This window comes from Microtus oregoni, unplaced genomic scaffold (genome assembly GCF_018167655.1).
Source record: "Microtus oregoni isolate MIOR12 unplaced genomic scaffold, Mior012 000047F_ref0000412, whole genome shotgun sequence".
In the NCBI taxonomy this organism is placed as follows: Eukaryota; Metazoa; Chordata; class Mammalia; order Rodentia; family Cricetidae; genus Microtus; species Microtus oregoni.
In genome coordinates, this window is record NW_024543221.1 from 7,959,715 (window position 1) to 8,031,128 (window position 71,414).

At 45.8% G+C, this 71,414-nt stretch overlaps 2 protein-coding genes across 2 annotated transcripts; one reads left to right on the plus strand and one right to left on the minus strand.

Annotated features, from left to right (window-relative positions):
* Nucleotides 1–11,896: 11,896 nt before the first annotated feature.
* On the minus strand, nt 11,897–13,234 carry LOC121435753. Its single transcript, XM_041635197.1, has one exon. The coding sequence runs from the start codon at nt 12,740–12,742 to the stop codon at nt 12,092–12,094; it is 651 nt and encodes a 216-aa protein (XP_041491131.1). The 5' UTR covers nt 12,743–13,234; the 3' UTR covers nt 11,897–12,091.
* Nucleotides 13,235–13,349: 115 nt separating this feature from the next.
* On the plus strand, nt 13,350–54,294 carry Dusp10 (dual specificity phosphatase 10). Its single transcript, XM_041635196.1, has 4 exons — nt 13,350–13,468; nt 15,825–16,676; nt 47,935–48,306; nt 53,032–54,294. Exons 2-4 carry the CDS (start codon nt 15,866–15,868, stop codon nt 53,295–53,297), a joined length of 1,449 nt encoding a protein of 482 aa, XP_041491130.1. The 5' UTR covers nt 13,350–13,468; nt 15,825–15,865; the 3' UTR covers nt 53,298–54,294.
* Nucleotides 54,295–71,414: the final 17,120 nt, after the last annotated feature.

Here is a 71,414-nt window from a genome sequence, read left to right on the forward strand (position 1 = left end):
GTGACAAACAACAGAGACACTGTGTCAAGGTGGAAGGCAAAGACTGACGCTTGAGTTCTTTTTCCAGTTGCACACACACGCACGCATATGCACACACACAGTCACACTATCTGTGCTTCATACACAACTTCAGAGGCGATTCCATTGGAGGAGCTGTTATCTTTTCCCTAAACTTTCATAGGGCCATGTGATCCAGCCATGCCCTACTTGACTCCCTGGTCGAGCATCTTTTATTTTTCCAAGTTCAGTCCAGGTGCTGGTCCCCCAACACTTGCAGCCTCTTTTCTTTTACCTGAGTTACAGATTCATTAACCCAGACTTTCTCAAAATGTTATTATTAGAACTTTAATCACCCATGTCCTCCTTTCAAGTTCTTTCTAAAATTAATTTCTGGCAATAATAATTATGTCAATCAGGGGCCGGCCAAATATACCTGTGGCCCCTGGGCCAAGTCAAGACGGGAGTTTCCAGCCACAATCTATATATATATATTTTGGCTCCAAATGGCTGTGCCACTTTCTCCATCAGCTCCTCTCTCTCTCTCTCTCTGCCCTATGACAGGTGAAGGGGCAGGTGGATCTGTCTTCTCATCTGCGGTGGCAGATTCTGTAAATGACATTTTAGGTGAACTCGGACAACAAAGAGATGGTAAATAAATCAGGTTGAAGTCAAGGGCAGAAGTCAAAATGGCAGGTTCTGGCAGGGCCCCCATGAAGGACGGTAATAGTGAAGCTGGAAAAGAAACCAGAGAAATGGGGGGGGGGGGGAGAATAGTTGACCAAGTGCCTAGATGGTGGGTGGGACTTTTATTTTGAAAGATGCTCTTGGCCACCTGTGGTTGTTTGAAAGAAAGTAGCCCACAGAGGGAGTGGCACTATTAAGAGTTGTGGCCTGGTTGGAGTAGGTGTGGTCTTATTGGAGGAAGTGTGTCACTGTGGAGGTGGGCTTTGAGGTCTTCCACAGGCTTGTTTGAGACATGCCCAGTGAGACAATTTACTTCTTGTTACCTTTCGTTCAAGATGTAGGCTTTTCAACTCCAGCACTACGTCTGCCTTCATGCTACCTTGCTTCCCACCATGAGATAATGGACTAAACCTCTAAACTGTAAGTCACCGCAATTAAATGTTTTCCTTTGTAAGAGCTGCTGTGGTCATGGTATCTCTTCACAGCAATGGAAGTCCTAATTAAGACAGCACCATTGTTTCTAATTGCTCTAGGAGGATACAGATGAACACATGAGACTGGGTTAAAGAATGATGAGTCTATTTCAATAATGGCTCGCCTATCTCCCAGTCTGCGCGATCCCCCACCTCTTTAGTGGAATGTGCCAATGTGCCTCCATCTATACCCCACAGCATAGCCTTAAGAGGCAAGACCACCTTGACTAGTCAGGCAGTATTTTACTGGCCCTGCTGTCATCAGCTCCGGGTCAACACGAGGTCAAACACACTGACCCTTTCTCTCTTAATGTTATTTATTCATCCAACAGACATGTAATGGTGTCTTGCTATTTCCAAACCTCTGTGCCTGATGTTAGGATTATAATCATTCTATTTTCTTAAGAAGCCTATTTTTTTATCATATGTCTACATGTGTGTAGGTGAGCCACATGCATGTCTGCTGCTCTCAGAGGCCAGAAGAGGAGGTCAGATCCCTTGGAATCAGAGTTATAGGTGGCTGTATGTGCTGGGGACTGAACCTGGTTCCTCTGTAAGCACAGCAAGTGTTCTTGACTGCTGAGCTATCCCTCCAGCCCCACAATTTTTAGTCCAAGGAGTAAGGAGGGGAGAGGGGCAGCGAGAGATGAAGCACAGGGAAATGTTAGGGACCAGTCAGCCACGGAGTAGGAGTGAAAGCAAGATAAACAGAAGAGAAGGAAAAGGCCCTCCTGACCACAGGTGAATTTCATTTAATCAAACACATCTTTGCATCATTAAACAAATGTTCCAGAGCATAAACAAGAGTAACACACCTTAAAATAACATTCTACAACCCTCCCTTTAACATTTGACTACATTTTCCCCACTTTTTCTTCTCATTTAAGGGGCCTCTCCCTTTGAAAGGCTAGTGAACCCCCAGGCCTGCTGAGGCGTCCGCCAGTTCTCTAGCTTCCCTGTAGTCCTTGATGCTGAGAATTGCTTCCGCCTCACTTTTATCTCCTGCCTTCTCAGTCAACACACTCCTCAGCATGCTCAAGCCCTGCATTCTGAAAGGAGACAGAGTGAAGATCTGGCCGGCACTCCCCTGCCTCTGTGGAGCTCTTTAGTGATGCCTCTGTCTCACTAGCGTTTCCTTAAGAGTCCTTGTTGCTCTCCTTGTCCTCACTTCCCTGCCACTCCACAGCTGTTCTCTTGGAGGTCCCCTCCCTTCTCACCCATGCTTCTTAGCAGCCCTTGTACATCAATGCCTTTCTCTCTCTCTCTCCCTCCCTCCCTCCCTCCCTCTCCCCTCCCTCCCACCCCCTCACTCTATGTGTGTGTGTGTTGAGACCAAAGGATTGGTGACAGGTATTCTCTTTAACTCACTGCTCCACTTTATGATTTAAGAATTAGCTCAAATTAACTATACATAATAATGGGTTCCATATGTTTTCATACACATACATAATGCACCGTGTGTGTGTGTGTGTGTGTGTGTGTGTGTTAGAGGGGGAGGTCTCTCTGAGGACCTGGAGCCCACTCTTAGGCTACTACACTGGTTCAGGAGATTTAAACCCAGGTCCTTGTGCTTATATAATAAACACTTAGTGACTGAGCCATCTCCCCATTTTCTCTAAGGTCTTCTCTCCATACATTTCTTCCTAAGGTCTCCTTTTCCACAAGTGCCTGGAAGACATGACCACTGTGATCTTTTCCAGAACTGTTATTAAAGGTGTGTTCCTAGGTAATTAATTTCGGTCTTATCAAAGAAACCTTTACTGCATCCTTTATACATGCTAAGAACAGGCATGGAAAAGTCCTCAAGAGATGTGAACTCTATCGGCCTCAACCCGACATTCTACCAACCAGCTACCGCCAACACTTTGTAACAAATAAACCCGATGGGGTGCTTTCTAATTGAGCCATCTAGCAGACATGTGTTGTACTTTATTAATTCTTAATTAAGGCTAGCTATAGTAGTTAACTACTTAAATTGGCTACTGACTTCCTATCCGATGATGTGGATTTAGATAAAACCCGTGTAGTATGAGGACCAGCAGTGTCAAGGTCACCATCAGAGGTCTGGGAAGTATCTCAGTGGTGAGTGCTTGCACATCATGTAAAAAGTCCTAGGTTTGATTCTCAGTACAGGGGGAAAAATTAACCACCATAACATTGGGTGGAAAATGTAGACTCTCAGGTCTCACTCCTGACCTGTGTAGGGTTCCTCGGTGATCTAGGTTCATTTTGAAAGACCCCAGCTTAGCTGCTGTAATGCCATTTTGCAAGGCTTTCATACAAACAAGTGTAAGTTCAAGGTAAAGTCGGTACTCCTAGGCGGCCAAAACAGGATATCTGTGGTCAGACACCAGGCCTAGGAGGGGAACGGACAGTTCTGGGAAAAACTACATGTGCCCTAGATAGGCCCAAGTCAGCTATTATCATATCTTCATGTTCCCGAGGAGCTTGTCCCCAAGTGAACCCATCACCTCATCCGAACTGACCAATGGAATCCCTATAACCATGCATGCTTCTGCTGCCCATTTCCATATAAAAGACCCCCTGCCCAGCCTGAGGGTGTGCAAGTCTTCCAAAGACTCTGATGCCCGTAGGTACCTGTGTACTCTCAATAAAAAAATCTCTTGCCGTTGCAGCCAGTGGTCTCGACTGTTCCTTGGGTTCAGGGGTCTCCTCCTGAGGGAAGGACCACTCTGAGGGTCTTTCAATTTGAGTTGGAGAGACACAGGCCCAGATAATGGGCCAGTAGCTTCCACTGTAGCAGAACCCAGGGAAGATGCAGACGAATACGGTATTCCTTGCCATGCACACTGTGCAGTGTGCATGGGAAAACAGAGCTATTAAGAGGCTTTAAAAAGGAGGGAGTTCGACTTTGCTATTTGCTTTCATGAACCCTGGTCCCTGCCAGAGTAATCCAGTGTGTGGGCCCGTATGCTGAGATTTTACAAAGACTCTGCAGCATGCCAATTAACTTGGGGAAGCAGAATTAATGAGAGAGAGCTAGCAGCAATAAGATGTCAGTAGTAATACTGCTACTTAAAGTGGCTCTCTTTAATGCAGGCTATAAAACTGGGAAAACAGTCTGTACTTAACTGTGGGAACTCCTGACAGGTTCAAAATTCAGAATGCTTAGGTAAAGATCAGATATGCACTGGGGATAGGAAAGTATTTCTATCTTCTTTCCCTCAGGCAGAACGGGCACAAACCAGAGGCTTCGAAATCTGTCTCAACTTATCTCTCTGCTCTTCAGACTGCCTCAGAATCCCACAGCTAGAAGGCTCACCTGGATTGTCTACTTTCTTCTAATAAATGGCAGAGAGAAGTGTTTGTCTTCTGCATCAATCCTAAGTTTGGTAAATGTATCCTTCCAGGGTAGTTTTAAACTGCTGGAAATAAAATATGGTTAATGAGCTCAATTATGTATGTTGTTAGTAAGGCAAGGCAGGAATGAAGGACAGAATACAATGTTCACATTTTAGGCTTTGTTTTGCTGTCAAAGGGGAAGAAGGATGAGTGAGGATGAAAGAGTCATTAGGATGTTTAGATAGATAGATAGATACATACATACATACATACATACATACGTAGTTAGATGATAGACTGACAGATGGGTAGACAGATAGATGATAAATAGGTAGATTGATACATAGGTAGGTAGAGAGGTAGATAAGTAGTTAGATGATAGACTGACAGATAAATGGGTAGATAGATAGATAATAGATAGATCTCTCTCTCTCCCTCTATCTCTCTCCTCTCCTCAGAGAAAGAAAAATTTCCATGAATTGGTTTTTGCCATATGAGAGAGAGCAAAGCTCAAAATATCGGCAGGGTGGGGAGGTCAGCCACCAGACTGGAGCCCTAGGAAGCCAATGTGGGAACTGAACTCCAATGCTTTCTGGCACAAGTCCCCATTGCTAAGGGAGATAGTCTTCTGATTCAGGCTGACACTGGCTTATCAGATAAGGCTCACCCACATTCTCCAGCGTGATCCCTTTACTAAGTCCATCAATTCCAATGTTAATCTCATCCCCACATCCTCACAGAAACAAGCTGAGTCACATCTGCTCATTTATCTGGGCTCCACGGGCCTGTCAAGTTTAACACCTAGAGCAGTGGTTCTCACCTCCCTAAGGCTGTGACCCTTGAATCCAGTTCCTCATGTTGTGGTGACCCCCATCATAAAATTATTTCCATTGCAACTTCATAACTGCAATTTTGCTACTATTATGAATAGTAATGTAGGTATCTGATATGCAGGATGTATTTTCATTGTTACAAATTGAACCCAAACAGTAGTGACTCACAGGTTGAGAACTACTTAGGGAAGGTTGCACTGGCTTGAACTTAGAACGGTTAGACATAAGATTTCATCTCTGGACTCCTAGGTTAAGGGTAGAGTGACTCTGAGCATGTCCTTGAGCATCTCTCAGCACAAACTCCCTCAGCTTTCCTAGAAGCCCATTTCTGGTTACTTTCATCTAGGAAGTCCTCAGTTCTGGGTATAAAAGTGGTGCTGGCCCTCTGAGTCAGGATACTTCCTCTAAAAAACCAGCCTTCCTCCCCCAAAGCAGATGTCCACTGTCTGCTGAGAACCATCATATTGAGCTTCAGGAACAAGAATGCTCAACTGCCAAGAACTCATCAGACCCGTTACTATAGGACCCAGCCATGACAAGCTCAACAGTGGCCTAAGTCTCAGCAGTTTATACCCTAAGGCAATATCTGGTTCCAAGAAAGACCACAAACTGAGACCACCCAGGTACCACCCAGGAACACATCATCCAAAGGAAATTCCTAACATTCCAACCATCTTAGACAGGACCACCTGCCAGCACACACCCCTGGCTTTTCACCAGGACGCCCATAGACAAATGTTAGCCTATCAGGGGTCCTGAATCTTAGAAATCTCTCACCTCAACCTTTGCTATTATAAAAACCCAACCCTAGCTGAGAGAGCTCAGGGCTCTCCAATCACGCCAATATGTTGGGCGCTTAGAGAGTCTGAGTTTGAACTTGAATAAGAATAAAAGCTCTTTGCTTTTACATACAGAACTCAGTCTCCTAGTTGGCTTTTGGGGGATTCCATGATCTGGGCACAACAGTCACCAGTCCCCATTCTAGTCAGTCTGGCTTAGGAAGCCCAACAGGTCTGGACATGACAACTTTTCTTTCTCCTTGCATACTCCTTGTCTTCTCAAACACACTCTTTCTAACACAGATGCTAGGAAAATTAAAATCTCAGATAAACGTCTCCTGCTAGTCGGCTTTCCGTAGCCATGGCAAAATACCCGAGAGAATCAGCTGGAAGGAGAAAGCTTTGCTTGACCTGTGTTTTCAGAGGTTTCAGGGCATAGTCAATTGACCTGACCACACTTTGTCTCTGGACATGTGGTAAATTACATCACAGTGGGGAGCGAAGCTGCTCACCTTATTTGTGGTGGCCAGGAAGTAAAGACAAGAAGACAAAAACAATGGGCTCAAAATATACCTTTTAATGGCACACTCCTAATCACCAATACACGGCAACTAGGCTCCACCCCCTAAAGATTCTACTGTTTCCAACTTGCCCATTAATTACAAAGCAATAAGAGAGTTAATCCAAGTAAGAGGTCAGAACCCTCACGTTCCAGTCACCTAACCAAAGCTCCTGGGACTCCCAGAAGATCAATAGAAAACAAAAGAAAAATGGACAACTTTCATAGAGTTGATTCGAGGCCTCCTGGTAGCCTGGAGGCTAAGGGGTAAGGAAGACAGCCACAAAGCCAAGCAGAGGATGGGCTAAAGAGCACAGGGGTCTTGCAGAGAACTGCTCAGGATCTCTGGTCTTGAAGGCCAACTCTGCAGTCTTCTGGCTGCGTAAGTTTGGGTAAAATCATGTAACCTCTGCTGTTCCCACACCCTCCTCTTCCAGTGAGATCTTCTTTAGCACTGATGCTAATGTGGACATTTAAATGAGTCCATGTTTGTAAATAATCACAACGCTGCTCAGCACAGAGCATCTCGCCCCACAGAGGTGGTGGTCCCTCTGCATCTCTCCTAGCCCTAATTGATATTTGCTTCTAAAGGCAATAAAGCACATTCGGGCACTCTCGGACATCTACAGAAAATGCTACATCTGCAGGCAAGCAAGAGCTGCTAAGTTTAACTTAGCAAACGGAGCAGGCTAGATATCCTGAACTCAAAAGCGCTTGAAGCACGGTTTCAGGCTTTCTTTTCTTTTGGAGGTTGTAGAATACTTATATACAAATAATGAGCTATTTTGAGGTTAAAACCTGAGGTGGTTTGAACGAGACATGTCCCTCATAGGCTCAAACATTTAAAGGCTTGGTGTCTAGTTGGTGGCTCTGTTTGGAGACGTTCTGGGGAGGTGCGACCTTGAGAGAGGAAGTGCATCACTAGAGTTAGCTTGGAGAGTTTTTAAAGCCTTGACTCCAGTTTCTGTTTGCTCTGTGGTATATCTATGGTTACATTTGTGAGCTCTCAACTTCCTGTTCTTGCCAGCCCTGCTGCTTGCTGCTATGCCTCTGCCCATCATGATGGACTTTTATCCCTCTGTAATGCTGAACCCAAATAAACTCTGCTGTAACTTGCCTTAGTCCTGGCGTTTGATCACAACAACTGAGAAGTAACTAGTAGAGCCAAATCTAAAACCATGAAATTGCTCTATTTTGTGTGTGTGCATGCCTGCTCGTATATGGGCGTGTTCATCACTAAGGGTGTGTGTGGAGGTCAGAAGTGAATATTTGGGTATATTTTTTTAAAAAAAAACTATGTGTATGGGTGTTTTGTCTATATCTATCTATCTGTCTGTCTGTTTATCTATCTACCTATAGATATCACATGCAAGCCTGGAGGCCAGGAGGTCAGAGGAGGGCATTGGATCCCCTGGGACTGGAGTTGTGATGGTTGTGAGCTATACAGTATAGGTGCTAGGGATGGAATTCAGGCTCTCCAGAAGAGCAGCATGTGCTCTAACTGCCGACCCATCCATCTCTCCAGCCCCTGGGATATCTTCGGAACTCACTTCTCTACTTTGCTTTTGGGGGGTAGGGTCTCTTAGTGACCCTGGAGGTCACTACTTCAATTAGATAAGCTGGCCAGCGAGCCTCCAGGATCTGTCTGTCTCTGGCCTTCAGCACTGGGGTGACAAGCACACACTTCCCTGCCTGTCCTTTTAAATGGGTGCTAGGCATCTAAACCCGGTCCTCATGCTCGGACAGCAAGCACTTTACCAGCACAGCCATCTCCCCAGCCCTCATTTACAGCTCATAAAGATTTTATTATTTTGTGTGTGTGCGCGTGCCTGAGCGAAGGTGTCCTTAGAGGTCAGAAAAGGGTATCTGAGCCTCTTGAACTGGAGTTAAATTTGGTCATTAGCTTCCAGGCATAGGTGCTGGGGACTGAACTCAGAACCTTTGCGGGAGTGGCAAGCATTCTTTAACCACTGAGCCATTGCTCCAGTTCCCTCATTTATGTTTTTTTTTTTTTTTTTTTTTTTTTTTGGTTTTTCGAGACAGGGTTTCTCTGTAGCTTTGGAGCCTGTCCTGGAACTCCCTTTGTAGACCAGGCTGGCCTTGAACTCATAGAGATCCGCCAGCCTCTGCCTTCCGAGTGCTGGGATTACAGGCGTGTGCTACCACCGCCCGGCCCCTCATTTATGTTTTATATAAACCTTAGACACATATCCAGAGGTGATAGTAGAAACATTTTTTAATACAGTTGCATTTTGAAATTTCCACTTGTGACATATTGGTATCAAGATTTATTTAATTTGGGGGCATTTTGGATTTTCAGACTAACAATGCTTAACCTGTGTTAGACATGAAGCAGTACCCGGGGTGGTTAGCCATGCTCACGGCACATTTCCCTTCTGGTATCCTACCTCCCTCCTCAGTAAGATCACATTCAGTTCTGAGACTAGACCTGCCAGGGATTTCTAAGAATGAAACATGATTGCTCAGCTCGATGAAGGGGGAATGTGACAGTCTTTGGTGTGGTCACACACAATAACAATTAGAAACCATCAGTTCCATCTGAGGTGTTGCTAGTGGCCCATGGCTAATACACTGGGTATATATACAATCATGACCCTCGGGCCTAGCCAGAATACTCTTCTGATGAAGAGCAGGTATTTGTGACATCACAAGGCAGGGGCAGTTTGGAGAGCACAAGGCAGCTTCAGAGAAGGGGGTCTTGTCTAAGTGGAGACAGGGAGCCTATGACTCCCCTGTCCTGCTAGTCACCTCTGTGTGGCCAGTGGAGGCCAGGCCTGAGTTTTGAAAAGATGTCTGGGGCCAAGTTCCAAGGTCAGACATGGCTATACCATCTCCATTCTCTGGGCCTCAATTGCCTTATGGGTAAACTGATTTCAGAGATTCAGAAACAATACAGACTCTATCTTTAAAAGAAAGACTGTCTTGTGGTCTCTAGAGTAAAAAATTTCCAGATCTGTAGATCTAGACTCGTGACAAGGGTGGAGTTGGGGGTGTGGTCACAGAGATCCACAGCAGGTCTCCCCTCTCACTCAATGTCCCACCTCCTCTAGATCATCCTAACAAAGGCTCTTGGGTCCTGGTGGAGTGATCTCTGTCATCCACACGGCTTCAGATTAAAGCAGTCACGGCAGGTTCTAGAATGGTGTCATCCATTAGAAACAGGCAGTGAGTAAAGTCATATGACATGGTCTACTAGTCACATTGGAACTAAAAGATGATTGAAATTAAGTTTAATGACATGCCATCTAACCCAGCATATCCGAAATGTCAGCAATCCACACATTAACACCCTTTAAATGTTCCACAAGTTTTCAGAACCCAAAGTGTGTTTTCAACTCAGTGTGTCTCAGTTCCAACTAACCACCTTTCGAGTGTGCAAAGTCACAGTGAGTGGCCACTATAATAAAACAAAATTGCAGGAGCAAGAATTCTTCCCACTCATTTACAAAATGTGCCCTCATTACACCATCAGCTCAGAAAGGTGTCTACCCTTTGAGGAGGGCTGAAGCTCTCGGCTGAAAGGCCTTCAAGGCCACTTCCTCCAGGCGCTCCTCCTAGCCCTGCCCCAGAATGACTCCGGTGACCTTACCTTCCTACCTCCCCCGTTTCTAGTCCTCCACACATTTCCTACTTCTTACTGATTGAATATCACCTTTATTGTGGGATTTAATTTTGCCAAATTTCCTGGAAGCCTCTCCCCAACTTAATTACAGAATCTCCCGGAATCTCCCTTTTCCTTCAGGATGATTTTGAAGAGCTCACCATTCTGCCATCAGACACCTGATGAACATTAGAACAAGTCCACCTCACATTATCTGCTTTCTGTCTCGGATCTTAGCCACAGTTAACTTCAGCCTTCCGCTCACACACAGCACAGGGCTCTGGTAGAAACCCAGGGTCCTTAGAGTTTGTAGGAATTAGGCTACAAACCAACACAAACATGACAAATCCCGAGGGCAATGAAGAGGTTTCACTCTTCCTAGGGGACTGAACACAGCAGCAAGCCTTGGCTGTGCATTTGACACAGGTTGTGCTCATGGCCCTTGGCTGATTCCATGTATTTAAACTCCAGAAAGTATTTTCACACTCAGGATCAATCAAAATCACCTCTCTCTGTATAAAAGCGTTGTAGAATAGAGAGGGTAAAAATCTCCCTGATATCTGACTTCTTCCTTGAGTATAAGCTATGCAAACCGTGCTACCTAATTTAAAAAGCCTCTATATCTTTGCACATGTTAGTAATCTGGTAATTACTCTATGATTCAGGTGTGATTGATGATGACTAGTTTTGTCAGTAGTCCCCCCCCCCCCCCCCCCCCCCCCCGCTTTTCTTCCAGCTTGGATGACTTACATTTTTATTTAACCAAATTGCAATAATATCTAAAGTTGAAACTATAAAACAATCATCTCATTAAATCTCTCTCACATCACCTCCTCCTCAGGGCTTTGTGAATGGCAGTTCACAGGCTCTTAAATACCTTTAGGCAGAGGGTCCCTTCTAAAGCAAACTCACCCCTTCCAATGCTTTCTGTCTACATAGAACCTCCTCCTACTCTCCCCCAGTTATTCACACAAGTACCTTTTTACCTCCCGCCACAGGGAAATTCACGTTTTATAGGTACACATATAAACACAGGGAATCTGACTGGACAGACAAAAGTCAGATTCAATACTTAGAACTCAAAGCGTGAATGGGGCCCTTCACCGCCTCCAGTAACTGTACTCAGATAGTCCCCGACATTTCAACTACAAGCACCTACAAAGTCTGGAAACTTCTTTTCTGGCCTCTATGAAAAGCACATACAGCCTATCTCGCTATCCTGACCTTACTGGTTCTCAAAGATCTAAGGACCAAATGGTGTGTCCTGGACACTCATGAGCTGACCTTCAGGGGTATGTGTGTGGGTATAGGTGTAACAAAGGGCTACACAAAAATCTTTTTGGCTGCCGGGCGATGGTGGTGCACACCTTTAATCCCAGCACTCGGGAGGCAAAGGCAGGCGGATCTCTGTGAGTTCGAGACCAGCCTGGTCTACAGAGCTAGTTCCAGGACAGGCCCCAAAGCCACAGAGAAACCCTGTCTCGAAAAACCAAAAAAAAAAAAAAAAAAAAAATCTTTTTGGCAACACCAGTATGCACTCAAGGGAGATCAGTCAGTCCATAGAGGGTCAGCCAAGGTGAGGGTTCTGATTCTAGTTCGAACCTTCTGATTCTAGATCGACACTTAATTCAGTGGCAAAAGAATGTTTGGGGTCTAAAGCATGCCTTCGAACACTTCTCGTTCCTTAGTAAGGATAGCTGAACCTTCCACAGAGCAGAAAATGTTTTATTCCACTTCAATTACTTCACATATTGGTCTTCTTCTCTGAGCTAGGAGGGGGTAGGGAGGTATAAAAAGCTCTATTGCTTCAGGATTCTTTGATCTATCTTCGTCATAGTTCATCTAAGCTTTTCCACTCCTTTGAATTCCAGGGTCACTCTTCTGCAGGTTCCCTGATATTTTTCTGGCGAGGCACTGGCAGACTTGCTCAGTTTCCCATTTCTCTTCCCTGGACACAGGCTGCGACCAGGGACCCCTCTGATGGCCAAAGATCGGGGAACCGGGAGACCAGGCGTTGGCTCCTCTACGCTCCTCAAGCGCCGCTCATTCTGGCTGTTCATCCGAAACTCGACGTCCTTTGCACTTGCAGTTCCAAGCTGGCGGTCCTTAGCTCGCCGAGGGCCCTGCGCCACCAAGGGCCGACGGCCCAGCACCGTGGGGCGGATGGACTGCGGGCGAAAAGACACCGCGATCTGGGAGGAGGGTGGGGGCCGGTGCCGGGGCTGTGGCGCTTGCTGGACGCTCGACTGGCCCGGCCACGCCCAGCCCTGCCGGCTGGCGCCCAAGCGCCCCCTGTGGCCCCTGGAGGGGAGCCAAGCCTCCTCCTCCGAGTAGCTCTCCGGGGTGCCACCTTCGGGTTCACAGTCGGGCTCCTGCGAACAGGCTGGGGACGGCGGGGGAGTGACCGGGGCACGGAAGTAGGGAAACAGGAGCACTGCGCGCAGCCTCCGGGCAGGAGAGCAGTAGGGCAGCCGGAGAGGCAGCGACATCTGCGGGCCGGGCCAAGCGGGGCTGCGGGGAGGCCGGCCCTGTGCGCGCTCACGTCCCGCGTGGCGCTGTCACGGCCATGGAGGCACCCGGCTTCGAGTCGCCCCCGGCCTCGGGAAAGTTGGCCGGACACTTCGGAGCCTCCACCCCGAGTCACGAGGTAGAATGGAGACCCCCCGCGAGGCCCGTGTCCGCACCAGGTGGCGTGGGAGGGTCCGGTACGCAGAAAGAACCAGTTTCAGCCGGAGCGGCCAGCGCAAGCCATTGACACGTCAGTCCCGGGAAGGGTTAACCGGGTCCTACCGCCTAGGTTTACAAGTAAATAGAGAACTGCTGGTCCGCGCGGGCCCGGGCTGGCTCTTTTAAGTTTTTGATTGGTTGCCAATGACATCACCACCCGCGTTCTAACACACCAAACCCACAAGCGCGTCTGAGCGGGCCGCCTTCCCGCGGTGAGGCCACGCCCCTTTCTCCGCCCTCTCGGCCGCCTATTGGCCACAGGCCACTGTGAGGTAGCGGGCGGCGGTCTCTGTATCCTCATTGGCGCAGTGCGACGTCGCTCGGCGGAGGCCCTGCCCACTCCGAAGCTTACATTTACGCTGTAGCAAAAGAGAAAGTAACTCTGTGTTGCTGCTGGGGATCAATGAAGCTGAGTGAATGGGGGCGCACTGCGCGAGCGCATAGCTGGAGCGGGCGCCAGATGGTGGAGGGCTACGCTTATTGATGAAGTAAGTGGAAGTCACTGCGGCCACTCAGAGCCCGAGGCTGGAGGGTCCCGTGTGGTTTGTGTGTGTGTGTGTGTGTATGTGTGTGTGTGTGAGCGTGCGTGCGTGCGTGCGTGTATGTGAGAGAGACAGAGACAGATCCACATCAGGTAAGGAAGGTCCTAAGGTTTAGGCTCTTGGGTCTGGTTGCCGTGGGATAAAGAGAGGAAATGAGTTTTGGTTCGGTTAAGATGCTTTGTGGCAGTTTTCAAAGCCTAAGGCTTTGCTGATGCTCAGCGCTGGCCAGGAAGGGAGATGCTAAGTGCCCCAGGAGTGGGGAAGAAACATTCTCTAACCACTTGGTTTTTTTGTTTTTGTTTTTTTTCCTCCAGTCCCCGTTTTGTGGTAGAAGGGAGACTAGCGGAGGAACAGAATAAGGGGAAAGCGCTATTTTTTTGTGGGAGGTTTCCCCTGGCCAGACTGGATGGCTTTGGAGCTATCTGCTGCAAGGATGCAGATCTCGGTGCACTCTGTGCCTGTGTGCAAGCCGCGCACGCACTCAGTGTGGAGGAGCCGGTCCCAGCCTGTCTCTGGGAGCACATTCTTGGGTCCTGCTCCTAGGGAATGGGCTACTGATCCCGGACGTCCCCTACAAGATACCACGATAGCAAAGACTTTGACTGCATTCATGGTCTAACTGGGACACAGTTAAGCTTCTGGAATAGTACTCGCCCTGAAAAAAAAAATACTATGCAAGGGAGGCGGACAGGCAGGGAGGGAAGTGGGGAGGGAGGGAGCAAAGCAAGAGGTTGAATCCTTTGCTCCCATCCAAAGGTGGGTGAGAGAAACCTGAGTCAGTGGGGGATATACCGACACGGGTAGGTACGTGCTCCTGTGTGTTCTTGTGTGGATTCCGCCGGTGACACTTGGCTTGGTGTCAGAGAACGGTGACGGTCATGAGTAGACCGATGATCCATGCATGTTTTTCCAGACCAATTTTAAAGTTCGTTTAGGTGAGTGGCTCTTGCTTGGGGTTTGATTTCTTTGCTGTATGCATGTCTAGTAGAGGAGTCAGAACGGCTGTGCCTAGGAAGAGGGAAGTGACCCACTGCAGGCACCCTGGGGGGTGGCAAAGGTAACCCTGTGGGCACCACTTCCCAGCTTCTTAATTGGTCTGTCTGAGGCGAGGGACAAGTGGAGTTGCCCTCATGGAATCCATACTGTCTCCAAGAAGGATATCAGTATAGGACTGAAAAAAAAATCTCTTATATTAGCCGGGTGGTGGTGGTGCACGCCTTTAATCCTAGCACTCGGGAGGCAGAGACAGGCGGATCTTTGTGAGTTCGAGATCAGCCTGGTCTACAAGAGCTAGTTCCAGGACAGGCTCCAAAACCACAGAGAAACCCTGTCTCAAAAAAAAAACAAAACAAAAAAAAATCTCTTATATTTGTCACTTAAATGGAGATGCAAAGTCTGTACCACCCAGATGAAATCCAAACCCTTCTTTGCTTAGGTGCTTAGGGGTGCAGCACAGGGAAGGGCGAGCAACAGTGAGAGGGGGCAAGGGAGAATGGGTCAGCCTGGGTTGGGGTTCCCAGACCTGCCTGACTCATTTGGAGACATGGTTTTAGGACAGTTGTTCACATTGAAAGGGGGATGTAGGACTTGATTTAGAAGAGGCTCGCAGAAGACATGTAAGCTTTGAATAGGGCCGTGTTTAGCTTTTCGAAGGAGCTACTAGAACTGGAAAGCAAGCAAAGATTTGTGGCTAGCCTTGCTGGCTGACTTAGGGAGACACATTCCTGATTTGCAGAAAGTTGACATCTGCCCCGATGTAAATTTAGCTGCCATGCACTTCTGTGCATCTCGTGAGCCCTGACAATGCGCTCGCTTATCTCTTTGCCTTGGCCATGGGTAAAGAAATGAAATAGAGTGCATGCATCCCTATGTGTGCAGGGAGGACAAATGCATCCATCACAGGTGTAATACCCATCACAGGTGTAATACCCATCACAGGTGAAATATCTTTCTGCCCAGGAGCGGAGGCTCAGAGAAAATCTGCCTGGTTCTCTGTACCTTTACCTTCACTAAGGCTGAACTCTGATTAGGGTCCATGAAAGGATGTCCATTACCATTTCTGGCATCACTTCCAAATTTAACCTTCAACTTAGCATAAGCATGGATGGGGGTCCCTCAAGGATGCATCCTCTCTGAATAGATCAAAGTGAATTTCAGGCCTTGATAATACCATGACCAAGGACACCTAGGAGGACTCTGACTTTGCTCAGAGATATGCAGAAGTCTTTCCCAGGGATTGGATGAGACTGCCTTTTGTGTCACGTGACTTTATTCTTTCTTTCCTTCTTCCCCTTCTTTACAGACACTTGAGTTCTTCTTGAATTGCCAGTTTTCAGCCTCCTCATGCCTCCATCTCCTTTAGACGACAGGGTAGTAGTGACACTGTCTAGGCCTGTCCGACCTCAGGATCTCAACCTTTGTTTAGACTCTAGCTACCTTGGCTCTGCCACCCCAGGCAGCAGTAGCCACCCTCCCGTCATTGCCACCGCCGTTGTGACCCTCAAGGCTGCGAATCTGACGTATATGCCCTCATCCAGCGGCTCTGCCCGCTCCCTGAATTGTGGATGCAGCAGTACTAGCTGCTGCACTGTGGCAACCTACGACAAGGATCACCAAGCCCAGACTCCAGCTATTGCCGCAGGCACTGCCACCACCGCCATAGGAACCTCGACCGCCTGCCCTGCTTACCAGATGGTCAACAGCAATGAGAACACAGGCTCTTTAAGTCCATCGGGTGGGGTGGGTAGCCCTGTGTCAGGGACTCCCAAGCAGCTAGCCAGCATCAAAATCATCTACCCCAATGACCTAGCGAAGAAGATGACCAAGTACAGCAAAAGTCACCTGTCCAGCCAGGGTCCTGTCATCATCGACTGCAGGCCTTTCATGGAGTACAATAAGAGTCATATTCAAGGAGCTGTCCACATTAATTGTGCCGATAAGATCAGCCGGCGGAGGCTGCAGCAGGGCAAGATCACTGTCCTAGACTTGATTTCCTGTAGGGAAGGCAAAGACTCTTTCAAGAGGATCTTTTCCAAAGAAATTATTGTTTATGATGAGAATACCAATGAACCGAGCCGAGTGATGCCGTCCCAGCCGCTTCACATAGTCCTCGAGTCCCTGAAGAGAGAAGGCAAAGAACCCGTGGTGTTGAAAGGTAATGATCCCCACCCACTTCCTCAAATACTGTCCTGGTCAGCTAGGTTCACTCCAGAGATTCTCTTAGAAGTGGCAGCCTTCTCTTTCCCCTACCCCCCAGACACCATGAACCAAAATCGCCTTTCTTCTTGTCTTTTCTTCTACCCTTTTTAAAAAATGTTAGTATAGTAAGAAAATCCAAGTAGCAATGAGTTGATATCCAGATCTGAGTCCCCAGCCTTGATCTGACTTATGTTTTGTTCATATTTCACCTGATATGGTTTTCAAAAGATGCTTTGTATTTGTACAACCGAGGTGGTATCTCAAGTCGTGGCTTCTCTGGGAACTCTGTTTCAGTCTGTGACTGGTTGGAAAGTCTTTGTTTCTCAAGAACTAGCTGAAGTGGATGGCCCAGGGGAGGCAGTATCTATGGCACCTACCAAATAAATCTGCAGGTGCCAGTTCTTTGTGTGAGAAACTCTTGATGTTTCTCACCAGTCTGATTGTCTTGACTTTCATATTGCTTATAAAGTTATCTTCAACCAAGGCAGAAATTTTTATTTTAAATCCATATTGAAATTGTGAATTCTCCAAATAAATCCATTCCTTAAGGAAAGCTCCAAGGGGATGGAGATTTGAAGTGCCCTGCAACCTTTTGTTCTTTCTGGCGTCAACTGACAACAATTGACTTCATGCATCACTTTCCCTTCATGTGATGATTGGAACCCCCAAAAGGAATGAATGACCCACTTGTCTCTGCGCTGCTTCCATAAGTGTTGCCTTGACCTTGCCCATCTTGTCCTCCAATGCTGTCCTTTGGGCTCTAAACATGACTCTTTTGATCGTGTCTACATGGTCTTGATGGAGAGTGATAACTGTCTTTGTTTTGTTTTGAGCCACTGGGGAGTGGGTCATGTCGCAGCCCACTTGCTCATCTTTGCTCTTCAGCACTGTCCTTTTGGGGTCTAAGCATTGTTCTTCTGATAGTGTGTACTGGTCATGGTGGAGAGTGATAGCTACCCTTGTTTGTGTTTTGAGCCACTGGGGAGTGGGGTGTGCTACATCTCCAGCCAATGTCCTAAAGTGTTGTTGATATCAGTGTTGCTAGGTTCCTTTGAGCACTTTTCATATTTAAGTTGGAGCAGGCTGCTTAGGTAAGCAAGTGAGGATTTGTCTTTGTGGGATAGCTATGCGCATTCTCCTTTTCTCTCAAGTGATGGAGACTGTCTTGCTCTTAGAAACACAGTTTAGTTACCTTTTGCTATGTGATGTACCTTCCCGCTTTTGGTTGTCTCTGCAGACAAGTGTCACGAAGACTCAGCTCTCCTTGGGGCATGTGGGTTCACAATTCTACACAGTTCTAGAAGCCCTGGGCACGGTTATGATGGTGGCAGTATGTTTTCTTAGAGTCACAGATATGTTAGGGTTCTGCAGTAGAGCTCTGTTCTTCATTCTGAATTCTTATTGGGTTGGCTTTTAGAATCCCCCAGGGACTTTAACCCTGCCAGGCTTCTCCCAGTGTGATCTTGTCTTTTTTTGCAGATGAGAAAACACCATCTACAAATTCCCCAACTGTAAACAGTTTGTCTTGGTTCACCAAGACAAATAGCTTTGCCGGGCTTCTTTTTTCTCCCATGGTTGGGATAGGTTTGGTAAAAATCAGCCTTTTTCTATAGGTTATCTAGAATTAGCAAGAAACCTCACTTTATGATGACCCTGAACTTGAACACGGGGCTGATTGGGAGGTGTAGGGAATCGTATCCTCTCTCTGGCTATGGAGCTTGGTGGGTGAAGGGGTGGCCTATCAGTTGCTGAGAAAAGTCTCTCCTGGGGACCAATGAGGAAGAAGGGGTTCCTCCATGCCTTTCCTGTAGACACATCTGAGGATCCCTGCAGCCTGGACTTGCTTGCTCATCAATGTCAGAGTAAGACTGCCTCAGTGGGGCGGGGCTGGTCACACAGCTGACCTCACCACCAGGCGCCCTGGGCAGCTGCGCTGAGGTCTAGTCATTTCGGATTGGTGCGACACCGTGGCGGCCAGCTTGGAAGACGCTCTGGTGGTAGAGGTTGGGTTATTTGTAGTTTTGGGGGGGAATTTTTCTTCAAATACCTTGGAATTTGATTGAAGATATGTAGTTCACGGTCTGTTGTCTTCCTTGATGTCATTATTAGTTTGGTACCTTTGGGAGGAATGGCCTAAAATCAGGATCACATTAGGGAAAAGGAAAAGGATATGGACTATTGAGTTTCCCTGTTGTCCTCTTGTCTCGTCAAACCGGAGGTTAGTTTCAGGGTGTCTTGGAAGTGAAGGATGAGGTGTGCTTCTCTCAACAAGCATGGTGTGTAGCTTTTCCTAGGTTCTTGAGTGGAAGAAGCAGACCATCCTGGTCTTGTTTGTCATCTGAGGTTTATTTTAGGGTTCCTCTTGTTGGTGATCTAAGATCGTATTTCAGCTAGTTGGGGAATGGAACCATTTTGGGATTAGTGCATTGTGTAGGGAGCGTGTGGCTGATGGGGTGGGAGTAGATGGCTAGAATGTATATGGTCGGAAGTCCTCAGGCCTTGTTGGTTTATTTTCAGAGATGCCGGATCCATCTGAGACTTTGGTTCGTGTTTGTAAACACTGGTTGCTACCCTCCCGGTTCAACTTTTATGTCCCTCAGTTTCAATGCCATGTTCTCCATTTTTGGAGCTGCCCATCTGGTCCAGTGGCGACTGGGTTGCCATTTTAGTCAGGCAGTGTCAGGTTGGGGTGAAACTGATCAGGGGCACAGAAGCCCCTGGATTAAGTTACAGTTCTAATTTATAGTCCCCGCCCTACTATGACCTAGGTCCGAGTCTGTGTCTCGTTCTTAACCACTGAAGGGTACGTGGCATCAGACCCTTGCTTCTGGTCAACTTCATCTCAGTGATCCAAAAGAATAAATCTTTAGGGACTTAGTCTTTGAAAGAGCTGCACCCTTTCCCACCCAATGCTGGGTGTTTTAATCAACTACATACAACTTGATTTCTGGGCTAAGAAAGAAGGCTGGACAACCCTTGACCTTCTAAAATGAGAATGGCTGTTTTTTGCTGTCCTGTTTGTAAGGCTACCTTCCTTTTCAGCAATGCTGGCTTCAGGAAAATTCTTTGTCCTTTATGTGTGTGGGAAGGGCAAGTCTCCTACCACTCCCTCCCTCAGGGCAACCTAGGTCTTTAGAATTTAATGATCAAAAATTTCAAACATTCAGAAAAGTATTGACGTATACAATGAACACCTTTATACCTACCAACCAGATTAAACTTGTGTTTTCCCCATTTGCCTTCCCTTCTTTGTTTTTGTAATATTCTATATTTCAAAACAATAGTCTGATGTTTAGAGTTAACATTGTATGTTTAATCGAGCTGGGAGTATTTTACAGGTTGGTATAGACATTTTTCCCTGCTAAATAATTAGTGTCATATACCTGCCCATGAGTATCCTTAAAAAGGTAGCATGCCACTGTTAGTGACTGGCTCTAAGTCTAAGGAAAAGCTTCCCTCCCCCTCCAGGAGACCCCTCAGGGCCTCTGTCTCTGCCTGTGTAGTGGTATGTCAGAGGCCAGGCCTGAACATGCTGCGTGCTGTTACAAAGCAACGATAGACTGTCTGCTGCGGATTTTTCCAGCTCTGCTCTCTTCCAGAGGCTTTTTGAAGGGGCTGAGGGGTGTGTCGGGGGGCGGTGACTGTAAAGACAGCTGACAGAGTCACAGGGAATCAGGTCGATATGAAAAATGTCCTACTCTCCCCTATGCATTTTCATATTAGAAATATTTTATGTTAAGATATACAAACATGGTTGAACCATTTTTTTCATTGTAAAGATGGCATGTGCATAAAAATCTAGTCTTAGAAAAAATATGTAAGTTCATGTTACAGATACCACTCCCCCCCCCAAAAAAAAACCCAAACCTTCCTGAATCTCCCCTGAACAAAGAGCAAAGTTGGTCTAACATTTTCCCTTACTCAAAACTGATTCTGGAATATGCATTAGGAAGTGGAGTCGCGTGGCACTGAATGGCTGTGCTCAGAAATCAGAGACCCTGTAAAGAAATTCTTATTCTGCTTTCTTTTGGAGAAGCACTGGATCTCCCTCCCCTTTCTTTGTCTGGGATGTGATGATGCTCTTTGAGACACGTCTCCATCAGACTTATTTTATTCTTGTTATTCTGAATTCCTGACGAATGCTCAAGAGTAAATGCCGAACACTACTAGCTCTGTCAGAAAAGGTGGAGAAATGTAGGGAGAAGAGCCTGAGGTCTCTGGGTTCCTCCATTCTGTGTCCTTGGGCAAGTTGCTTCAGCCTTTAGCTCGCTGGCTTCCTCATTTGTAAAGGAGGGGCACCCAACAGCACTTAGGAATTCAGTAAGTGATGGCTTGCTTGCCAAGTGTCAGTAGATCTCTGTGTCTGTCCCCTACGTACAGCTTAGCATTATTTCTGTGAGTTGAAATGTGTCAGGGAAAAGAGAGTTTGTGTGCTTCTCTCGAGGGAGCATAACAGCCTAGGTATAGCTCTGTGTGTGTGTGTGTGTGTGTGTGTCTGTGTGTGTCTGTGTGTGTGTTGCTAGGGCCTAAAAATAACTTGGTGACTGTTACCTAATTTAAGTAGCATACAGTTGTGCCAAGTAATTGCAAAAACATGTTGGGTCAAGAGGCTGAGTGATTTGGGCATACCCTAGAATTATTTATTTGTAGGGGACTTTAGGAAAGCGGGACGATAAATCTGTCCGGCTGATGTCCTAGGGAGAAGAGTGAAAGTAGAAAACTTTTCAACTTTGTTTTCTCTGGCCTCGCCTCGATTTATTTTTGGAAGGATTGTAGTCTGCCTATAAAAGGGTAGATGGAAGGAGGAGGGGGTGTGGGCGGCTGCAGCCCTGAGTGGCACAGAGGAGCTGGAGTATGGGGGAAATGGGGGGAGAAGGGGAGTTGATGCTTGCTCGTTTTTCTGAGTGGGTCCTGAGTGCTCCCCTGAAGGACTACAGACTTGCCGCTGCCCTCCTCTGCCTCACTGCAGGGCAAGTGAAAGACCAATGGACTTGTGCGCTCCCCCCTCCTCACACCTGTTCTTACTTCCTCTGCTCCCTAGAGTCAGGTTTTTCCCATGATACTACAGTGCATACACTTAGGGAGCTCAGGTGGCCCCTCAAGAGCGGCCTCTCAGAGGCTTGGATTTGCTCTATGTGAGAATGGATAGGTCCCGATGATGCAGGATAATGGAGAGGAAGCACATATGGAGTGGTCCATGCAGTTCGCACTAAGTCAGGCCCCATGGCCTTTGAGATGCTTCTGTCACTAGCAGAGGGAAGGGCAAGTTGGTCTCACTCAGGACTGTGGGTCTTTACCAGTTCAGATCTGTGAACTGAACCGGGTTCAGCCACCTGGCTTATTAAAGATGAGTTCAGGAAACTTGGTAGAGGTGGGTGGTAGTTACTGATTACAAACGTTAATTACAGGCAGGAAACCAACAGGAAAACAACCTACCTAGTTTGAGTGCCTGTTTCTCCAGCAGGCACAAGCAGGGAACAGGCTGAAAAGGTGCGCTTTGCTTCCCTGCTTAGTCCACTTGAAACAGCCTATCCGGAGGTCCGACAAGATCATAAGGGTAGAAGAGGTCCCTGGGCAGAGACTGTCAGAGGCCAGAGAAGCCAGAACATGTTTCTTTACATCCACTGCTGGGATCTATAGTCACCTCCGTCCTCCAAGATCCCCAGAGAGCAGTTTAGACATTAATTAATTATTAATTTTCTCTAGACATAAATTATATCACGAGGCAGTGCTTAGGCAACTTCATCACTGATACCAGAGGCTAACTCCACACTGAAGGTATCCTGCTGGTTTTTGTTCTGAGACTGAGTCACCATGGAGCGCAGGCTAGCCTTGAACTTGCGGCAGTCATTCCCTTGCCTCCTCTCCCAAGTGCCACGGCAAGATTTTGAAAAGCACCCCAAATGATTTTACTGCACAGTGAAACTGGAAAACCATTGATCTAGTTCAAGCATATTATGTAGTTATGGAAATGAAGCCTGCAGAGGTTTATGACTAATCCAAGGTCACGTGCATTGTTAATTCCACAGCCTTGGTCCTTGCTGCTAAAATAGGTCTTGCTGGGCCCTGATAATATGTGTGTACATTATCATCACATAGTAGCAACATCCAGTGTGTCGGGTCAAACATTAAATAAAATAATTTACGTAGTGGTTTTGAAAACTAGGGCCTGTCTTTTTTGTTTTCAAGCTTTCGTTCAGAACAGAAACAACAAGGACAATGTCCAAAGGTTTTGGAAACCAGTGTGCTTCAGATTTCACCTGGGTCCTGGAGATATGGGCCAACTACTAGCGCCGACTCAGTCCCATCTTCTAAGGAACTTGATGTTTTAAGAAAGAACTAAAAAAAATGCCAAGATACATCTGAAAGTGATATCTAGGTGTAGAGTACTTGCTCAGGAGGTGCGAGGCCCGGGGTTTGAGCCTCAGAGCTGCAAGCCAAAAACAGACAAGTAAAGCATTTCAGATGCTAACAGCTCTTTATGCAGGTGGCATCATAGTGGTCCAACCTGGTGGGCAGAGAGATTTAGCTGTAGGTCTCATAACTACTAGTAGTCCCTTCTTGTGTGAGGCACTGTGTGGAGTTGGGAAATCTGCTGTCAGTGCCTACGGTCTGCATGCTAGGAAGAGAACATCCAGACAAGGCCAGACTTCCTGTAGCCTTACATTAGATGTGTGTGTGTGTGTGTGTGTGTGTTTGTATGAGTGTGAGAGTGTGTGAGTGTGTGTGTGCATGTGTGTGAGAAAGAGTATGTGTGTATGTGAGAGACCGTGTGTGTGTATGAGTGTGAGAATGTGTGTGTGTGTGTGTGTGTGAGAGAGAGAGAGAGTGTGTGTGTGTGTTCTTCATCCCCAGCTTGTTCAGGGAATAGTTTATCTTCAGGAAATGTTCTACTAAGTACATTTGTATTTTCTCAGCTTTCTTTTTCGAGAATGACTTTAACTTTCTCTAAGCACAAGGCCATGGCCTGAAAAGAAAGAATTTGCTGTTTTTTAATGATGGAAAGGGAAATATTACATGCTCCTTCTGCCTCCAGAGTTCAGGGTAGACAGGGCTCCTCTGTGTAACAGAGTGGAACTCTGTCATTTGAGCCTCGCTGCTTCGGATGTGTTTCTGATAGAGACAAGACCTGTATTTAATTTCACCATGTGTCCTTTGTGAGAAAAAGGACGCATGAGGTAAACAGACCAGCTCAACAGTGCTTCAGAGACAGGGTTTTGGCCTGTTCTTATTTTTTTATGTTTTCAAGTGCCATCCTGAGGTAGGAGGCCAGGATGAAAATGCAGTTCTCTTTGGCTCCTAAGACTCCTTTGTTTTCCCTAACTGATGAAGGTTCCAGTATTCGTTTCTTTTTCCTGTTGCTCTAAGAAGATGCTCTAGCCTGAAGCCAGGGAAGGTTTGAAACACAGTTTATTGTGGTGGGGAAGGCGTGGTGGCCGAAGCCTGAGGCAGCTGCTCACACCACGTCCGCAGTCAGGAAGCAGCGAGCTTGGATGCTTGGAAGCAACTGGTTTCTCTGTTGTCTCCACATACTGTATGTGCTACTGATTTAGATTCCGATCTTACTAATCCAGAAAAATTAAAGGGAAGAACAAACAACAAGTGTGCATTTGTTTTCAAGTTTGTCTTGTAGGTAGTTGAAATTCTGTCTCAAAAAAAACTTTTATTGTAGAATAAATAAAAGGTGTGTTTTGTATTCAGCTTGCTAATGCTATCTGATCATGATGTCTTTCCTGTAGATGCTTTCATCCAGAACCAAAGAACAAAATCTTCGCATCATTTTTGTTTTGAGGATCTATCTGTATCAGATATCATTACTTAAAAGTTAGTGAATTTGTATTCCCTCCTACTGGCAAGATCCATATTCTGTCTGACTTAAAGAAAAAGAAGGTTGAGTTTGCTTTGCATAGGAAATAAGCTGTGGCCTCTTAGAGCTTTCACAGGAGAGAGAGGAAATTACCTCCTAAATATCTGTTCCACGTCTCACCTCTCACCGCTGGAATGAAATAGCCCGCAGAAGGCAGTGCGAGGGAGGAAGGCTCTGTTGTGGCTTCCCGTTTGACAAAGGCTGTCGTGGTGAGGGAGGCCTGGTGGCAGGAACATGAGGCTGCTTACTCTTGCCGGACTCTCCAGACTCTTTCAGGGGGCCTGATCCTCCTCTCTCCTTAGTTACATCTTTGTGGAACATCCTTCCGGACACATCAGGGGTGTATCTTCCCAGATGATTCTTAATCCAGCCGTCCCCAGTCTGTCCCTCATCAGCCTGCTACCCCACACATCACTAGCAAACCATACATCCTGTTCTTCCCTGGCAAAGCAGAAGTGCCTTTCCAGAAAGAAAGTGGGTGTAGACCCGACACATTATCTGACTTCTTCAGTGTTTTAGTCTTGTCAAAAGTCTCCTCACAGCCTCACCCGAGGCTTGAATTTCACGGAAAGCAAAACAAAGTCCAACTGTTCTTTGTATTTCCAGAAAAGGTTTTACCTTCTTGTCTTACACAATGAGAAGGACCCCACTGATCATCTGTTGCTCACTTCTGGTACCAAGTATAAAGAAAACACGCCTGGTCCAGGGGTGACGTCAGGTCTATTTTGCTTGTGAGGACGTTTAATTTATCTCACACATTGCAGTAGGCACTCTGCCGACTTTATCTTGTGTCTGAAGTAAGAAGCAGGGCCTTGCTGCCCAGTTCAGTACCTTAAGGAATAAATCTCACACCCTTTGAGTCATAGCCCTGAGGTCCACTACTGCTGCATGAAATCGTACCAGATGTTGCTACTGGAAAGAGAGAAGAAGAAATCTGATGAAAAGGGGGTGGGGCAAGAGGAGTGGCAGGAAAAAGCCAACCTGAAGATAAGAGGTGATAGCTATGGACCTCAGGGGTCAAGACTGAACTGACTGCTTCCCTCTTGAAATGCCAAGACTAGAGTCAACTTCTTAGGGGACCATTACTGAAGAAAAGGGAATCATTTTCTTGGGTCTTGTCTTTCTTATTACAGCGTTCTGTTTTTTAAATGGTAAAGTTTTGAAAAATGAGTCTTGTGATTCTCTGAATGTGATGTTTTAATGTCCCATCCCAGTTACTGACTGGCTTGTACCAGGTTTTGATTTCAGTCCCCAGAGGGGGTGGTGCAAGAAAGAACAGGGGTGGGATGCACATTTGGTGGTGGTGCATTTGACAAGCATGCCAAGGACCTTGGTGAATTCCCAGCAAGCTGTTCTTTTGATATCAAGTCTGAGGTCTATCATATTCCTATTTGAAAGTGGGCTGTGGGTCTTTTGGATGAGAGTTTTATCTCAGAGGTGCCTTCAGTTAAATACCTCTTCCCTTCCCCCATTTCCTTAGCTATCCTCAAGGGAAGGTGGCCTGCTCTGTCCGTAGAGCTAATTTTGCAAGTGCTATTAACCCAGGTTATATCCCAGACTCTGGGCATGTTAACTTATAATGTGTCAGAAGTTTTTGTTTTTTTGTTTGTTTTGGTTTGTTTTTTAGTAGCAACTCAGAGAAATTTTGAAATGTCAATGTTATTTCTCATGTTTATGAAGCGTTTCTGTACTGTCAATGTCCTATGCCATGAAAACACCAGTGACTAAGACTCAGGTCCTTGACCTGGTGGAACCTGGGCATTTTATGATAGGACTTAGTGTATTTTTAAATGTTCGGAATATAAGGATGTTAAATATTCTGTATCACACTCTCCATAGTGGGCACTGGACGGAGGAGAAGAAAGGCAGGTGTGAAGCTAGTTGAGTCAGCAGAACGTGTACTTGGTCCCTGAGACTCCATCCCTGAGTGCCCAGCTCTGTGGCTTGTGTTGTCTAGTTAGTGGGGATTGGGATGCTAATTGCAAGCTTTCCATTCTGGGTCTGAGGCTTGGGTGTCCAGCAGGCTTGTGAATTCTCTGAGACAAGCCCCCAGAGTCACGCCATCAAACTGTTGTCTGGTTGCTGGATTTTGACGGCTCCATTCCTGTTCTTTCTCAGTTCTGCTCTCCCCTTCTGCAGTCCAAGGCTGAGATACCACTAGAGGGTGGAGGGAGTGGGTAGACAAATGGTCTTGGGAGCCTGTGTTGAGAGTCGCATGGTCTTAGGCTGGCTCCTGTCTCTGGATCAGGCTCTCAGCTTCACATATTGGAAACATGGGTACTCAGAAACTACCTATAAGTGTTACTGAGTCACCCCAGACACCTCAGTTCCTGCAGAGGTAGGGTGGAGGGAGATAAGTGCCTGGCATCATCTGCAGGGGTGAAGGGAGGTGAGTACAAGCCATCCTGGGGATAGTGGGACGGGGTAGAAAATCTAAAACTTTAAAGTTATCTTTAGTCGGAAAAGTAAAAGTCACCCCTTTAATAAAGTTTCCAGTAGACTTGGGGTTGGGAAGTTTTCACATCTGCATGTTGTTTATCTGCACATGGCAGCCTCGGCAGCCTGTGAAATCTTCAATGCCTATGCTGCTTGTAGTCCTGCCTCATCAAGCATTTGGTCGCTATGTATGCTAGGTTTAAAAAAGACAAAAAGGTATTTTCACAAAGTATGTTAGGATACAATTAAAAAGTCCCTCTTGAGATCTCTGTCTCTTTCTAGATCTGGAAACTGAATATTTAATATTTCCCCAAGAAGATACAGGTAGCTTATAGTTCAGAATGTTTTAAAGCCCCCGGGGGAATATCATTCTTTTGCATGTTTCTAAGTCATATTAAATAGGCAAAGCCTGTTAATCAGGTCACTCTGTGATTTCTTTACTTTTTTTTTTTTGTTTCTTAACTCTCTTCATCTTCCCCCTCTCTTTCCCCCCTTTCTCTTATCCTTCCCTTTCTTCTTTCTCCCTCCTCCCTCCTTCCCGCTCTTAGACTTCCTTTCTCCTCTATCCCTCTCTTTTAACAAGTTTTCACAAAGCCCAGGCTTGCCTTGTATTCTCAGTGTTGCCGAGAATGGCCTTGAACCTCTTTTTCCCCTGCTTGCTCCTCCCAGCTGCTGAGGCTGTAATCACACACTACCGCACCACCATACCTGACCCTCACTGATGAGCTATTGAGTGAATCATGACTCTGCCTTGCCTCCCATACTATTCAACCTCCCTATTAGAAATGTATTTATTTTCTTCAGAGGAAGTGGAGCTTGGTGGTTAGGAGCCAAGATTCTGGGGCAGATTGCTGACTTGGACTTCTGACCATGTGATTTCACACTTGGCCAAGTGAACTTCTCTGTTCCTCAGCTGCCAGCCATGTCTATGGAAATGGGGATGGGGATGATGAAGTTCTCACAGGAGGGGGATGGGGAGGATAAGGCAAGTAGTTGTATATTTAAGTGCTGTAAACAATGTCTGTAAAAGCTGATATTGGTTAAAAAGCCACTGTAATTATAGTATAAAATATCTATAGTAATAAGCCATCCACTCTTTTTTTTTAAATGAGTAATATTAAGTAGCTTCATTCCATAAAACAATCTGACATCACTACTAAGCAATAAGGAAACTTTGCTGCTTGCGGTATCTTGTTTCAATGTTTGGGAAAGACTCAGCATTTTGGTGAGGAGGACAGACGAGTTCACAGGTCCCTTTTTTTTTTCTGAATTGGTGCTATGCTGGAGAAGTACATGTAATTTCCCTTTAAGAAAACTGCAGAAAATTCAGTGCTAGTAAAAGTCGTTGATACACACTTATTGTTAGAACATTAAGAACGTTTTAGAATGGCAAAAACAGAGCTATGCTAATCCTGCCCTGACCACCCTGGTTTCATTTTTACATATTCTCTTCATTCCTTACCCTTATATGTGCATGTTTGGCAGATTCTCATATAGAAACTCCGGCTGATTCTCATTCTGTATGGTGCAGGCTCTGACTTCCTGCATGCTCGTCATAGAGTTTCTTCTCCAGTGTTGGCATCTGCCTAGTGGCCACATTCTGCTTAACCAATTTGCCTTTTAATGGAAGTTACACTTGTTTTAGACAGAGAACATTCTGGAGGGAATTTGCTGCTTCAGAAGCTTCTCCACGTTCCTCCAACCCCTCTTAGAGAAAGTGCTAGCCTTCAGTCTGTTGGGAGTTATCTGTTCTACTGACCTAAGTCACTTTCGCTTTTTAGTTCCTGCTTTCCCCCTCATAATGCAAGATCTAGCCACCAATCAAAGTCCTCAGCTTTAAGGGAAGTCCCCATCGTTGACCCATTGCCCTTTGGGTCAGTTCTGTGTGTATGGCACATATGCTCTGATATGTGGCCCATGATCCTGAGTTTGTTCTTTGGGCGTGGCACAGCGAAGCAGTTTGGATGTCCTAAGCAACCAGATAGTCTATGGAAATAAAAGAGCCAGGGCCACAGACAGTCCACTGTCTGAATCACTCACAGTTTTACACTGTTGATAAAACACATTATTGCACGTATGTGTGTGTGTGTGTATACATACGTACACAAGTCACAGCACAGCTGTGGAGGTCCGAAGACAACCTACAAGAGTCTGTTCTCATTTTCTACCATGTGGGTCCCAGGATCTCAGGTTATCAAGCTTGGCAGCAAATTCCTTTACCCTCTGAGATATCTCAATGACCTTGATAAAGCACATTAAAAAGTCAGTGAGAACAGGAAGAGCTAGACTCTGTGAGATGCTAAGTCTATACATATATTTCCCCCATGCTCCATTTTTGGGTACACCACTAAAGTCCCCAAAGTCCTTAAGCAAATACAGAAACACAAGAGCACGGATATAATCAGAACGGAAAGAATTCCCATCAGTTCTTTTTTTTTTTTTTTTTTGCAAAGGTAAAATACCTTTAAATAGGAGCTAATTCTCTAACAGATAATTAGCTTGTCTTCCTTGATAAAGTACAAGTTGGGTTAAATTTATTATAATTAGTTTTGCATGTCATATAAAAGTCCACTTACCTGCCCTTCTTAGGTGGATCTCTTCATTCTTAGCTGAAGGACAGCTAGAAGTGCAGTCCTCTGTGCTGAGAGTCCATGGACCTAGATGGAGGCAGGGGAGGATGGTGCCTAGCAGCCTCCCACAGATAGGGGCTGTGGATGGAACGTGCTACCATCAGCAAGCGTTGAGCTTTCTGACTGATAGAGGCTGTGCGCGTGTGTGTGCGCATGTGACTCAGTTGGCCCCAGCTCCTTCCTACGTCTTCATTCTTTCTCTTTAGCCATCCAGAGCTCTTGAGCCTTCTGCATCTGGCCACACGGGGCATCTTCCAGGGGTCTTTGCCCATCAAAGGCCTTTATGCCTGGCTACTTGATTTCAAGGGTTAAAATAATTTGCTGAGGAGATATGAGGACCTGGGAACAGAACACACTGTAGTTAATGAATTGGAGTGTTATTTACCAGAGAAAAGAGTGACAATTTTACATCTTGGGGGAGATAGCTGACTTTCTGGTACAACGTAGCTGATAGAAGTTCTAATTTTTGCAATTGGCTGTTAACTATATTGAGTTTCGTTATTGGTCATTAGCTTATGTGAACACATATACATACATACATAAATACATACACATGTTCTTTCTACTAATATGGGCAGTTAGTGGTGGTACTTGAGAGGCAGAGACAGACGAATCTCTGTGAGTTCGAGGTCAGCTTGGTCTACAGAGCGAGTTCCAGGACAGGCTCCAGAGAAACCCTATCACGAAAACGTCTGCCCCCACAAAAGGTGGGCAGATAGTAATAACTTTGGCACTCAGCAGGGACTCACTTAATATGGACGACACCTGTACCCGAGCCATCTTCTCCTGGTAGCTGTGCGCTACCTGACTCTGGGGTATGTGGAGACTGGCTAGTCAACAAGGCTAGTCAGCAGCTAGTCAACAAGGCTAGTCAACAAGGCTAGTCAGCAGCTAGTCAGCAGCTAGTCGGAGCTGACCTGAGTCATACGTATTGGATTTCTAAATATGGGTTGCAATGTAAGAGACTCAGTTGAGTGTTGAAATGATAATAGTTTGGTAAAATATATTATTACCGTTAATTTTGGCCTGTTTCCTTTTTACAATTTTCAGTGTCGTGACTAGAAAAATAGTCTTTCTGTGTAGTAGCCTGCTTTTCTATTCAGCGAGGGTGATCTTTGTATAACTGTTACCACTACTTAAGAGAGGCTGGGAGCAGCTAAAGGACTCACTCAGTGTCACATGGGAAAGTCACATGAAGCCTAGACTGACTCTTGGGTCTGCGGTCTTATCACTATGGAATTGTTGTAAATCTACTTTTCTGCCCTTTGCCCCTGATTTCTGAGAGATGACCTCTCACCCTCTGGAATCTCCAGAGCGATAAGGGTGCCTTCCTTGCTCCTGCCCAGCCCCTTGGCTCACACCTGGGTTTATGGTAATGAGATGACTCAGGGGATGAGCTGGTCCTCTATCAGGAGGGCCAGCCCTGTGACTGGAGGACTGGAGGCTTGGGATGTATCCAACCTCTGCAGAAGAGGCAAGCTAGATGGAGGATTAAGTTCAGTCACGGGCGGATGATGAATCTATTCCAACTGCACCTAACGAAACACTAACACAAACCGTGGCCTCTCGCGCTTGGCTGTGTTCCCTCCTTGTACACACAGGGACACACCAGCAGGATGGAGCGTCTGGATTTCAGGGCACAGACCTCCCTCTTTGGAATATTCTCAGACCTGCACTGTGTGCCCCTTCCTTTAGCTGGTCCTGATTTGCATCCTTCCTAATGAAACCATAGGCACACGCCTAAGTGCAATTCCTGCATTCGGTGAATCTTTCTCGTGAATTCTTGAACCCGAAGGGAAGCAGAGAATTCATAACGTGGGTCAGTGGCCTGGCAAAGCCCTGCTCTTGCTCCTGGCATGTTTCAACGTGAGTGCAGTCATGTTGGGGACTGTGGCCTTCAACCAGAGTCAACCATGGAGTCTGTTGTTAGGGCTGCATTGCAGTATTTTAAGAATAAACTGCCTCTTGGCATCTGCTTGAAGGTCCCGGTGTTATGAGAACACCCCAGCACTTGGTAAAGTATCTAGACTTGCTTGTCTCCCTAGCCCCATTTCCTTGGTGACAACAGTCAGCTTGGGACTACTGCTTCAGAGTGCAAGGCTTTCGTGACAGCAGGCAGACCCATGATACTAACGGGCCCAAGACCTTCCAGGCTGCAACCTTTGGGAGCTTCTCTATTTCAGCTCCCAGGTATCACCACATGGATGTGGTGCCCTGTACATGCTGGCCTCTCCTCGTTAGCAGAAATTCTTGAATATTGATGTTGAGATTGTGTCCTTTCAGGAAACTGATATAAGGGATTCTCCTTGTTTGATCATTTGTACTGTTAGGGTTCATACTTCATGTGGTATATCTTACTATGTTTCATAAACACAGCATCAAATCCAACAGGGCCTTCTGTTTGGACACCCCTGTTTGGCTATCTTAGCCATGATCCTGAATGTTTGCTCTTGTCTATTTTGTTTTGCTTTCTCCTTCTGGTTAAAATAGACATGGTCTCCCCTCGTGTTGGAGCTAGCCATTATTTTTCAGCCATGCGCAGACCAGTCTTGTCCGGCAAAACCTCTCTTGGCCCATGATGGGGCCACCCTGGAAGGTTGGTTTTCTAAGAAACGAAAAGAAAAGCTCTGTCATTAATAGGAGGGAAAGTTCCTTCCTGCAAGTAACAAATGAAACAAACAGGTTTTGGAGTTGTGAGATCTCCTGAAACACCGGTGCACAATGACTTACAATCTGCTTAACTTGTACTGACCCTGGGCACTTTGCGCTCTGCTACCAATGCAGGTTTGCGTTTTAAGTCCAGCCTCTGCCTCCCAGGGATGCTCAGATTTTTCTGTGGGTGCTGGGATCTGAACTCGCATTCTCATACTTACCCAGGAAGCATTTTATCCATTGAGCTGCTTTTCCTTATCTTTGATAATGTGATTTTAAGTGACCTCACATGTAAATAACCAGCTCACAGGTTAAGGGTTAATAAGGCAAATAAGAGGGACCCTGGAAAATGCTTCCTGTCAGATCTGGTATTGCGGTTCTTCAGTAGGAAGTGGGAGAATGAATTGGAGCCACTGAGTCAGTGAAGACTGTCCAAAGTGCCTGTGATTGTTGATTCTGTTTAGGTGGAAGAGCTGCCAGGTGAATGCATGCCTCATGAGTGCGTGCTGGACTGACTCCAGGGCCACCTGGCCTGTTCCCTGACTTCTCTCAGCCTACGCGACCCTCATGAGCCTTCTTCCTCACAACTTCTTTCCATCCATCTCTGTCACCCATCGCTCATGAAGAATGTCCAAAGATGAGAGGCATAGGAGAGGAAGGAAGGGGCTAGGGGCCACCAAGTGTGATGTATGCAGTTCTCAAGTCCCACCTGGGGGTCCTTTGTCACACAGAGGGCTTGACACTGGCCCTTTGCCTCCTCCTCAGCCTGGAGCAGCAGGACTCACCTGTCCCCCAGCTGCTTGCGTGAGTCATAGCCTGTGGCATCATCCGGGCCAGGCTCCTAGTGTTCTCAGAACATTCTGGCATTGATGCTTTGCTACGGTTTCTTCTAATGTTCCTCATTCTCATCCCTTCTTTTCTCTCCAATTAGATTTATATTTGGGGACTATTTTTAATCTCCCAGATCCCTAGCATAATGCAGAACAACACATAATTAATGGCCCTTTCTGGCTCATTCCGATGTTCATTTCATCTAAAAATATTTAATGAGCACTTGCTATTCAGAGCAGACGGTACAGAGTGAATACTCGCGATCTCTCTGAATAACTCATTTAGTAGTAGTTCATTTAATTATTGCATCAACCCTGCTTCCCATTGATGCTCTACTTTACCCAGAAGGTACCTAGGCTATGAAGATGCCAAACAACCTTCCCAAGCCTGGACTGAAGAGGTGTGGGTCAGCCTGCCACCAACACACTGGGTGGACATGCCCTGCTTCCTCCGAGACCAATAGCACCTGGGCTTTCCTGGGCTCCACTTCTTAGTAATAATAAAAAGTAAAAGGTGATGGAGGAAAGTCATTGGTTAATAAAGGAACTGCCTTGGCCCATTTTATTGGTTAGAAGATAGGTGGGAGGAGTGAACAGAACAGAACGCTGGGAGGAAGAGGAAGTGAGCTCAGACTCGACAGCTCTCCTCTCGGGAGCAGACGCCTCAGAGAGACACCATGCTCCCAGCTCCCAGGCAGACGCATGTGATGAAGCTCCAACCCAGGATGGACATAGGCTAGAATCTTCCCGGTAAGCGCACCTAGGGGTGCAACACAGATGATTAGAAATGGGCTAAATTAATATGTGAGAATTAGCCTAGAAGAGGCTAGGTAGAAATGGGCCAAGCAGTGATTAAATGAATACAGTTTGTGTGTTGTTATTTCGGGGCATAAGCTAGCCATGTGGGCAGCCGGGGTGCTGGGGACGCAGCCCCGCCACTCTTATTACTACAAAAAGGTGACATCAATAATTTCAGATAGTGGCAGATGTTCTGAGGATAATAAAATGCCACGATGTGGTTAAAGAGTGAGCTGAGGGCATAGTTGTAACTCAAATGTCAGGGAAGAGCCTTCTTGAAGACCATATTTGCCAAGCCCTGTGTCACCTGCGTGGGTCACTGAGGAAGCCTGTGCCTTCATGCTGTCTGCTCTTCTAGGGTTAGGATATGGTGGCATGTGACCCTCAAGGGTCCATGTGTTGGAAATGTCTTCCCCAACTTGGTGATGTTGCAAAGTTGTGGCACCTCATAGGAGGTCACCTTGGGCCACTGCCCTTGGAAGAGCATGACGTTGGTTTTGTGGAATCCTGAGGGAATCATTATAAAAATATAAATAAATAAATAAATAAAAATAGAATAGGAGGAGGAAGTATCAAGCCCAGCCCCTCTGTTACCCTGGGATTCTGTCACCATTATTCACTATCCCACCTGTCAATGATGTGACCCAGCCAAGGTGACCTTCACTAGAGGTAGTGCCATATACTGTTTAGAACTTTAGTCTCTGAAACCGAGAACTCAACAAACCTCTTTTCTTTACACCCAGCCTCAATCATTTTGTTCTGGGAACAGAAAACAGACTCCTACCCACTTCTCCCCCATCCAGACTGCTTCTGTGGAGGCCTTCTCTACTCTTCAAACAGCCTGCAGCTGATAGCAGCTGGTTGCTCTAACATTTAACACAATTATGACACCATCCTTGGAGATGGTGTCAGATCTCACAGGCCAGAGACCCCAAACCACAAGAACTCCCCAACTCCTGGTACCAGTTGCAAGTCCCAGGCTGTGGCTTGTGCTTGTGACCAACTAGTCATAAATCAAAGTTCCAACACCTCTTTCTCTAGATTTGATCAGTTTGACATGACAACTCACAGAAATCGGGGGAGCATCTATATGGCCTTACAATTATAAAGGATATTGTAAAGCATGCACATGAACAGGCAGATGGCAGGGATGTGTTAGACAAAGTGAGGGAGGGACATGCAGCTCTTGTGTCCTAGGCAGGGATGCCGTCTCTCCAGTCATTTCCACATTGCCCGACCGTCTGGAAACTCCCCAGACTTTGTTCTTTTGTGTTTTTATGGGGTTCTCATTAAGTAGGAACAATTGATTAAATTCTTGGCCATAGGTGAGCAATTCAATTTCATCTTCATCTTTAGATCAAGATTGAGGCCTGGAGCTGAAATTCCCTAGCCTGTAACTCTGCTTTGTACTTCCAGATGATAGCAGCTCCACACAGAGGTGTTAAGGGCTCCCAGACCACCAGTCACTCTGTTAACTATTAGCATATACATAGTCACTTTTGCCTCTTTGGAGTTTGAGGGGTTGTAGAAGCATGGTGGATAGCAGGAATTAGACAGTGTATTGTTTAGTACCACAGTATAACTTTGAGGGAATCCTGGAAGAGCGACCAGCAAACACTGAAGGCCCTGGAACAGTTAGATCAAGCAGGCCTCATACCTCCCCAACTGTCTGTTCTTGCTATGGACCTGGTTTGTGCTGCAGCAAGGCTTCATTGTGCTTACAAAATGCTCAAGGGGAAGAAACTTAAGGATTGTCCATGGGCTTGATTCCAGAGGTTGGCAATGCATGCCATAAGATAGAACCCAGGGTCCCTTCAGTCTGCAAAGAAGAGCTGCTCCCTGAGTCCTGCCTTGAGGGAGTCTTGCTCTCTGTGTTGTGTTGGGCATGGTCTCCAGGGATGTGCCTGTGAAGTCCTGTAGTGCCTGATGTGGAGTGCACACCGGGTCAGTTCTCTCTTCTTTGTCTCCCAGGCTGCAATGACTGTTACTTGTGTGCTTCTCCAGTAACCTTGAGACCCTAGCACAGCTTCTTGGAGACAGGCAGGCTTTTGTGGTTGGGCCATAATGCAGTAAACCATATGAGGACATCCCAGCTTTTGACCTGATACTATGATCTGGCACTACGCTGCCCAGCATCAGAGGTTTCCAGACCCTCCTTCTCTTGCTGTAAACAGATACTGTGCCTCACTTCAGTTTGACCTTGCCAAGCTCAGCCATTGTGGGGTGATCTGACGGTGGCACTTGGCTGCAGAGACAGCTTCTACCTTCTCTTTCTGGCAGTTGATGGTTAATACTTACCCTTGCTAACTAGCCTCGCCAAATATAGACTTTAGCCCGGACTTAAGGAAACTGTTGCTACACTTTTTGTGGACTGAACACACTGGCTCAAGAAAGCACACAGAATTGTGATAGCCATTTGAGTCTTTCCCTTGTCACTTCCTGAATTCCCCAAGCCAAAGCCCTTTGACCTTCAGAGCATTTCAGAATCCACGGCTGTACGCCATTCTTGGAGTGTGGGATGTTCTTCAAAACAAGTTAAGTGGCTTATGCATTTGACTGGCCATTTCCATACATCGCCATAACCATGGGTTCCAATCCAGACCTCACTTACAAACCTTATCTCGTGTCCTGCTTCTCCCCCCTCTTCCTCTTATCATAGATTATTTTTGATGACCTTCTCCGAATGCAATTTCCATTGGGAATATTTCACGGTAGAAGAATGTAGTCTCTTGAGGTTTACTCTTGACATTTCTGGGGATTTATTTAATCGGACTTTACTTTAATCCCGCTGGGAAACATATTTTTACTATGAAGTTGTGATGTGTTTAATTTGAGGCCTAAGATAAATGTGGTCTTGGGAGAGGAGGCTGGGCATCATAGTGAAGCAAGTTCTTCTTTTGTGCCGCAGGCTAATAATGGCTGGCGTTAGCCGTTTGTTTGTTTAGCAACGCTTTATTATTTAAGCTGCTTCTTCCCTGAAAAGCAAAGAACGTTTGCCCCCTCTGCAGAGAAGTCAATGATCAGTGTGGAGTGGGGCATGCCGTTCAGCTCTGGAAAAATCTATGGCTTTATTCTCTAGCACCAATAGTAGCTTCCTCCTGCCAGCCTTGTGGTGTGCCCTTGGTGTGCCCCTTCTCCTCTCGATTAACCAGGGAGCGCAGAGTTTTGACACAGTACAGAACACTCTCCCAAACACACAAAAAGTTTCTATCAAGGACTATTCTTGGCTCAGAAAGATGGCCCAGGGAAAGCGTGAGCTGTGGTTGGTCCATGATGATGTTGAGGAATGTCTTAGAAAAAGGATGACTTCTGTGATTGCTGCCAGCAAGTGAAACTAAAGTTCTAGACGGTTCTATGAGCTTGCTTCTTATGGGCTTGCCAGGTGATTTAGGTATATCTCCCCCTTCCCGTGCTGCCTGACATCTTGGCCTTGAACCATTTCTGGCTTGAATTGACCCTAGGAACCTTATTCTTAGCACACAAGTTCTGGTGTGACTCTTGAAAAGTAGGTACTATAATATACGTACATATATGTAGGTAGAGGCGTACTGATGTCTCAGTTAGGGTTTCTATTGCTGTGACTAAATCCCATGAACAAAAAGCAAGTTGGGGAGGAAAGGGTTTATTTGACTTACACTTCCACATTGCTGTTCACACTGAAGGAAGTCAGGGCAGGAACTCAAACAGGCCTCCCTATCTGCTCCATTGTGGGGTGGGGTGAGGTGAGTGGCTGTTTACTGGCTTGCTTTACATGACTTGCTCAATCTGCTTTCTTGCTTTTTTTTTTGTTGTTGTTGTTGTTGTTTTATTTGTTTTGGTTTGGTTTTGAGACAGAGTTTTTCTGTAGCTTTGGATCCTGCCCTGGAACTGGCTCGGTAGACCAGTCTGGCCTTGAACTCACAGAGATCCACCTTTGGAGCCTGCCCTGGAACTGGCTCTGTAGACCAGTCTGGCCTTGAACTCACAGAGATCCACCAGCCTCTACCTCCCGATTGCTGGGATTAAAGGCGTGTGCCACCACCGCCCTCCTGGCCTTCAGTCTGCTTTCCTATAGATCCCAGAACCACCAGCCCACCACAGTCTGGGCCCTCCCTTGCTGATCACTAATTGGGCAAATAACGCCTTACAGCTGGGTCTCGTTGAAGCATTTCCTCAATCGAGCTCCTTCCTCTCTGATGACTCTAGCTTGTGTCAAGTTGACACACAAAACTGGCAAGTACAACTGGGAAATAAAGTGAAAAGTGGCATGGTATTAGTATGTATTAGTCAGTTTTGTGTTGCGATAACAAAATGCTCAGTGCCAGAGGCTTTACAAAAAACATTTTTTAAATTGATTTCATGGTTTTAGAATGAAGACTTTGTTGTGGATAGCATTTCATTATGGAATTTGTGCAAAAGAGATCATAAGCTAAGAATGGAGGCCAAAGGCCAAAGACGCTCATGACCTAGGCCTGCCTTCACCGGTACTGACTTGGGTCTATGAGAAATATTCATCCCTTGCAAGTCCAAGGCCTGTTGACCTTATTCCCTGCTGTTGTGCCCCGCCTGTTAAAGGTTCTGCCACCTGTGGGCATCACCACACTACAGACAGGGCTCCTAGTATTTGAACTTGGAGGATTTGCTCAAAGCCTATCCAAACCACAGCAGGCTGCCCTAACTAAACAGCATGGGCTGGGTAACTTAAGCAACAGGAATTAGTTCTCTCATAGCTCAAGAGGCCAGAATTGTTAAGACATGCAAGGTTGGAGAAGCCAGAACTTGGGTGTTCTTCTGTTACCTTTTTGTACCCATTTCTTCACTTAATCTTTTTGTTGTTGTTGTTGGTGGTGGTGGTAATGGTGTGTGTGTGTGTGTGTGTGTGTGTGTGTGTGTGTGTGTGGTAGGTGTGCACATGTAATGATATACTTACTGTAGAGATCAGAAGTGGGGAAACAGGAGGCAGAGGCCAGCTGCAGGTGGATGGGAAGGAACCCGGGTCGGGGGAGAGCTGCTCCCCCTTAGAATCACAGTGATTTGAGCAAAGCCTAAGTCAGTTCCTGGCACAGGGACTCAGAGATCTTACAGTCTGAATCCGGTTCACATAAAAGTCATATGTGCGTGAAAGCAGGCCTGGAGCGTTTTAATTGCTGTCGTTGTGGAAAGTTACATGACTGTCATCAGCTGTCTCTTCTGGCTGTGCTTTCTGTACGAATGTAAATAAATGAGGTCACAGGTTTAAAGGAGCAGGCTGTGTTTACATACTTGTGAAGTAGCCTTGATCTGCCTGTTATTCAAACACACACATTTCAAGTCTGGCTTCCTGAATGCAGGTTACTCCCGAAAGCCTGAAGGTTGTAGGCTGTGAAGGGGCAGAAGGACGCCTCCCTTCATGGGGTTTTGACCCAAGACCGCCTTTTTGGTGAGGACTGGCTCTTCTCTGCAGGCCGAAGTTTAATCTCCAGCTCTTTTCTGTAGCTGTGGACTTCAAGAGCCCTGGGCTGCTTCAGAGATGGGAGGGTGCGGTGGTGGGGCAGAGAGAAATCAGGCAAACTCTGATAAAACATTCCAGCGTCAACATGTCTTGGAAGGCTTCCAAAAAAAGTTTCAGTTTTTATAAATCACGGGATACTTGTGACTCAGGTCTACTTTTTACAGGTAAAGTTTTAGGCAAGATTTTTTTTTTTTTGAGAGGGATTGGTGTTTCTATATATCTGCATCTGTGTGTGTGTGTGTCTGCGCACATGTGGAGGTCAAGATTGACATTTGGTGTCTTCCTCAACCACTCTCCCCCTTATTATTTGAAACAGAGTCGAATCTTGAGGCTCACCAATTGAGTTGGGCTTGCTGGCCAGGAAACTCTGAGGACCCTCCTCTGCCTGCCTTCCCAGTGCCACCTGGTCGTGCTTCTTGTGTGGGTTCTGGGAATCCAAACTCAGGTCGTCATGCTTGCAAAGCAAGGACTTTGCCGACTGAGCCGTCGCTCAGCACCCTAGAGCACGGTTTTTTAAAAGCATGTTCCTGTTGAGGTTTTTGCAAAGACATTATCAAAGGAAACATATGAAGGCAGCATCATGAGCAGGATGTAAGCATCAGCCCCCTGACTGCTGGTGGATGGGCATAGTACCACAGTTTGAGAAGCCAGCCTCTTGCTGAGCACATAGGGCTACCAGGAGGAAGCAGTTGCTGGTTTGTAGTCTCTCAGTGCATTCCCAGCCAGTAAGGCTTCTTTCCAGAGGCTAGGTTTTTGGTTTTGGTTTCTTAACACTCTACACAGTTGAGGCAGAGGAGTGGCAGTCACTGGGAGGGCAGCACAAATAAACAGCGTTAGAAGACTGTTTCGGTGTCTAGTTCCTGGAAATGTCCAGGGCATATTCTTTTGTCCAACACAAAAGTCCAAAGAAATGATTCAATGAATTCCCAATTCAAGAAAATTCTGGTATAGATTTACCAAATTTCCCCCCTTTTCTTCTTTCAAAAAAATGTTATCCGACTGAGTCAGATCAACTAAAGCGAGGAACACAAATGACCTTTTGACTGGGGTAAGAAATAGTTTGTGAGGGTCTTTGGTTTTGTTTTTGAAATGGGTTTTTATGTAGCCCAGGCTGGCTTTGAACTCTTGATCCTCCTACCTCTAGTCTCCCTAGTGCTAGGCCCACAGGTGTGTGTCACCGTGCCTGAAGTGATCTCTGCCTAGGCTTTGTCACTAGATATTAGGGAGACACATTTATTTTGTGTTTCAGTTCTTTATAAATGATTTCATGAGGTCAAACCCATAGCTCTCTACTTACTTCCCCTAAAGCTCTTGCTATACCTAAAATCGCAACAAGTTGCATGCCCTCCCTGTAGGAGATGGAGAGATCTATGTACAAATTAAGAATTAAGAGCTCTTCCCAGGAAGGCCGCTTCCACCAAAGCTGTTAATCTGGAAACATAAATAAGAGAATATTTTACAAAATAAAATATTGTATAATATAAAACAAAAACAGAATATTCTAGCCTCATTTTACACACCTACATCTGGTTGCTGAAGCTTTAGGGGAACAGCTCTGAGAAAGGTTGTGAACCCCCAACTATTTGAGGACCTAGAGGTCCGTACATTCTCTAGGGATATTTTCTGTGCGTACGTAGTATGTGTTGTATACTTTTCTTCAGATTACCGTGTCTTAATGGACTGAGTTGCTCACAGAAGTTTATAATTGTGTGCATGTGGTTTTATTTCATAATTTTATGTGTTTATTTGTGACAGGGTCTCACGTGACCCAGGCTGACCTTGAACTCACTTTGTAGCAGAGGATGACTTTGAACGTCTGAACTTCCTGCCTCCTTCCTTTCAACTGCTGGGATTACAAGTCTCTGCCACTAACCCCAGTTTATGTGGTGTTGAGTATAGAACCTAGGGCTCTGTGTGGCTCTGTGTATCCCTAGGTGAGCCATCTACCAACTGAACCATAGCCCTAGGCCGTCATAATTTCATTTCTATAATTTCTGAGACCATATATCGTAGTCTTACATATCATTTCTTTTTTTTTTCTTTTTTTTTTTTGTTTTTTTTTTTTTTTGAGACAGGGTTTCTTTGTGGCTTTGGAGCTTGTCCTGGAACTAGCTCTGTAGACCAGGCTGGTCTCGAACTCACAGAGATCTGCCTGCCTCTGCCTCCCGAGTGCTGGGATTAAAGGCGTGCGCCACCACCACCCGGCTTGCGCCACCACCGCCCGGCACATATCATTTCTGCAAATACACTTTTCCCCCCATATATTCTCAGCAAGTTTGTCAGGAATACAGCTTTTGCTACTTGACCCTCCTCGGTTCCTCTGAAACACTTGGTCGTAAAGGGCTAACTGCAGAGACACGACATCTCCAGGGAAGCCCCCCCTCCGCCCCAGGACACAGCCCCCTCTCTGCTTCTAAATGGGTTTTACAGTTTAAAGATGCCTTCTGGATTATGTCTCTTCATACACTGGGCATTTTCCTGCCACAGCAGTCATGATGGTTTGAAGAAGCCACTAAATGGTTTATGTGTAAGAATAGTCCTCACCCAGTCCTCACCCATGCTGCTGGACTCAGCCCCCTTGTCGCTCCTCTTCTGTTTCTCTTTGTTTCATCCCTTCTGCTCTGGGACATGATGCCTTCACTCTCTTCCTCTCTTCAGGATAGCTTCCTGTCACTCTCCTTGGGAAAGAAGTATAGTTTCCCACAGGACAGGACCCTAAGACAACTGATGCTTCCTGGTACTCAGCTTGAAGTTACTGGTGCTCCCAAATAGCCGGTCTTATCTATGGAGAATATAAATCAGTTCAAAGACAATGAAAAGTAGAAATCCTTTTTATCACTGTAGCTGGAACTCTGTATATTTCTCATATTAAGGTGGGTGTGAGATGCTCTGCCCCCCCAATCTCTGGACGTCTCTGCCTTAGACACTTGACACCAACTAAGCTTCAGTCTTTCATCTTATCTTGTGCCTACAGAACTTTAGGAGACTGCCCTGGTGTATTATTGTTTTTACTGGGGGGGTCTACAAAATAATATTTATTATATGCCAGGAATTCTGCCGTCTGTAAGATGTATTATGTAGAGTTGTGTCTGCGCTCAGATCTGTGAGATGGATTTGTTCACATTGCTGATGGGAGCTGAGAAGCAGGTGTGTGAAATAACTTGCAGGAGGTAATGCAGATGGTTAGGGCTGGGATCCGGTTTTCATTCAGACTCGCTCTTTCCAGTCCCTGGTCTTCACTGCTACCAATGTCCTGACTGAGAACACAGTAAGAAAAGCAATATTTTTGCCCCAAACAGCAAGAGTACAGTTTTAGAATATTACCCTCCCCCAGCCCCGTTCTCTAGATGCTAATTCTATTCATTGACCTTCAGGCAGTGTTCTCCTTATATTTCTGACTAAGCCTCACTTCTAACTAGCCTCTCTGTAGAGCCTGGCCGTCTCCTGCTTATGGATTCTGCATGTGAGCTTTGGTTCTTTAGCCCCGCACTAAGAGAATCACACCACAGAAGGCATTGCTGTAGCTAACAGCAGCAGGAGCAGAAGTTTGGCTACAAAAGCGGGTTTTCCCACCAAAGTGAGAGTCTGTCACTGTCCCAGGCTGCCCCTGAACTCACCTGGCCATAGCAGGTGACACCTAGCTCTATATTTTTCTTTTAAAGTACCGGATATTTTCTGGTCACCTTTCAAACTCATGGACTACTCAAAGGCAGCAGAGGAAACCCAATTTTGAGACCAGGTTTGAAAACGCTTCTTCTTGGCATTGTTGTGCGTGTCTCAGAAATATTTGTGTTGACAACTGCAAGCTGCTTCTGTGCAGGAAGCCGGCCCAGTTTGGAGTGGGGACTGGGGAAAGGATAAAAACTGTTTCATATGTGAAAAGCCCAGTTTCTGGCAGAACCGGGAACCCCAAGTCTTCACTGGGAAAGCTAATCCAGGGGAAAGTCAGAGCTGTTGTTCAGGAAAGATGGATCCTGCTGTGTACTTCCAAGATAGAACTGTGCCATTCAGACTTTAAAACTCCTTGGATAAGTTGGCTCCTAGTTATTTCATAAGTAAAAATTTAAGCTGGGCATGATGGTGTAGTACTCAGGGTGGAGCCTGAGGCAGGAGGATGGCGATGAGCTTGAGGCCACCTTGGTAGACTTAATGCCAGATTAGCCAGATATACAGACAAATATCAAATAAATAAATACTAAGATATATTTATCTATTTATTATTTATTTATATTCACTTGTTCGAGTTTTTGTATGACGTCAGCTCTTATTTCATGATTTCGACAAACTTGGTATTCATTAGCTTCTTTTGTTCTTAGAATAGTGTCGGGGTAGGCGCTACTGTTACCTCTGACTTGGTAGGAGACCTGAGGAAGAGACAGATGAGGAGCCTAGGGTCTCCTAGTGAGGCTCTGACAGAGTAGGGCAGGAAGCCTAGGGTCTCCTAGTGAGGCTCTGGCAGGGCAGGGCAGGGCAGGGCAGGCTCCAACTCCAGCATCTTCGCCGTATCATCAGATTGGGTGTAGGTGAGGACCAAGCTGATGACTTAGGCATGAGATGTATGGAATGCCATGTGATGTATCTATAAACTTCACATAGGTGTCTACTACCCCAGCACGATGCATAGGCTATATTATGTCTGATTTATGGTAAGCTGATCCTTCCCAAGGGCAAGTTCCTAGGAGGTGGTGTCCTCAACCGTAGACTGGGCCCATGTGTCTCCATCCACCGTACTGGACTCCCTCCACTCCAATAGTGTGGTAGTGATGCTTTTATTCTTGTGCGTGTGTGTGCCTGTGTATGTGGGTGTGTGCGCGCACCCACGTGTGTGTGTGTGTGTGTGTGTGTGTGTGTGTGTGTGTGTGTGTTTGCTAAGCTGGCCAGTGAAGTACAAGGGAACCATCTTCTCCTCCCCACTGTGGGGGTTACATATACGTCATTTCTTGCCTTCAGAATGGTATTGGGGATCTGAACTCAGATAATACATATGCAGCTGGCCCTTTGCTGACTAAGACATCTTCCCAGCCCCTTGTAGCTCATATATAACCATGCCAAACATAATTAAATGATTGGATAATCATTTGATGGGGTCAGAAGGCCAAAAATGACATCCTTAGTGCTATTCTTCCTTTCTGCTGCTGCTACCAATCCCAGGGCCCCACGCCATCCCCACACTCACCCCTAAGAGGCAAGAACAACCTCCATGCAGATTTCTCTGAATTTCTGTGAGATACTACTGTTTCAGACTGCCGTAAAGGCCATCCAGGAGAGAGCCTCCACTTCCGCGTGTTCCCGCACACGACCCTTGTGTGAGGATGGGTGCCCTGCATGAGCAGACTTAACTGGAGTCTCCCTTTAGACCCTCAGTGAGAGCTTCCTTCCTTGTCCAGCTGAGATGTTTGGGTCACATGGCCTTTCCCCTCTTCTCTCCGTACAGATAGCCTTTCCCACGTCTCACACATACAACACACACCATTTCACACAGGCACACAACATGCTGTGGTAGAAGCGTCCAGTGTGTCGGCCTCAGACTCCCTCTGACCTGCCCCTCCCCCATATTCTCCCCCCATTAGGCAAATGGAAGGCCCCTTGCCACCTGTTAGCATTACATCATTGGCTCCCCAGAACACAGTTGTACCCGAGGCTTTAAACAAAGTAGTTCTTCTTGTATTGTTTGCATTCAAAGAGCTGATATCATGCCAACTGATGTCATTGTGTGTCTTTGTGTGATTCTATGGCAACTGGGCAGGTGGGGAGCCTCCGGCTGATGTCACTGGGAAAGGAGGGGCTGAGACTGAATTTTCAAAAGCTCTATGCTGGGTATTTTGTGTGGGGGGAGGTAGTAGGAGGGGATTGGCATGCTTTTATTTTTATTTTTTTCTAGCTAGCTGCTTTTAAGACAAATTACTGCTTGAATACACTAAATAAGAGTGAGAATCCTCCTCCCCCACTTCCCAGCCTCCTCTTTTGAGTTCAGTTTCCCAGTCCTTCCCCTCAACGTATATGAAAAAAAATGTTGCCAAGTGCCTTTTTCTTAAGGGAAAAGTGAACCGGGCTCCCCTGGCAGATTCAGCGTGGGACTGTTTTCTGTGGGATTTGTGGAACCCAACAGATTTCAACACAGCTCTTTCCAGTGTCCTCTGTGGAGTTTGGGGAAGTGGCAGGGAGTAGTAGTTTTTACGTCTTCACTGGTGATGTTTTCTAGTGTCTTGCTTTTTTTTTTTTTTTTTTGTATTTGAAGGCTCCCTCTGGGCTAGTCACCCGGGTATACTGATTTCACAACAGAAGACCAAGGGCAGAGTTTAATTACAGAAGCGAAGTCAAAATGAATTTAAAGCTCCTATGTGCTCGCCTCTAAACCATTTTTCCCCACTGTTCTCCGTTTTGTCTGAGCACAGCATAGCCCTCCTGAGTTACCTGTGGGTCATTTCCATTTCCTACTGGTCTTTTGTCACACAGCTGGCCATGCCCATCGGCTGGGGACATGCTCCGCTTGGGTCCCCTGCTCTAGTGGTCAAAACTGAGACGAGATGAGGAAGAGTGTGGTGGTAGACAAATGGACTTCCTGCGCTGTTAGCACAGTCATAGATCCTCTTCAGGGTTCGTGCTTTCGACCTCATGCCCGACGATTGTTAAGACCTCTGGGACTGGCAAGACATGACTTCTGGGAACTTCACGGTGCCTCTCACTTTCCCAGAAGGCTTTGAGTGTCCTCTCCTGCTCTTCTGGGATTTATGCTCATTTGATGACCCTGCCCGAGGTCTCTTAATGTCTCCCATGTACCTTGTAGAATGTGAGCTTCATAATCCTTCAGATTTGTTTATGCATAATTGTGTGTAACATAAGAATAGACAAGTCGGGGGCTGGAGAGATGGCTCAGTGGTTAAGAGCACTGACTGCTCTTCCAGAGGACCTGGGTTCAATTCCCAGCACCCACATGGCAGCTCACAGCTGTCTGAAGATCCAGTGGCAGGGGATCTGACACATTTACATCAATGCACATAAAATAAAGTTAAATAAACCATAAAGTATATATATATATATAAAAAAAAGAATAGACAAGTCAAGTGACAAACTCCGATCCATAGATTTCTGTAATTCTTCTTTTTTTGTGTATAGGGTTTAGGCTTTCTGCAGAAAGTTTTGAATTAGCTGTTTGTCACTTAACATTAAATGGAAGCATTTTCTTTGATTTTTATATTCTTTATAAAGTTACTCCTTTAATGGCTGCATAATATTCTATGGATGAACATAATTATTATTGAGTTTTATTATTGTATTTACTTAGTCTTTTATTTTTTAAACTTACTATTATTATGTGTACGTTTACTGTGTGTGTGTGTGTGTGTGTGTGTGTGTGTGTGTGTGTGTGTGTGTTGTGGAGCCAGCCCAAGTCTCTGCTTCCACGGTTAAGCAGATGATGTTGCACGAACATCTCCATGTGTCTACTCACACACCTGTGGCCGTGTGATTTCCATAAGTGACTGTACTATCACAAGGCCTTGTTTGCATGCTGAAAATGGGGGAACAGGTGCAGCCCAGACCTTTGAAGTGTTTCCGACCCGGCTCTTGGCGTTAGAGCAGAGCCTCCAGCTCAGAGTGTGCATTAGGAGATCCATCAGGGTCACCGTTAGCGGGTTAGTGTGCTCACAAACCTCTAGAAGCTAAGGACAGGAAAACAGACCACTCTCACATGCCACTCTCTTGGAAGTCAAGAACCAGTGTGGAAAGTCAGATAGAACCTGAGCTGCTCTCCCAGTGCTAACTTCCCTTGCCCATCTCCCCTCTGCTGTTTCTACCTTTGGGCAGTCATAGCAATAACATGAATAGAAATAGTTACTTCATGCAGAGTGACCATGCAAGCCTGGAGGGGGAGGGTGTATTGAACACTTGGCCTGTGTTTACGCCCATCTCAGACTCACACGCAGAGAGACATACTATGACACACTTGAGACACACACACACTGTATGCTCGTGGGATTACCGAGACACACAGAGAAATGATCTTGCTCAACTCAGCAGGCAGGTCAGCTGTGGTAGTAGGACCACAGCCAGCACAGCCTGGCTTTTCCACGGCACCTGCTTGTAACTGCTCTGCTACATAGGGAATGAACTTGGCTTTCACTAAGGTGAAGCTATAAATGGTACAGGACCCATGTGCACAGTGCCAGGATACAAGCAGACGTTCTCTGTAGGACAGTGTCATCCCTGCTTTTCTCCGCTCCCAAAGTGCAAGGCTCTATATAGGCCAGGGACCTTGTGTCTGTTAGAAGCAAATAAATATGCAGTTGAAGAAATTACTGGGCTGTTGTGTGGAACGTGTTCCCAGGCATCTTGGCCCAGTTTGTGCAATAAGGGAGCAGAAGCCCTCTGAAGCCGCTCTCCGTACCCAAACAGACTCCTGGTTCTTGTTTTTATTCTGGAAGTGTTCAGAATGGACCTAGCCACAGTGGCACTCATCTTTGTGGGGAAGCCAACCTTTGCTGTGGGCTCTGTCGTCTTACTCACATGTGCTCTCTGTGTTTTCCTTCCAGGAGGACTCAGTAGTTTTAAGCAGAACCATGAGAACCTCTGTGACAACTCCCTCCAGCTCCAAGAGTGCCGGGAGGTGGGGGGCGGCGCCTCGGCGGCTTCGAGCGTGCTACCTCAGTCTGTCCCCACCACCCCTGACATCGAGAACGCAGAGCTGACACCCATCCTGCCCTTCCTGTTCCTTGGCAATGAGCAAGACGCTCAGGACCTAGACACCTTGCAGAGGCTCAACATTGGCTACGTCATCAACGTCACCACTCACCTTCCCCTCTACCACTATGAGAAAGGCCTCTTCAACTACAAGCGGCTGCCCGCCACTGATAGCAACAAGCAGAACCTGCGGCAGTACTTTGAAGAGGCATTTGAATTCATTGGTAACTATCGCCTGGGGTGTGCGGGGAGCTCTCCCTTCCCTTGAGCTCTGGATTTGATTTTAGGTCCAAGGTTTATTCCTAGGCCAGGGGAAAACAAGCAAACTACCTAAACCATTGTTCTTCCTTTAAGTCTCAGAACTATCTGGATGGACGTAAAAGAATAGTTGAATTAGTGAGGTTTCTGTTTCCGTGGCTAAAGTACCTGAGAAGCTGACCTGAAGGGAGCAGTTATCTTGGCTTTTATGATCTCAGAGGCTTTGGTCCTCGGCGTAGTTGATTCTGGGCCTGTGGTAAGCAAGACAGATAGATCATGGCAGTGGGAGCATATGTCGAAGACTGCTGAATTCATACTAGAAAGGGAGTGACCAGGATAACGTATTGCCGTCAGTGACACACAGTGGGTGACCTACTTCCCAAGGCAAGGGTTCTCTTGTCAAGTTTTAAAGACCTTCGGAAGCGATGCCACCAGCTTGAGACCAAGCATTTGACACAAGTCTGTGGAGCCATTTCATGTTCAAACTAAAGAGATAATCTGTCTTTGTCCAACATCTGTTTGACCACAAGTTCCTATCTATCCCCCAGGAAACAAAGAGTGACGGTGGAGGTTGGCAGTTAGATATTGTATGACCAGGAGAATGAAGGGGAGCATGAGGAACTGGTCAGAGCTAGTCCTGCTGCCTAGTCCTTGCAGCCCCATCCCCCTCCCCCACCATGAAGGGCACACCAAGTAGAGACTGTGACATCACCTCTTAACTGTCCTCACCTTCCTTCCACCTTGTTCAGCTTTATTCGCTCAGCATAGGGAAGAAAGTGATTACCACTCAGCACTGCAAATTATGCTGAGTCACAGTGTGTGTGGCCTCTTCTCTTGAGGCCAAGGCCAAGGCAACATTTGTGAAAGGGTTGGTCCCGAAGGAACTTCTTCAGAAAGCTGAGCACGCCATGCTGACTCTCCTCTCATGTTGCATCCTTACAGACAAGGGAAGGAAGAATTGGCCGGATTTTGTTCTTCCGCCTAAATGATCTCAGTTCGTTGAGTGACGAGGATTGATGTTAGTGTTCCTGAGAAGGGACATGTTTGCTTTGACACTTGGTCTCAGGCTCAGGGAAGCCAGAAAGATCAGGCCCCTGTAGGACCCAAGAAGGGACATTCTAGCAACTCTAGATTCTAACCTCAGAAGGATGTAACCACCAGCTCGATGCTGACCTTAGCTTTGGTAGCTCTTGCCACATTGTGGCCAGACTCAGGGTGACTAGGACAATATGGCAGATGACAGATGCTCACTGTTGTTTCCAAGAGACTCTGGCTTTTATCGGCCCAAAGAGGTAGCCCAATGCTTTCCACATTACTGCCTCAGGTTGTCACGGGTCTCTGTCTCAAAGTCCCTCATGCTTGTTGCTGTTTTGACAGAAAAATTGTCTCTAGTTGAGCAGCCACGGGGTGATGGATATGTTGGCAAGCTGCCAGTTCTGGACTCTCGCTTGCCTGTTTTCCTTCCCAGTTTGTCCTCCAATGCTGGGCCCTACCATGGACATGCTGAACAGATAGTCAGAGTGTCCTTTAAACTCAGAAGTCAGGTGACCTTTCCACGTCAGGAGTTCTAGTGTCCAGAGGGAACTGGTGGTTGAGGAGATGGCACAGTAGGGAAAGTGAAGACCCGAGTTTGAATCCATCCCCAGAACCCAAGGAAATTCAGGTGCAGGCATGCGTGTTTATAATGCCTTCTCTCCTATGGAATGGGAGGTGGACAACCCCTAGACACTCACAGGATAACTAGCTTGGTGTAGGCTCAAAAAATTTCAACTCAAAGGAGGTGACAGGCAAGGACCCACATTGACCTCCCTTGTGTGCTGTGGTACCTATACACATGGCAGGAGGGGGGATGATAAGTAAAAAAAATCTAGACTCCTGGCCAGGAATCCTTATCCAACACTTTACCCATGGCCCACGTTTACCATGCCCCATTAATTAATTCCTAGCACTGGGTAAAGATGCCCTGGATCCTTTATCCATAAAGTTCAAGCCAAGCCTTGAATCATGAGTGAGAAATGCTTGTCCCCAGGTAGACGAGGAAGTTCCTGGTCAATAGAGGCTGTTAGAGAAAGGAGAGTCCCTCTGACTTAATTCCAGGTGGAGGAAGTTGGGAAATTGTTTTCCACTTAGTGAGTAGCAGGGGATGGGCTTGTTCTAAGATTACAGCCAGGGTGCTCACATTCCTTCTGGATTATTCAGGCTTACCTGCTCTTTTAGAAGAAAACAAAACTAATCACAAGCAACGTTTAGCTTGCAGGGCAATTCAGGATCATGTGTTCAGGCTCAACTTTGTTGTTCTTGTCCTCTGATTGGATAAACTGAAATTTTATAGTATGGCTTGCGGGGGGGGGGGGGGGGGGGGAGGAGCAAAGCAGGGTTCACAGTGTAATAGCATTCTCCTGAGTTTGATCTAAACTAAGCAATGCCCAGGTTTAGGGTTTAACGATGCCAGTTTAACTGCTGAATTTAATCGCCACAGTTTCAGAGGCTGGTGAGCTAGCATCTTTGGAATTATCCAAGCAGGAAGACTGTGGTCTTGGGGGTCAGAAGACTTGCGAGGTCACTCAGCTAGTGGGTTAGTGGAACAGGTGGTCAAACCCGCGATACACCATGTTTGATGTTCTTGGTTTGGGAAGTAACTGAGGGCATGCTGAGGGGAAGTCGAAAGGGAGATTTTTCTTTTTCTTTTTTTTTTTTTTGGATTTTTTTAAAAGGTTTATTTATTTATTATGTATACAACATTCCTGCAATGTATATTTGTATGCCAGAAGAGGGCACCAGATCTCATTATAGATGGCTGTGAGCCACCATGTGGTTGCTGGGAATTGAACTCAGGACCTCTGGAAGAGCAATCAGTGCTCTTAACCTCTGAGCCATCTCTCCAGCCCCTAGGGAGATTTTTCTTAAACCATTGTTCTGGGCTCTCCTGATCCAAGCTGGTCTATAGGTTGGTAAGAAAGAGACTTTCGTCCTCTTTGTCTCTTAGTCTTCTGGTAAGCAGCTGGTGCAGATGATCTGAGCTAAGGGATGAATCTCTTTACCCCCTTCTCTTCCCCCTGATCGCGGACCTGCATTCCCCCTGGGGACCCTTTCTGGGGTGGGGGGTGTGCTTTAATCTAGAAGTGTCACTGAAATATTGTCCAGTGCTCACAGGCATCTAAAGCTTTTAGTATTAAACCTTCCACTTTCAGTTGCTCTCGGTTCTAAACTACTTGGGAATCCTGCCTTCTAAATGCTTGCCATGTAGGAACAGTGTAGTGGGGGTGAGGGGTTGCAGACATGGGAGAGGGCCATGCAGTTGTTTTGCGCTCCACAAGTCGGTGAGAAGCTGAGTGTAGGAACTTCCTAGCTGAGCTTTATTTCTCCCCTTCCATGGAGATTTAAGTAAAACTTACACATTAAATGCTACCTCTTAGAGAATAACCTTCTATAGGATGAAGAAAGGCAGGGGTGTGTGTGTCTAGCGTGTAGACGATGCATTGCTAATAGCACTAGTTTTTCAGTCATATAATCATATAACCTGGAAAATGGAATTAACATTGTTTTCCTCTTTTCTTTTTTTCTCTTTTTTTTTTGGTTGTTAAATAGAAGAAGAATTTTATCATTCATGATCATTGGTGTATGTAACATAATTTTCATTTCCTCTCTCGGCCTTTCCTTACTTTCCCTTTCCTTTTAGTCAAAGATATGATTTTATAGAAGATAGAAAAGGAGCAAGATGGGGGGAAAGAGAGGTCCGCTCACATTTATGGCAAGCATAGCAGCTTGCTTGTCATGAGTGTGTCAATGTGTCCTGTTGTAGGTATGGCGAGCATAGAGGCTTGCTTGTCATGAGTGTGTCAGTGTGTCCTGTTGAAGGTATGGTGAGCGTAGAGGCTTGCTTGTCATGAGTGTGTCAATGTGATAGGTTAGCTTCTGTCTTCCTCCATCTCCTGTGACAGGTGCTGTTCCCATAGATGATGACTCCCTTCCTCCATCTTCTCTCTAAATGTAGAACTCTAGGGGCAGGGCTGGGAAGATGACTCACCAGAGCCCACATAAAGGCCATGTAGCTGAGACAGCCTGTCTGGAATCCTATGGCACAAGGGACTGAGACGGAGCACCCTAAAGCAAGCTGGGTATCTGGACCAACAGAAATAGTGAGCTCTGTGTTCAGCAAGAGATGCTGTGTCATATAACATGGAGAGTGATCCAGAAAACACATGACATCAACCATGGCCTTCTAACGACACATGTGAGCATGCACCGAGATATATGTAAACATTCATCTACACCCACATGCAACACACAGACACATACACACACACGCCTCAAAAACAATGGAGGATCAGTGAGTTAGTTCAGTGTGTAAAAGGAGCTCACTGCCAAGAGTGACATCCGGAGTTCAATCCTCCGACTCACAGTGGAAAGAAGAGAACTGACTCCCCCAAGTTGTCCTTTGACCTTCCCATGCACACTGTGGCATGTGTATCCCCCCCAATTTTTTTTTAATAATAATTTAAGAAAATACCTACCAGCATTCCTGCTTATAGCCAATTTCTGTAGCTCGTGACTTGAACTTGTAGAACTCACTGGTACCTTATGCTGTAAAAACCGTTTGAGTCCATTCTTTCTGTACCAAAGGAAACCCTGACCTCCCTCTGCCCCCCCCCCTTTGCCTCCCCCTCACCGCCTGTCTCTCTGCCCCACAGAGGAAGCTCATCAGTGTGGAAAGGGCCTTCTCATCCACTGCCAGGCCGGCGTGTCCCGCTCCGCCACCATCGTCGTCGCCTACTTGATGAAGCACACGCGGATGACCATGACTGACGCTTACAAGTTCGTCAAAGGCAAACGACCAATTATCTCCCCGAACCTCAACTTCATGGGGCAGTTGTTGGAATTTGAGGAAGACCTGAACAATGGCGTGACACCTCGGATCCTGACACCAAAGCTCACGGGCATGGAGACGGTTGTGTGACAGCAGGAAGGATGGGAAGGGCCGGAAGGGCCTTGGCTCTGCGAGATGCCGCACAGGAGTGAAGGGGCGGGGTCTGGCTTTGGTTTTGTTTTCTGTTTTTCTTTTCTTTTTTTTTTCTTTCTTTCGTTTTATCTTGGGGGAATGTTTGTGAAGGGCAGCAAACCTGTCTAAAGACTATTTTTGATAAGTGTGAGGAGGCTAGAACTTCTGATGCCATTGAGAGCCACTTCTCTTCGTCTGTTTTTGCAAGGAGGTTAAAAAGGTCATTTTTTTTAAAGCCAACAAATAAAAAGCTTCTGAAACTGTTTCTCCCCACTTCTCCTTGTTAGCTCTTGTAGGGTTTCTGACTAAATCGTCTGTGCAGGCTCATAGACCGAAGATACCACCCTTCAGTTACAAAGACCCAAACGTAAGCGGAAAAGACATTGGCTCTCAAAGACCTGGAACCTACCATGGCCAACAAACTATGCCCTGTTGCGCTCACTGGTGCGAAGAGAAGGGCGGGCAGCCTCAGTGGTCTCAGACCCCCTCATGCGCTCTCTGGAGAGAGCAGTGTTGATTTGGTGTGTTCCATGCTCTGGGTAGTTATTCCCCTTCTCTGGGTTTGAAAGAACTTCCTTCCTTTCTTTCTTTTTTAAGAAAACTGACCGTTATACCATGTGCCTTTGATGGCACTTGTGCAATAAAAATGGTGTTTGGAGTGTGAGGGTGAGCTAGAGCTGGCAGCGAGGGACAAATCACACCAGCTTGGAGAGAGGAACTCAGCAATACCAGTGGCTTTCCCTCCCACCCTCTCCCTCTTTTCTCTCTTTCTTTTTCCTTTCTTTTCTCTTCTTTCTTTTTCTTTTTTGATTTGATTCTGGTTACAGTGCCATAAACCTTGTTACATATGTATATCAGAATGTAAAAAAAAATGACAAAACTTTATTTAAAAATATTTTTCGCAAAAAAAAATCTTGGTATGTTTTTGTTGATGGTGTAAAGTTATTTCATTACATAAATGAAACTCTTTTGGGGATGTGTCGTTCTTTGCACTCACCCTCTTTTATTTGGCTAGGATCACGCTCCTCTTGCCTCTGGTATTATACATATAGCATAGTTAGGAATAAAGCATGGGCTTTCACATAGGGAGATGGAGATGAGAGGGATGTAAAGCAGGAAGAGTGTGGAGGCTACGGATTCCAGAACCACGCCCTTTCTGCTACCTCCCATCCTCTTCTGGCAGGGCAGTGGATTTGAGAGGCTCCCATCAGACATGAGGCTAAATCATCGCCAAACTAAAGGTTTAGAATACAGTTTTCTCCCTGGCAGCTATATGTAAATATCAGTGACATCTGTCATTTATGATTCTCACAGTCCTACCTCCATTACTACCAGCTCACTTGACATTCGTTAGGGACATTCACATGGTAGTACAAGTTGCAACATTTGCTTTGCCCCTATTTTTTCCCCAGTCAATAGAACCCAGCTCTTTGTGAACACTTTGGTAGTGACAGTGCTGGGTATTCATCCTGCAGACTGTTGGAGGTGCGATGGGAGAGGTGGAGAATTTCAGTGTGGTCTGTGTTTTATCAGAGTGCATAGCTAGAAGGACTTAGCCACCCGGAGGACCTACATACAGCGCTCCAAAGCTTGCTCGGTGTGAGCAAGCGCTGAGGATTCCAGCGTGTCTGGCTCTGTGTGACTACATTTGACATAAACATTTTTGTCTTTGGTTTTTTTTGATTGTTTGACAGGGTTTATCTGGCTTTGGAGCCTGTCCTGGAACTAGCTCTTGTAGACCAGGCTGGTCTCGAACTCACAGAGATCCGCCTGCCTCTGCCTCCCAAGTGCTGGGATTAAAGGCGTGCACCACCACCGCCCGGCCATTTTTGTGAACATTAGTGTGCAAATGTTACACAAGAAATATTTTGACATTGCTTTTCAAATAGCTTGTCTGCCAAGAGTCATTTAAATTTTCCTTTCATTATAAAAGTGGAAATTCAACATAACAGGAATTAACTGAGGGCTAGAGGAATTATTGGGTTCTAATATAAAGTATGAAGTGGGAAAAAAGTAAATCTACTTAGTGTTTCTGTTCTGTCAACAGTTTTTTGTTGTTTTTTTAACCGTCAACTAGAACATTGCTGAAAGAGTCAACTTTTGATCCACAGTGACTTAGACACAGTGTCACACGGAGACAGACACGGTAGTGTGGCAGGCTCAATTTTGAAGTCTAAACGTTGAAGTTCTGATAGTGTATAAAATTCTCTCTTCCCTCTTCCTCTTCTTTACCTTTTCATCATTTCTTCTGCAAAAGACATGATTTATGTGTTTGGAAATTTAGGGGCTTAAGAGGCGGCCTGCCTCGAAGGAGACAGGAATCCTGCCAACCTTAGCATACCAAGGATTCTGAGAAGGACTCAGGTTTTTATTCCTCCTCTGCTCTGAGTCACTGAGCCTCCGTTCCGTCATGAGGAATGTTAATCACTCATGAGCACACTCGAGAAGCCCTGCCCTGCCATTGCTCCGGAGAGTGGATCGCCCAGCATTCTGGGCCTCGCTCGCTGCGGGCAACTTTCAGGATGGAGTTGAGAAATGATGGTGTCTTCTGAGAAAGCAGTCTCCGTCCTCCTCCTGCGTCATTCTCAGGGTGCATGGGCCATGCTGAAAGAATATGATTTAATAGTATGAACCTATAATATATCTAGTGAGTTAGAAAGGTTGGATAGCTTCATTACCTTGGTGCGAACAGAACAGGTCCAGATGCTCCACGTGGATTTTAGTTGCTGGCAGGTACTTTTCCAGTGAGTACCAATCAGCGTAGATGGCTCAGTTCACAGCAGAGCTCTTTCTGGCTACCTTTGGTCTAAGGTTGGTGAGGTGAAGGAGAGGGAGGAAGGAGAAAGACAAGAAGGTGTCTGTGAAACGACGGAGAGGAAGAAAGTTCATAGGACTCAGTGACCCCCATGCTGGCAACAAGTGAGAGATGACCCCTGAAAAGCTAAAGAGACAAGAAACAGGAGAAAATGGGGAAGTGGAGTACTAATGTGGAATTAGGATCCAAATCTTACTCCAAAAGTTGAAAGAGAGTTCTGGTTTATCCGGGTCCTCTGAGGGGTAAGCCTGGTGGGCCCAATGGTAGATCAAGCAGTCTTAATCTTCACCTCACTTGTGAACTGGATCTTGGACATGACTATATAGACCTATATGTGGTATTGTTTTTAACCTTGAGTCTCATGTTCTATCCTCTGATCTGGCATTGGTTATAGGTGGATTCTGGGATGGGACGCAGTAGAAAATGTAGAAGCGCTCGTACGCAAAAGGATGAGTAATACAATATTCAAGGACCATAGTGTCCCCAGCTCTACCCACCTGTAGAAGAGCTGCCCTTTGGAAGGGGTGGGTATGAAAATGATACTGTCACTGGTTCCTGATTCCTGGCTCTGTGCTTTCCTTACCACTGGTGTGAAATAATCAGGATCTGATCAAAAGCAGAAACATTGGAAGACTCAGGGCAGAGTCTTGCTACTCTGTGATGTGGCCTGAAGTCTCTGTCAGTAATGCCATGAGAGAAAGACTGGACATGAAATAGAGGGGTGCAAAGACGAAATTACAAAGGTAAGCTAGGATTCACCTGAGTGTGTGGTGCATGAGAACCTAGCACCGTTTGCTGAATGTGTACAGTTCACCTGTGACCTGATGGTTCAGGAGACAGGGAGAGAGCATAGGTGCTGAAATCATGACTTCTGCTAAGCCCAGGTAAGTCACAGGGTCAAGGCAAATGCATGCTCACTCTAATTCTCCCCAGAACCCCCTCTAAAGTATGATGGCTACTTATCTTTGATTCTTTCCCAACTTAATTCATACGTTTTCTAAGACTTCTTGACCCATGGCAACTGAATTTGAGGAAAGGCGGTTCCTGTCTTGGCTGGTTTTATTGTCATAGTGTTATAACCTCCCTCTTTCCTTGCTCATCTCATCCCTTTGTCTTCAGCAAGAGCATCCTTCATCGTGATTCTGAAGGGCCCAGACCTTGACAACTGAGATTGTTTTTCTTTTCTTATAATAACAAAAGCAATGACAGGGCACAACAGTCCAAGAGACACTCTGGCATTCCAGATGTACTGTTACTCTTAACCCAATAGTCCAGTACCAGTCCGATTTACTTGTGGACGTCACAATCATGTCAGTCTGTTTAGCAAAATCTACTTTATTTTTGACTCTTAAAAATTATACTTCCTTTTTAATTGGGGGGTGTGGGGGGTGTGGGGGTGTGTGATGGGTATATACAGATGAGTGCAGATATCTTCTGAAGCTAGAGGAGTGTATTGGATTCTATGGAGCTGGAGTTACAGGCAGTTATGAGCTACCCAACATGGGTGCTGAGAACTGAACTTGGGACCTCTATAAGAGCAGTGTGTACTTTCAACAGCAGAGCCATCTCTCCTGCCCTCTTTTTGATTCTGAATGTAAGATACCCAAGGTAGCCATCAGTGCCAGCTTCTGGCATAATGGGTCCATATTGCATCTTCTAGTAGAAATATTTCTACCTTAGGATCTAAAGCTTCTAACTTTGAGGCTGGAAAGAGCAAGTTTTGTAAGTGGATAGGTTCACAACAGCAGCAAGAGAAGCTTGTGCTGTCTATCCTTTGATTCCTGGAGTTAGGGATCTTGGGTAAGGTAGAAACAACATATACTGGCTGATGACTCAGACTTTACTGAATCTTACGGGACATTAGCCCAGTAAAACATTTCCACTTGCTAGCATAGCAACAGGTGTGTGAGAAGAACCGCTCCCACTCTTCTGCTTCTAGGCGACACGGTGGGCCTGATGTGAGCATGCACCTGTTTCCATATACCGCTCACCACAAAGTAAGTTCCTCAGTCAGAAGCAAAGCATGGAGTATCACGGTGGGAGGGAAGAATAAGTCTGTGAGTGTACAGTTGCTGAATCTGGCGAGATATTTTAAGTAGGAAAGGCAAATCCATATGAAAAGTTAAGAAGAAACTATTGCCTTCCAGGATAGAAGTGGTTTTGTCATCAGATAGATGAGTAGTTCCCCTGGAGGGTGGCTTGCTAGTTCTGGAAACCAGTGTTGGCTCATTTGGAGTTAGTTGGACACATTTGAGTTGCTGTAGTCTGACTCAGCAGGTGAGTAGACGACCATGTGCCTGGTTGCATGTGCACACTCCATATTGATTACCATGGCTACTTTGATCAGGAGCTTATTGATTAGGATAGAGGGGATACTGACAGGTTCTCAGAATCGGTAAGCTTGACCAGTTAAGATACTTCTATCCTAACGTTGACTGTCGGTGGGCAGGAGACACTCTGTCCCCACTAAGAGAAGTCAACCCCTTTAAGTTGGTCCCTTTCTTCTAAGTTTCTTTTAAGCGACTAAAATAGACAGCTACTGCCCAGGAAGCAATGAGCTTTATAGCTTTGTTTCTCTCTCCTTGTAGAAAAACAATCAACAGTGAGATTTACTGTTGGAAATTCTACCAACTGGGACATTTTTCCTTGACCTGTCTTTCTGGATTGTCATAGAGTAGAGCTACAATGATGGAATCTTTTCACTCTGGATGACAAGCTATTATGCAAAGCTTTCTTTAAAAAGGTCAAATTGTTTTTTAAGGGCTCCTTACCAAGAACTTTCCATGACCCCATAGATACAGGTTCCAAGATTTAGTGGAGCAGAACCACATGTCTGTGGGTCAGTGCTTATTAATTTTGTTTTGCTCAATAGTATGTATTCCATGCCTCTGGATGATGAAGCACTATTATTTGTATTTATGTAGGTACATGCTGGGCTCAACAATGCTTAGTCCACAATGAAAAATTCAGGTTGCATTGTAACTATGGTCCCTGATCAAGCCTCCACTATCAGATAGATATCTAAAGGAAGGGTAGATTTCCTGAAACAACAGTCATGGTGTTGCTCCTAAATTCTGGATGTGTATTCTGATATCTGTTTTGTGATTCACATAAGGAAGAAATGGCTTCATATAGGATTGCTGTCTCATACAGAGATTTTTAATGGCATCAGATCTTTTGGATCAAGATATAAAAGCATTGGTAACTTTAAGTCACAGTAGAGACTCCGTTTTCTGGATTTTACTCAAAAGTAAATGACCTTTCATCTCAGTAAGTCGATGTTCTTTTCTAAATCTAAAAAGGTCCCTTATGCTCCCTTCTCTGGGATAGGAAGTATAAATGGTAGAAATCCATCATTTTGTCCATAAAGGAGATATACTAGCATTCTTAAAACCACTAGACTTCTAGAAGTTCACTGGCTGTAGGCCCCTGAATGTTTTTAGGGTGTATTTCCCAACATTTTCATTATCATACAGAAGATAGGTGAGAACCAAACTAAGTTCATAGAATAAGAGGTGGCTCAGGTACCCATGGTCCGTGACAATCCATGCTTTATCTTAGCAGCTTATCTATGCCACTTTTTCATCCGTTTCACTACTGTCATCCCCTACATGGTGTCTAAGGGGATGGATACACAACTCAGGTCCCTAGGTACTGGATTGTGACATAGGGCTTTCAAGTTGAAATAGCCCTAAGGTAGGATAATAATAGTAATAATACTCAATATGAAGGTAAATTGCTTCTGACAGCCTTGACTAGTGCTCCAAAAACCTTTTGTGTAAGGAGATAATAAACAGTTTAGGATTTGAAGGATATAGGGTGGCTATCCAAATAATCCAGAGTTGTAACACAGTGATACTCATAGACAACACATAGAAGAATGTAACTATCCTAAAAGAATTTATTTTAACAACACAGCAGCTGGATTGGGTCTACATACTACAATTCACTAATTACTATTCTTTCTTAACATATACAACAACTATAGAGAAATACACGTTTGCCATATCAGTAGGTACTTACAGGTTACAAGAGCCATGTGGAGTGGCTCCATTAATCAAACCACATCTGGTGCAGCATCTGTAATGGGAGCCAACATGGAAGACATCTTTAAAGTCCCCACTGTCCTTCCAAATTCATCTCTTTTCTACATAGGACAAAAGGCTGAAATAAAAGGAGAAATAGAAGAAATCGCATCTTTGCATTTTGTTTCTGTCCCTGTTGCTGCCACCAATCCCTACAGTCCTTTAGGAGATCAATATTGCTCTTCTGTTTACTACCTTCGTAACTGTGGCTTCATAACAAACCTTGTCAAAACCTAGTGATTTAAAAATTCACATTGTTGGGTTTGTTTATTAATTTGTTTCAAGTGTGTTCAACTAACAGTTCATTACAGTCCCTAAACTCGTCAGAATAAGGGCTGAAGCAACTTGTTGGGCTGGAGGACATATTTGCAAGGCCTTGCAAATGCTGCTTTAACTGACTGGGAATTCAGCCAGGGTTGTGCACTAAATACCTTGGCTCCTCTCCTCAAGGGTTCTTGGGTTGTCTCAAGACATGGTAGCTATCTTCCAAGTGATGGAGATGAAAGCTGCAAGGCTTCTAAAGTCACATAAACACGGATGTCTCAGATCACATCTGCAAGATGCTGTTATTAAATAAATCACACACTCCAGCACAAATTCAAGGGGAGGGCAGTTGGGTTCCACCTCCCAACAGCAAGAGCAGTCAAAAACTTGCAAACATGTTTAATACACTGTAGCTCCCTTTGCACAACTAAATCAGTGTGCAGAAAATAGTTTACAGGAGGCAGAGCTCTTGGAATGACAATAAGTCAGGCAATGACATCAGCTTCCTCCAAATATTGCTTCAAATAATGTTGTAATTCAAGGCTAAAGTTGAACTGCTCTTTTTGCCCCAAACCACACCCCGAGGATAAGGGTAAAGGTCACAAGGGGAGAGTTGCATCTGTTGACGATTGCTGCCCTTCTGCTTCTGATGGGGTGCCAGCTCTCAGGACCACCCCACTGTCTTGGCTCACCCAAATCATACTTCAACAGTATACTAGCTTTTTAAAGCTACTGATCTGAGAGGCATTTGCTACTCCATAACTCAAGCCCAAGGCACTGGGCATCTTTTCTCCCTTTGCCTTGCTATATTTCAAAGGCAAGTCCAAATACTCCCAAAGATAAAAAAAATAAAGATCATCCTCTATGAATTTAATCCATCTATATATATTATGTGATGCCTGAGGATATGGGTACCAAAATGTAAGTCTGCCATTGGCATTGGGCCATTGTTGGTGGATGACTGTCCCACATGCCCACACAGCATAAACTTTTAGATACATCTACAGGGTCTTGTTTTTTATTGGCCTATTGTGTGGCAGTGGCACTAAACTTTCTGAGGCCGAACTCAAAGTATGGATTTTAAAGGAAACCATGGACAAAATGATCCAAGGAACTGGCAAGGGAGAGGAGGACTGAGGCAAAGATTTAAGGAAAGGAATAGATAAACAAAACATAAGATCTTATTTGAAATGTAGAACATGACAGAATTATCATAGTCCAGATCGGAGCTGGTGCATTTGCTCATCAACTCTCACCAGTTGTTAGATCGAGGTCCCCTGAGGAGGTGAGGGCCTGTCAATCCCCCATACTTCCAGTCTTCTTTGAGGGAAAGCACAGTGGCCAGAGAAAGTCCTTAGGGAATTAGATTCTACCTCCCATGATGGAGGAGGGTCATCTTTCTATCTGTTGTTTCATTGGTTAAATAATAAAGAAACTGCTTGGCCTGATAGGACAGAAAATTAGGTAGGCGGAGTAGACAGAACAGAATGCTGGGAGAAAGAAACAGAGTCTAGGAGTTGCCATAATTCTCCCACTCCAGACAGACGCAGGTTAAGATCTTCCCTAGTAAGCCACCTCGTGGGCTACACAGATTATTAGAAATGGGTTAGATCAATATGTAAGAGCTAGCCAATAAGAGGCTGGAACTAATGGGCCAGGCAGTGTTTAAAAGAATACAGTTTCTGTGTAATTATTTTGGGGTAAAGCTAACCATGCGGGCGGCTGGGCGCTGGGAACGCAGCCTGCAGCCCCGATGCTCCAATAACAACACTCCCAGAAATGGTGAGTGATAGAGAAACAAGCTGAGCACAATCCTCTGGGCTACAGGACTTGCAGTTGGTAGAGTTCACCGAAGCCCTCCATGCTTCCAACCTCTCAGTCCCAGTGAAAATTGGTTCTGCAGAGGCTAAGGGGAGACATTCCTACATTGTGTAGGAGACTCCTCTTATTTGCTTGCCTCCCCTCTTGCTCAACTCATGGACGTTACTTCTTACTAACAGCACTCTGAACACTTTATTCTTTTATTTCCTTTTGTTTTTATCTCTCTTTATTAATATTATTATTATCATTATTATTATTGAAAGAGCTAAACTTGCTGCAACTCAATCTACTTCCGAGGAATCTCTAGTCTCTGATGATTGGCTTCCTGCATCAACAACCAAGGCTGTCATATTTTTCAGTGTCTTGCTCATCCCACACCTGTCTGCTTCATCTGGCCGGTATGCTTTCAGTGACTTACGTGTATGTTTGTTGTTACTGGAAGGGGGAAAAATGGGGAGATGTGCTTTAAAAGAATTCCTACGAAGCCACTTAGGTTTGGTAATAAACTAAAATTGAAGCTTTGATCATGAAGCTGCTGAGCGCTCCATAGGCATACATATCAGAGTGATGATTACTTTACAAAATGATTAAATTATAATTATTTCAACCCAACTTGAGAGTAGATAAATCTGAAGTTCAAAGTGAGGCATGAAAACTCGAGTCAATGATCTTTCTACATTATCACATTCATCCTGTGATATGGAGGGTTTTGCCTCTAGATAAGTGCCCTCTGAAGTATTCTGGAAGATTAAGAACCACACTTTTTTTTTCCTTTATGAGTTCCTTTTGAATAATAGAAACTCAAGTCATGAATGCTATGTATCATTTGCCAAGTCATTTCAGTCCTCTGAGTCTTATTTGCCTACATCACATTTTTGGAGGGTGAAGTGAGCTAATGAGCTCATATGAGCAAAGTATGTAGCAAGTGACTAATACAGAACTAGAAGTCAGACAAATGTCACTTCTCCAAGATGAAACTTAGTGAGACAATCATCAACCCTCACAGATACTTCTGACTCATGGGTGGGCCACTGGGCAGAAGTTCAAGTGGCCGGTCATCTAAAAGAAGACTAAGGGGAAGGCTCCAAGGAAAGAACACGAGGTTCCATCTATAAGTTACCAAAAGTTCAGTATATCTATATCTATATCTGTCTGTCTGTCTGTCTGTCTGTCTGTCTGTCTGTCTAATGTGGGATTCCCCTCTGTATGCTGTGATTACTATTGACTAATAAAGAACTGCTTTGGACCTATAGCAGGGCAGAACTTAGCCAGGCAGGGAAAACTAAATTGAATGCTGGGAGAAAGAAGGACAGAGTCAAGAGAAGCCATGTCTCCCAGCCAGACACAGATGCTGGAATTTTAGCTGGTAAACCACAGCCACGTGGCGATGCACATATTAATGGAGATGGGTTTAATAAAGATGTAAGAGTTAGCCAACAAGAAACTAGAGCTAATGGGCCAAGCAGTGATTTAATTAATATGGTTTCTGTGTGATTATTTCGGGGCTGAGCAGATGGGAACTAACTAGCGGCCTCCCTACAACATCTATGTATCTTCTGAAATGCATTATTTTTCTTAATCTGGATACAAATGGCTGGAATTTTTCTGGGAGTGATATTCCCCAATGCCTTAGCACCTGTCCATTCAGCAAACACTTATTTCTATGTAGCTGTGGCCAAATACATAGCCAGACTAGACCCTTGAGGGGAGCCCAGTGAGCCCCAAACAGTGTATTAGCCTGCATAATTCCACAGGACATCTCTGCCCATCACCTCCAGTGCTATTCCTTGATGGCCATATTGTTCATTATTATATTACTGGCTGATGAGAGCATATTTCCCCATCAGTGTCTCCCATGTGAAACAGTTCTACGCTCACTAAATCCCAGGATATTTAACTATTAGCTCTCAGGCGTTCTATGAGTTTTCACGGGCCAATGTATCTATGTGTGATTGAATGGAGTGACTATCATAGAGCCCATGAGGTTGTGGAAGCAGGTGGGACTTTGTCTTTAACTTAAACCTGTCCTTTGTTCTAGAAGGAAGGGTTAGTAGTGAGATGGGGCACAGTACTGGAACGGAAGCAACATAATTATAGTCGGGATTGTAAGCTCTGTATTTTACTGTCTCTTTACTTTCAAAGGGTTCATAAAACTTTTACAAATACGTCCTTTAAATTGAAAAACATTTGCGAAGAAAGAAGAGCAAGTACAATGGAATTTTACTCATAAAATTTAGTGCATTAGAAATTTACTCATGGGTGTAATTTAGTACATGTAAAGTGAGTTTTATTGGAAATTGAACTGCTAAAAGACTCAGGGATATTTTAATGATGCATTTTTGACAAAGGATGTCCAAGGGCATGGGTCTTCAAGGGGAGCACTAAAAATAGGTGTTAATGGACTGTCACATAGTGGCTAGAGACACAGGGGACAAAGTTGTCAGGGCGCAGGCTAATGGAAATCACCAGCTCCTCATTCTAGTCCAACACCCTTGTAAGAGGTATTTTAAATGACATGGCTCTGGGATGCCAATAAAAGATACAAGACAAAATCTCTTGCTGTAACAATAACAAGAGAAGCTAACAGACATCTAGTAAGATGGCAGACAGAGGGTGAGGAGGGCAAGGAACATCCCCCTACCAGAGATGTCCACAACCCAGCAGGAGAGAAAGCAACATGGGAAGCCACAACCATGGGGGCTGTTCCCCTAAAGTTTTTTTTTTTTTTTTTTTTGGTTTTTCGAGACAGGGTTTCTCTGTGGCTTTGGAGCCTGTCCTGAAACTAGCTCTTGTAGACCAGGCTGGTCTCGAACTCACAGAGATCCACCTGCCTCTGCCTCCCGAGTGCTGGGATTAAAGGCGTGCGCCACCACCGCCCGGCTCCCTTAAAGTTTTTGAATCACAAAGCTTATAATCCAGCTTCAGGGTTCTGTTGAACCCCAGAACCAGTGTGCAAATCTGCACATGAGATCGAGCACGCTCATCACATTTCCCAGTGTCCTCTGAATCGAATAGGTAAGGAACTGCCTGCCCAGAGAGATGCTTTGAGAGGTGAGGGGTGTGCTTTTCCTAGAAGTACAGCCCAAATTTCACTCATTCTTGGCATGTTTGGCCCTTGCCTTCTCTTCCAGTTTCAACAGAAGAGCAGCATGAAGTATATACAGGTGAGTTTGGAGAAAGACCTGGGTTCAGATCTGTTGCCTCCTACTTTGCTCCATCCCTCTGCTGCCCGGGCTCCTCGTGCCCCAAACAGTGGTGATAACAGCAGTTGAGTGGCACATTCTTGGACTAGAGGCACACAAAGTCCCACCAAACCGATGTCCCTTCTCATTGTGCATCAATTTTATTCTTGCCCTCAGACCAGCTTATACTAGTCTCTTGCCTAGAAAGAACCCTGCCTTTGCTCTTTCCCTTGGCAACTACAGATGCCCTGTCTGGCAGGCTCAGTTCTGACTTTACTACATCAGGAATACCCTGGAAGTCATAAATCTGTTTGGATCATCTCTGATGTTCCATGTGGTCCAGTGGAGTGCTGGGGTGGGGCTCAGAGTGACTGCAGGAAAGAAGTTTGTTAAATATTCTAGAGATTTTTGACCTAGCAATGGCTAATAGCTTACCATTGGTCACAGAAGCTGGAAGATGCTACTAATTGGTAGTTTGAGTTTTGAAAAGTGGTTTAACAATATCACTCCATGTAGCAGTATGTGCATGTTCTTTGTGGCACATATCACAATGTTAGCCATGCAATCCTTTTATTACTTAAGTCAGATCTGCCTCTGCCTCCCTCACTGACCTAGGGGCTCAAGAAAGCTCTAAGTGCTATTCCCCCTTGGGGTTCACTGTCAGTAAAACTGCCCATGCAATGGTATCACTGGGTAGTACAGTGTCTGCCACCTCTGGGCACTTTGTAGCTGAGATGGTGACTTTGGTTGCCTACCCTCCTAACCTGGTAAAATATAAAGAATTAGGATAATACAGTCCACATAACTGCTCTGAAATGAAACACTCGACTCAACAGCTGCGCTTCAGAAAGTCTGAACTCTGGCACTTGTCCTAGTGCTCCAAGCCCTGAGATTGAGCTTCATGGTCAGCAGGTCCCCCAAATACCCGTAAAGTGACTTCCCTTCCTTTCTCAATGGGAGCAGTTTCCACCAAAACTCCACTCCTGACAAGAATGGCCCCGGTCGCAGCACAGAGTTTTTGACAGGGCCAAGGCAAGTGGTATGTCTAGAAGTTTGGCTACTTGTCAAAGGGCATGAGATAAATAGTTCCGGGACCACCCTTTAGCTTTGCCCCTGTCTCAAGGATCAATTACTGACCTGTGGAAGTGGTGCCCATTACTGTTTGGAATCAAAGACTGTTATGATCAGCATGCGTTCCAGCCCTCCTAACCCACTCCGGTCTCTGTTTTTCTCTCTGAAGTTGTTCTTGTTTAAATATAAGAGATGCAGGTGCATAACACCCACCCCCCTCATGGCCGTAGCTAAAACTGAATTGTCCTTTTAATGGGCTGATGTCAAGCCCATGGCTTGGTTGATCTGGATCCATGAATGTCAGGATGTTTTCCTAAGATCGATCGACTCTCACTCCTTAATTGCATGTGACAACCCAGCCCAAGTTGCATGCAAAGGCCAGGGTGCTTTTAGCTCTGGTTCTGCAGGTCGGAGCTAAATTCCCTTCTTTCTCTTGGGGTGCCAGCTGGGGGCATCTGCATAGATGGGGCTGCTCTCTTTCGAGTCTCCTATATTTAACAGGGCCCTAATTGCCCACAGGTCTCTGAGTGTGGAGGGCTGATGAGCAGTTCAAGCTCCCTGCATAGAAATAGCCTGGGAATAGTTGTGCTGTTGTTTCTAATTGCAATGGATGAGCCGACTGGCTCATTAATCCTTCTCTAGCAAGCGTGCAAACTGGCTGCCCCAGAATAGCCCTGAGCTCAGCCAGCCCACAGCCAGCTTTGGGACTGCTGGTTTTGTACATATTTGGAGAAGGAAAGATGTCCCCAGGGATGAGAAACGTGTTGGTGGGGGAAGTGAGGAGCACTCTATAGATCCTGGAATCTTAGGTTAACACAAGAGCGCAGTGGAAAAGTGCAGGGGACCACATTATATCCAGGCAGGAGTGATCTCCAGAAGCTATGGCAGGACTGAAACATGTCTGTCAAATGTCCCCAATCTGCCCTGATTTCTCTTGCTTTTCAGTGTTGATATTTTACTTTTTTCATTGCTTGGATCAAGGATCTAGTATCAGTCCTTCAGACCATAGTGCGAGCACATCCATCACAGGCTCGCACAGAAGGCTAGCTTTGCAAGGGGCCACTATCGTTTTCTGTTAGACCCCGCAGTGACTTTATGAGGTGAGCAAGGGCAGCCATAATTCTCATCCTATGAGGGAAGCATGGTACAGCAGGTGACAGATTGGAGGGGGTGGTTAACAATGTCAGATCTTAGATAAGAAGCCGAATCGACACCTTAGCTATGGTCCAGGTGATGCAGTTAAAGGAGAAGACATTGGGATGTCTATCTCTGTTTTCTGCCAAGTTGCTTCAATACTTCGGAGATCCAAGGGGGTCATGGTTAGATGAAGTAACACACAAGAAGTAGGAAAGAGGAAATAAACCCTTGGGAGCTCCTAAGCTACCTTCCACCTTCCTTTGGGAAGGAGAGAAGTCTTCCAGAGTTCATAAGGTGACAGATAGACTTGGTTTCTCTCCTCCTCCTTCTTCTCCTCCTCTTCTTCTTCCTCCTCTTCCTCTCCTTCCTCCCCCTTCTCCGTGCTTTCCTTTACCATCTGTTCACGAAGATAGCCTAGGAACATTCCAGGCTATATGGAAGATACAGTAATATGGCCACAAAATTTCTCAGAATTCCTACCTCTAGTGGGTCTATTCATGTGTCTTATCTATCCAACTGTTTCTACCCTGTTGACACAATGAAGAAGGCTAAACAGGTTGTGACAAGCCGACAACAGTCACTACACAGGACACACTCGTCCCTGGAAAGTCGGCATTATCAGACCTGGTTTTGTTGGGTGAGACACAGAAGCTCTATCAAGTCCAGCTCCTCACTGCCACCCAAAGCCTTGGCTCTCTAATAGCAGTGCTGAACTTGCCCTTCTGTAAACAGACCTTGGCTTTCTTTGCTGCTTGGTCAGCTGGCTGAGTAAGTGAAGGCAGAAGCAAGGAGCTGAGGCTAGCAGGAGCTGTACTGTGGAAATGCTCAACACTCATCTGCCAGTGCTTCCATTCTGTGTGCTTTGCCATCTGCGTCCCATCAGCTGTGGTGGCCATCGACCTCCCAAGGCTCCGCAAGTCCTTGCCCAGAGCTGAGAAATTTGGGGCACGGGTCATGTCACTTTAGCACTATCTGAAAGTTGGCTTGGTTTAGGTTCCACCCTTGGAGCAGACATTCTGTTGTGTGCCATCAACATGTTCTTTTGGATAAGCTGTAGATGTTGTATGTAAAGTCACTGGGTGCCATTCAACTCCCCAACATGCCCATTCCGCACAAGTTTAAGAAATGTGTTAACTTACTGTGGCTGTGCACCTTAAAAAGACAGGGGTTTATTCTCATAGAGAGGATAAAAGTGCCGCATCAATAGGTTAACGAGGCTGCACTCACCTTAGGGGTGAGGAGACACTTTGTTCTTTCCCTTCTCCAGTTCTGTAAACTGCTGGAGTTCTCTGGCATCCTTGGATTTTGGCCAAATTGCTGCTCTGTCTTATCCTTACCTCCAGATGTGTCTAGTCCTCTTCTGCCTGTTTTATATACTAAACTTTATTAAGTCTTCAATGGTCCACTGGAAGCTGCTCGAGAGCTTTCACTGAATCCAGCCTGCAAAGGCTAACCTAGCAGGAAGCAATCCCAGGCTCCATGAAGCCAGGCCTGATGTCTTGAGATGCATCGTGTGAGTACCATCCAGCTCACTCTAGGGAGTCCTGAGGAGAGACACCCACACAGTTCCTCTTCCAGGGGCCCAGTCCCCAGATGATTTAGAAGGATGGGTAGTCCAGTGCATTGCAAACCACAACCTACATATACAAAGATCCTGAGAGAACTGGATATGGCAGGCGCTGAGGAGATTTAAGAAATCCTCAGCAAGTTTCATGCCCTGGGTATCTCTTAGGGGTGGGGCTGAGGGTGAGAGCTAGCCAGACAGAGGGTGGGAGCTAGCCAGACAAGAGTCCACCTAAAGACACTAAGAAGAAATGGAGGAGACTAAACAGGGGGTAAGAACTGAAGGAAGATGAAGAGCAAAAATCAACTTGCTTCCATCCGTGCAATCACGTGTTTGCTGGACAGGGTTGTGCTACCACGCTCATGAACTTGTGAACTCCCAGAAGCTGGATTGCACACGCAAGACCAAAGGCAAGCCAAAGAAAGTCCAAGCTTTGATGGGGGAAGGGCTATTGGCGGCTGATGGCTTCTGGGAGGGGGAGAGTCAGCTTCCTTCAGGAGTGCAGCTCCTAAGAGGTTATGCATGTCCCAGTCGACACACACACACACACACACACACACACAGATAATTTCAGCTCTAAGTGGACTCTGTGGGCTTATGAAAATGAGCACATGGGGGGGGAAGGGAATACAGGGTGTTTGGAGGGGAGCGAAGGGGGTCAATTTGATCAAAATATACTACATGCATGCATGTAATTCTCAAGGAAGTGACTCAGAGCTCTCCCCTAAAAAAAAGGTATGCCCCGCCCCCCGATGTGTTCCATCAAGTGATTGGCCTTTCTGACTTCCTCAAGTCCTAAATGAGTGGTAATGGGGCAATTTCTACCCCGCGATGATCCTACAAAGACGAAGGTGATGTGTGCAGTGTGAGTTGTAGATGCATGGTCAAGACGAAGGTGCGGTATGGGTTGTAGATGCATGGTCAAGACGAAGGTGCAGTATGGGTTGTAGATGCATGGTCAAGACGAAGGTGCAGTATGGGTTGTAGATGCATGGTCAAGATGAAGGTGCGGTATGGGTTGTAGATGCATGGTCAAGACGAAGGTGCGGTATGGGTTGTAGATGTATGGTCTATGGTAAATACATAATACATGTGAATTTTTCTCCCGTTTAACCAATTCTACCCTATAAAGACTTCTACCTTTGTGAGTCTAGGTCTTTTTTCTTTCATCTTTTGCATGTTTATGCATGTGGTATAAGTGTGTGTGTGTGCGCGCGCGTATGTGGGTTTTGTGTATTTTGCGTGGGTACATATGTGTGTCGGTGAGTCTGTACATATGTGCAAGTAGGTGGAGGCCTGCTCTTCTACCTTAGTTATTGAGGTAGGGTCTCTCAATCAAACTCAGAGCCAACAATATCGCTAGTCTCCCTCTTCTGTCCTCAACAGGCACTGCACACACACACACACACACACATGCACACACACATATACACAGACACAAACTGACACACACACATATACACACAAATAACTTTTTTTGAAGGAAAAGAGTATTAACAACGTCATTCTTAACCCTGTGATATGTTGTTTGTTTTTAAAATAGGACACATGTAAGTGTCCTTATGGCTCTTCTGCTGTTTCATGTTTCAAAGAGCAGGTTTGTCACCCACCTCACACCTGCCATCCAGGCCATAATTAAGAATTCTGATGTCGGATTTTACTACTGAGTCAAAGAGAGTTCCATGATAGTGTGCTTGCGTGCGTGCGCGCGTGCGTGCGTGCGTGCGTGCGTGCGTGTGTGTGTGTGTGTTAGTGCTAGTACAGCTGTGTGCATTCTCCAGTTGTGGTCTGTGACTCAGCATCTCTCGCCAAACCCGGAGCTCATCAACGGCTAGACATGCTGGCCAAAGAGCTTCAGGAATCTGCTTGTCTCTGTCTCCCAATACTGAGGTTACGAATATTCAACCCAGGTTTTTATGTGGGTGCTAGGGATATGAACTCAGGTCCTCATGTTTGTGTGGCTGACATCCTGATTGAGGCATCCCCGGCCTGTACCAGGATAAACTAAAAGTCATATATTATAGAATTGAAGTACTCTGTCAGAGGAGATCATATTAATCAAGCTGTGATGTTTGTACCATTGAAAATGTACATCATAAATCCAGCCAGACCTGAATATCATCAGAGTCATGTGGT

Excerpts from the sequence above, each read along its gene's own strand:
- Dusp10 (XM_041635196.1), top strand. The coding sequence starts at position 15,866 with ATGCCTCCATCTCCTTTAGACGACAGGGTAGTAGTGACACTGTCTAGG. Across the intron at positions 16,677-47,934 it reads AGAACCCGTGGTGTTGAAAG|GAGGACTCAGTAGTTTTAAG; the intron begins GTAATGATCCCC and ends TTTTCCTTCCAG. Across the intron at positions 48,307-53,031 it reads AGAGGCATTTGAATTCATTG|AGGAAGCTCATCAGTGTGGA; the intron begins GTAACTATCGCC and ends TCTGCCCCACAG.
- LOC121435753 (XM_041635197.1), bottom strand. The coding sequence starts at position 12,742 with ATGTCGCTGCCTCTCCGGCTGCCCTACTGCTCTCCTGCCCGGAGGCTG.